This window comes from Narcine bancroftii, chromosome 3 (genome assembly GCF_036971445.1).
Source record: "Narcine bancroftii isolate sNarBan1 chromosome 3, sNarBan1.hap1, whole genome shotgun sequence".
In the NCBI taxonomy this organism is placed as follows: Eukaryota; Metazoa; Chordata; class Chondrichthyes; order Torpediniformes; family Narcinidae; genus Narcine; species Narcine bancroftii.
This window is the reverse complement of record NC_091471.1, coordinates 232,118,413-232,189,321: the sequence shown is the minus strand read 5'-3', so window position 1 is coordinate 232,189,321 and position 70,909 is coordinate 232,118,413. Positions and strand designations below refer to the sequence as shown.

Genomic DNA, 70,909 nt, shown 5'->3' with positions numbered 1-70,909 from the left:
GAGCAGAGCTACCGGCGCAGTCTAACCAGAGAGGAACCCTGAACGGGGCTCTCAGTGCAGCCTAACTGGAGTGTAACCGTGAACACGGCTTCCAGTGAAGTCTAACCAGAGGGGCACCATGAACTGCACTCCCAGTGCAGTCTATAACTAGAGTACAACCCTGAATGGCACTCTCGGCACAGTCAAACCAGAGAGAAACCCTGAACAGGGCTCCCGGCGCGGTCTCATCAGAGACAAAAACTGAACAGGGCTCCCAGTGCAGTTTAACAGGTGTGTAACCCTGAACAGGGCTCCCGGTGTAGTCACACTTGAGAGGAACCATGAACGGGTTTCCCGGCACAGTCGAACCAGAGAGGAATCCTGAATGGAGTTCCCAATGCAGTCTAACTGGAGTGTATCCGTGAACGGGTCTCCCGGTGCAGTCTAAACATAGCGTAAACAATTACGGGGCTCTCGGTAGAGTCTAAACAGAGTGGAACAGTGAACGGGGATCCAGAAGCAGTTGAACCAGAGAAAAATCCTAAACACGGCTCCCAGTGCAGTCTAAATGGAGTGTAACCCTGAATGGGACTCTCGGCACAGTCAAACCAGAGAGGAACCCTGAACAGGGCTCCCACTACAGTGTAACTGGTGTATTACCCTGAACAGGGCTCCCGGTGCAGTCAAACTTGAGAGGATTCTGAACGGGCATCCTGGTGCAGTCTCACTAAAGAGGAAATATAACAGGGCTCCCAGCACAGTCTAACCAGAGAGGGACCCTGAACGGGGCTCCCGGTGCATTCTAACTGTAGTGTAACCCTGAACGGGGCTCATGGTGGAGTCTAACCAGAGAGGAACCATGAACGGGGCTCCCAGTGCAGTCTAACCAGCGGTGAACTGTGAACGGCGCTCCCGGTGCAGTCTTACCAGAACAGAACACTGAACGGGACACCAGTCACAGTCGAACTGGAGTATAAACCTGAAGGAGGCACCCAGTGCCGACTAACCAGAGCGAAACACTGAACGGACCTCCCTGTGTACTCTAACCAGAGAGGAACCCTGAAAGGGGCTGCCGGCACCCTCTAACCCGAGATGAATCCTGAAGAAGGCAACCAGTGCAGACTAACTGGAGTGTAACCGTGAACGCGGCTCCCAGTGAAGTCTAACCATAGGGGAACCGTGAACTAGGCTCCTGGTGCAGTCTAACTGGTGTATAACCCTGAATGGGACTCTCAGCACAGTCAAACCAGAGAGCAACGCTGAACAGAGCTCCCGGCGCAGTCTAACCAGAGTGAAATCCCGAACGGGGATCCCAGTGCAGTCTAACTAGAGGGTAACCCTGAACAGTGCTCCCGGTGCAGTATAACCAGATCAGAACCGTGAGTGAGGCTCCAGATGGACCCTGACCAGAGCAGAACCATGAACGGGGCACCTGTTGCAGTCTAACCATAGTTTAACTGTTAACAGAGCTCCCGGTGCAGTCTGACCAGAGCGGAACTGTGACGGGGCTGCAGGTGCAGTCTAATCTTAGCGTAACCATTAACGGGGCTCCCGGCACAGTCTAACCAGAGCGGAAACATTAGCGGTGCTCCCAGCGCAGTCAAACTAGAGGTGAACAGTGAACGGGGCTCCCGGCTCAGTCTATCCAGAGCAAAACAGGGAACACGGCTCCAGGAGCAGTCTAACTAGAGAGAAAACATTAATGGATCTCCCTGTTGACACTATCCAGGGGGGGGACTGTGAACGGGGCTCCAGGTCCAGTCTAACTGGAGTGTAACCTTGAACAGAGCTCCCGGTGAAGTCTAACCAGAGGGGAACCGTGAACTGGGATCTTGGTGGAGTATAACTGGAGTGTAATACTGAACGGGGTTCCTGGTGCAGTCTATCCAGAGCAGAACCGTGAACAGAGCTCCCAGAGCAGTCTAACTAGAACGGAACACTGAACGGGGCACCTGGCACAGTCCAACTGGAATATAACCCTGAATGAGGCACACCGTGAAGTCTAACCAGAGCGGAAACCTGAATGGGGCTCCAGACGCAGTCTAACCAGAGACAAACCTTGAATGGGGCTCCCGGCACCGTCTAACCAGAGTGGAATCCTGAACTGGGCTACTGGTGCCGTCTAACTGGAGAGTTACTGTGAACGGGGCTCCCAGTGCAGTCTAATTGCAGTGTAACCCTGAACGAAGCTCCCGGCGTAGTCTAACCAGACAGGAATCCTGAACGAAGCATCCGGTACAGTCTAACTGCAGTGTAACCCTGAACGGGGCTCCAGGTGCAGTCTAACTGGAATGAAACCCTGAACGGGGCTCCCAGGGCAGTCTAACTAGAGAGGAACCCTGAATGGAGCTCCTGGTGCAGTCTAACCAGAGAGGAAATGTTAACGGGGCTCCTGGAACAGTCGAACCAGATAGGAAACATTAATAGGGCTCCTGGCGCATACTAACCAGAGGGGAACCGTCAACGGGGCTTCCAGTACAGTCGAACTGGAGTGTAACCCTCAACGGGGCTCCCGGTGCTGTCTAACCATATAGGAAACATTAACGGGGCTCCCAGCACAGTCTAAACAGAGAACCGTGAATAGGGCTCCCGACACAGTCTAACCAGAGCAGAACTGTGAATGGGGCTCCAGGAGCAGTCTATCCAGAGAGAAAACATTAACGGGGCTCTCAGTGCAGCCTAACTGGAGTGTAACCGTGAACGCGGCCTCCAGTAAAGTCTAACCAGAGGGGCACCATGAACTGCACTCCCAGTGCAGTCTAAATAGAGTACCACCCTGAATGGCACTCTCGGAACAGTCAAACCAGAGAGATACCCTGAACAAGGTTCCCGGCGCGGTCTCATCAGAGACAAAAACTGAACAGGGCTCCCAGTGCAGTGTAACAGGTGTGTAACCCTGAACAGGGCTCCCGGTGCAGTCACACTTGAGAGGAACCCTGAACGGGTTTCCCGGCACAGTCGAACCAGAGAGGAATCCTGAATGGAGTTCACAATGCAGTCTAACTGGAGTGTATTTGTGAACGGGGCCCCTGGTGCAGTCTAAACATTGCGTAAACAATTACGGGGCTCTCGGTTCATTCTAAACAGAGTGGAACTGTGAACGGGGCTCCAGAAGCAGTTGAACCAGAGAAAAATCCGAAACACGGCTCCCAGTGCAGTCTAAATGGAGTGTAACCCTGAATGGGACTCTCGGCACAGTCAAACCAGAGAGGAACCCTGAACAGGGCTCCCACTACAGTGTAACTGGTGTATTACCCTGAACAGGGCTCCCGGTGCAGTCAAACTTGAGAGGAAATCTGAACGGGCCTCCTGGTGAAGTCTCACCAAAGAGGAAATGTAACAGGGCTCCCAGCACAGTCTAACCAGAGTGGAACCCTGAACGGGGCTGCCGGTGCATTCTAACTGGAGTGTAACCCTGAACGTGGCTCATGGTGGAGTCTAAACAGAGAGGAACCATGAACGGGGCTCCTGGCGCAGTCAAACCAGAGTGGAATCCTGAACGAGATCCCAGTGCAGTCTAACTGGAGTGTAATACTGAACAGGGCTCGCGGTGCAGTCTAACAGGAGTGTAACCCTGAGTGTGGCTCCAGGAGCAGTGTAACAAGAGCAGAACCGTAAGGCTTTTGATGCACTCTAACCAGAGCTGAAGCATGAACGCGGCTCTCGGTGCAGGATAACCATAGTGTAACTGTTAACGGGGCTCCTGGTGCAGTCTAACTAGTGTGGAACCGTGACGGGGCTGCCGGTGCAGTCTAACCATAGCGTAAATGATAACGGAGCTCCCGGCACAGTCTAACCAGAACAGAACTGTGAACGGGGCTCCTGGTGCAGTCCCACCAGAAGGGAACAATGAACAAGGCTCCCAATCCTGCCTAATTAGAGTGTAACACTTAACGGGGTTCAGGGTGCCATCTCATGAGAAGGGAACCGTAAACGGGGCTCCCGGACCAGTCTAAATGGATTGTAAGCATGAACAGGGCTCCTGGCATAGTCTAACCAGAGAGGAAACCAGAATGGGGCTCCAGGAGCGATATAACTGGAGTGTGTAACCCTAAACGAGGCTTCTGGTGCAATATAACCAGAGCAGAACTGAGAACGGAGCTCCCAGAGCAATCTTACCAGAACGGAACACTGTACGGGGCACCAGTCACAGTCTAACTGGAGTATAAACCTGAACGAGGCACCCAGTGCCATCTAACCAGAGCAGAACGCTGAACAGAGCTACCGGCGCAGTCTAACCAGAGAGGAACCCTGCACGGGGCTCTCAGTGCAGCCTATCTGGAATGTCACTGTGAACGCGGCTTCCAGTGAAGTCTAACCAGAGGGGCACCATGAACTGCACTCCCAGTGCAGTCTAAATAGAGTACAACCCTGAATGGCACTCTCGGCACAGTCAAACCAGAAAGATACCCTGAACAAGGTTCCCGGCGCGGTCTCATCAGAGACGAAAACTGAACAGGGCTCCCAGTGCAGTGTAACAGGTGTGTAACCCTGAACAGGGCTCCCGGTGCAGTCACACTTGAGAGGAACCCTGAACGGGTTTCCTGGCACAGTCGAACCAGAGAGGAATCCTGAATGGAGTTCACAATGCAGACTAACTGGAGTGTATTCGTGAACGGGGCTCCCGGTGCAGTCTAAACATTGCGTAAACAATTACGGGGCTCTCGGTTCAGTCTAAACAGAGTGGAACTGTGAACGGGGCTCCAGAAGCAGTTGAACCAGAGAAAAATCCGAAACACGGCTCCCGGTGCAGTCTAAATGGAGTGTAACCCTGAATGGGACTCTCAGCATAGTTAAACCAGAGAGCAACGCTGAACTGAGTTCCTGGCGCAGTCTAACCAGATCAGAACTGTGAGCGAGGCTCCAGATGGACCCTGACCAGAGAAGAACCATGAATGGGGCACCCGGTGCAGACTAACCGTAGCGTAACTGATAACGGGGTTCCCGGCACAGTCTAACCAGAACAGAACTGTGAACGGGGCTCCTGGTGCAGTCCCACCAGAAGGGAACCGTGAACAAGGCTCCCGCTCTAGCCTAATTTAAGTGTAACCCTCAACGGGGTTCCCGGTGCCATCTAACGAGAGTGGAAACGTAAACAGGGCTCCCAGACCAGTCTAACTGGATTGTAAGCCTGAACAGGGCTCCTGGCATAGTCTAACCAGAGAGCAAACCAGAACGGGGCTCCCGGAGCAATCTAACTGGAGTGTGTAACCCTGAATGGGCCTCCCGTTGCAGTCGAACTGGACTGAAACCCTGAATGAGTCTCCTGGTGCAGTATAACCAGAGCAGAACTGTGAACGGAGCACCAGGAGCAGTCTTACCAGAACGAAACACTAAACGGAGCACCAGTAACAGTCTAACTGGAGTATAAACATGAACGAGGCACCCAGTGCCATCTAACCAGAGCAGAACGCTGAACAGAGCTTCCGGCGCAGTCTAACCAGAGAGGAACCCTGCACGGGGCTCTCAGTGCAGCCCAACTGGAGTGTAACCGTGAACGCGGCTTCCAGTGAAGTCTAACCAGAGGGGCACCATGAACTGCACTCCCAGTGCATTCTAACTAGAGTACAACCCTGAATGGCACTCTAGGCACAGTCAAACCAGAGAGATACCCTGAACAGGCTTCACGGCGCGGTCTCATCAGAGACGAAAACTGAACAGGGCTCCCAGTGCAGTGTAACAGGTGTGTAACCCTGAACAGGGCTCCCGGTGCAGTCACACTTGAGAGGAACCCTGAACAGGTTTCCCGGCACAGTTGAACCAGAGAGGAATCCTGAATGGAGTTCCCAATGCAGTCTAACTGGAGTGTATCCGTGAACGGGGCTCCCGTTGCATTCTAAACATTGCGTAAACAATTACAGGGCTCTCGGTTCAGTCTAAACAGAGTGGAACTGTGAACGGGGCTCCAGAAGCAGTTGAACCAGAGAAAAATCCGAAACACGGCTCCCGGTGCAGTCTAAATGGAGTGTAACCCTGAATGGGACTCTCAGCATAGTTAAACCAGAGAGCAACGCTGAACTGAGTTCCTGGCGCAGTCTAACCAGATCAGAACTGTGAGCGAGGCTCCAGATGGACCCTGACCAGAGAAGAACCATGAATGGGGCACCCGGTGCAGACTAACCGTAGCGTAACTGATAACGGGGTTCCCGGCACAGTCTAACCAGAACAGAACTGTGAACGGGGCTCCTGGTGCAGTCCCACCAGAAGGGAACCGTGAACAAGGCTCCCGCTCTAGCCTAATTTAAGTGTAACCCTCAACGGGGTTCCCGGTGCCATCTAACGAGAGTGGAAACGTAAACAGGGCTCCCAGACCAGTCTAACTGGATTGTAAGCCTGAACAGGGCTCCTGGCATAGTCTAACCAGAGAGCAAACCAGAACGGGGCTCCCGGAGCAATCTAACTGGAGTGTGTAACCCTGAATGGGCCTCCCGTTGCAGTCGAACTGGACTGAAACCCTGAATGAGTCTCCTGGTGCAGTATAACCAGAGCAGAACTGTGAACGGGGCTCCAGAAGCAGTTGAACCAGAGAAAAATCCGAAACACGGCTCCCGGTGCAGTCTAAATGGAGTGTAACCCTGAATGGGACTCTCAGCACAGTCAAACCAGAGAGGAACCCTGAACAGGGCTCCCACTACAGTGTAACTGGTGTATTACCCTGAACAGGGCTCCCGGTGCAGTCAAACTTGAGAGGAAATCTGAACCGGCCTCCTGGTGCAGTCTCAACAAAGAGGAAATGTAACAGGGCTCCCAGCACAGACTAACCAGAGAGGAACCCTGAACGGGGCTCCCGGTGCATTCTAACTGGATTGTAAGCCTGAACAGGGCTCCTGGCATAGTCTAACCAGAGAGGAAACCAGAACGGGGCTCCCAGTGCAGTCTAACCAGAGGTGAACTGTGAACGGTGCTCCCGGAGCAGTCTTACCAGAACAGAACACTGAACGGGACACCAGTCACAGTCGAACTGGAGTATAAACCTGAACGAGACACCCAGTGCCGTCTAACCAGAGCGGAACACTGAACGGACCTCCCTGTGTACTCTAACCAGAGAGGACCCCTGAAAGGGACTCCCGGCACCCTCTAACCCGAGATGAATCCTGAAGAAGGCTACCAGTGCTGACTAACTGGAGTGTAACCGTGAACACGGCTCCCGGTGAAGTCTAACCAGAGGGGAACCATGAACTGGGCTCCTGGTGCAGTCTAACTGGCGTATAACACAGAATGGGACTCTCAGCATAGTCAAACCAGAGAGCAACGCTGAACAGAGCTCCCGGCGCAGTCTAACCAGAGTGGAATCCTAAACGAGATCCCAGTGCAGTCTAACTAGAGTACAACCCTGAATGGCACTCTCGGCACAGTCAAACCAGAGAGAAACCCTGAACAGGGCTACCGGCGCGGTCTCATCAGAGACAAAAACTGAACAGAGCTCCCAGTGCAGTGTAACAGGTGTGTAACCCTGAACAGGGCTCCCGGTGCAGTCACACTTGAGAGGAACCCTGAACGGGTTTCCCGGCACAGTCGAACCAGAGTGGAATCCTGAATGGAGTTCCCAATGCAGTCTAACTGGAGTGTAACCCTGAACAGAGCTCCCAGTGTAGTATAACCAGATCAGAACCGTGAGTGAGGCTCCAGATGGACCCTGACCAGAGCAGAACCATGAACGGGGCACCCGGTGCAGTCTAACCATAGCGTAACTGATAACGGAAGAACTGTGAACGGGGCTCCTGGTGCAGTCCAACCAGAAGGGAACCGTGAACAAGGCTCCCGGTCCAGCCTAATTAGAGTGTAACCCTCAACGGGGTTCCTGGTGCCATCTAACGAGAGGGAAACCATAAACGGGGCTCCCGGACCAGTCTAACTGGATTGTAAGCCTGAATAGGGCTCCTGGCAGTCTAACCAGAGAGGAAACCAGAACGGGGCTCCCGGAGCAATCTAACTGGAGTGTGTAACCCTGAATGGGGCTCCCGTTGCAGTCTAACTGGACTGAAACCCTGAACGAGGCTCCTGGTGCGGTATAACCAGAGCAGAACTGTGAACGGAGCTCCAGGAGCAGTCTTACCAGAACGGAACACTGAACGGGGTACCAGTCACAGTCTAACTGGAGTATAAACCTGAACGAGGCACCCAGTGCCATCTAACCAGAGCAGAACGCTGAGCAGAGCTACCGGCGCAGTCTAACCAGAGAGGAACCCTGAACGGGGCTCTCAGTGCAGCCTAACTGGAGTGTAACCGTGAACACGGCTTCCAGTGAAGTCTAACCAGAGGGGCACCATGAACTGCACTCCCAGTGCAGTCTATAACTAGAGTACAACCCTGAATGGCACTCTCGGCACAGTCAAACCAGAGAGAAACCCTGAACAGGGCTCCCGGCGCGGTCTCATCAGAGACAAAAACTGAACAGGGCTCCCAGTGCAGTTTAACAGGTGTGTAACCCTGAACAGGGCTCCCGGTGTAGTCACACTTGAGAGGAACCATGAACGGGTTTCCCGGCACAGTCGAACCAGAGAGGAATCCTGAATGGAGTTCCCAATGCAGTCTAACTGGAGTGTATCCGTGAACGGGTCTCCCGGTGCAGTCTAAACATAGCGTAAACAATTACGGGGCTCTCGGTAGAGTCTAAACAGAGTGGAACAGTGAACGGGGATCCAGAAGCAGTTGAACCAGAGAAAAATCCTAAACACGGCTCCCAGTGCAGTCTAAATGGAGTGTAACCCTGAATGGGACTCTCGGCACAGTCAAACCAGAGAGGAACCCTGAACAGGGCTCCCACTACAGTGTAACTGGTGTATTACCCTGAACAGGGCTCCCGGTGCAGTCAAACTTGAGAGGATTCTGAACGGGCATCCTGGTGCAGTCTCACTAAAGAGGAAATATAACAGGGCTCCCAGCACAGTCTAACCAGAGAGGGACCCTGAACGGGGCTCCCGGTGCATTCTAACTGTAGTGTAACCCTGAACGGGGCTCATGGTGGAGTCTAACCAGAGAGGAACCATGAACGGGGCTCCCAGTGCAGTCTAACCAGCGGTGAACTGTGAACGGCGCTCCCGGTGCAGTCTTACCAGAACAGAACACTGAACGGGACACCAGTCACAGTCGAACTGGAGTATAAACCTGAAGGAGGCACCCAGTGCTGACTAACCAGAGCGAAACACTGAACGGACCTCCCTGTGTACTCTAACCAGAGAGGAACCCTGAAAGGGGCTGCCGGCACCCTCTAACCCGAGATGAATCCTGAAGAAGGCAACCAGTGCAGACTAACTGGAGTGTAACCGTGAACGCGGCTCCCAGTGAAGTCTAACCATAGGGGAACCGTGAACTAGGCTCCTGGTGCAGTCTAACTGGTGTATAACCCTGAATGGGACTCTCAGCACAGTCAAACCAGAGAGCAACGCTGAACAGAGCTCCCGGCGCAGTCTAACCAGAGTGAAATCCCGAACGGGGATCCCAGTGCAGTCTAACTAGAGGGTAACCCTGAACAGTGCTCCCGGTGCAGTATAACCAGATCAGAACCGTGAGTGAGGCTCCAGATGGACCCTGACCAGAGCAGAACCATGAACGGGGCACCTGTTGCAGTCTAACCATAGTTTAACTGTTAACAGAGCTCCCGGTGCAGTCTGACCAGAGCGGAACTGTGACGGGGCTGCAGGTGCAGTCTAATCTTAGCGTAACCATTAACGGGGCTCCCGGCACAGTCTAACCAGAGCGGAAACATTAGCGGTGCTCCCAGCGCAGTCAAACTAGAGGTGAACAGTGAACGGGGCTCCCGGCTCAGTCTATCCAGAGCAAAACAGGGAACACGGCTCCAGGAGCAGTCTAACTAGAGAGAAAACATTAATGGATCTCCCTGTTGACACTATCCAGGGGGGGGACTGTGAACGGGGCTCCAGGTCCAGTCTAACTGGAGTGTAACCTTGAACAGAGCTCCCGGTGAAGTCTAACCAGAGGGGAACCGTGAACTGGGATCTTGGTGGAGTATAACTGGAGTGTAATACTGAACGGGGTTCCTGGTGCAGTCTATCCAGAGCAGAACCGTGAACAGAGCTCCCAGAGCAGTCTAACTAGAACGGAACACTGAACGGGGCACCTGGCACAGTCCAACTGGAATATAACCCTGAATGAGGCACACCGTGAAGTCTAACCAGAGCGGAAACCTGAATGGGGCTCCAGACGCAGTCTAACCAGAGACAAACCTTGAATGGGGCTCCCGGCACCGTCTAACCAGAGTGGAATCCTGAACTGGGCTACTGGTGCCGTCTAACTGGAGAGTTACTGTGAACGGGGCTCCCAGTGCAGTCTAATTGCAGTGTAACCCTGAACGAAGCTCCCGGCGTAGTCTAACCAGACAGGAATCCTGAACGAAGCATCCGGTACAGTCTAACTGCAGTGTAACCCTGAACGGGGCTCCAGGTGCAGTCTAACTGGAATGAAACCCTGAACGGGGCTCCCAGGGCAGTCTAACTAGAGAGGAACCCTGAATGGAGCTCCTGGTGCAGTCTAACCAGAGAGGAAATGTTAACGGGGCTCCTGGAACAGTCGAACCAGATAGGAAACATTAATAGGGCTCCTGGCGCATACTAACCAGAGGGGAACCGTCAACGGGGCTTCCAGTACAGTCGAACTGGAGTGTAACCCTCAACGGGGCTCCCGGTGCTGTCTAACCATATAGGAAACATTAACGGGGCTCCCAGCACAGTCTAAACAGAGAACCGTGAATAGGGCTCCCGACACAGTCTAACCAGAGCAGAACTGTGAATGGGGCTCCAGGAGCAGTCTATCCAGAGAGAAAACATTAACGGGGCTCATGGTGCAGTCTAACCATAGTTTAACCGTTAACGGGGCTCCCGGTGCAGTCTAACCAGAGCAGAACCATGAACGGGGCTCTTGGTGCAGTCTAACAATAGCATAAATGTTAACGGGGCTCCCGGCGCAGTCTAACCAGAGCTCAATTGTGAATGGGGCTCCCGGCGCAGTCTAACTGGAGTGTAAACCTGAACGGGGCTCCTGAGGCTGTCTAACTAGAGAGGAACCCTGAACGGGGCTCTCGGTGCTGTCTAACCAGAGAGGAAATGTTAACGGGGCTCCCAGAACATTCTAACCAGAGGAAACTTTAACAGGTTCCCAGCGCAATCTAACTAGAGGGGAACCGTGAAAGGGGCTCCCGGCTCAGTTTAACCAGAGCAGAACTGTGAATGAGGCTCCAGGAGCAGTCGAACCAGAGAGGAAACATTAATGGGGCTCCCGGAGCAGACTAACCAGAGGGGAACTATGATCGGGGCTCCTGGTACAGTGGAACTGGAGTGTCACCCTCAATGGGACTCCCAGTGCAGTCTAACCAGAGAGGAAACATTAACGGGGCTCCCAGCACAGTCTAAGCAGACGGGACCCGTGAACGGGGCTCCCGTCACAGTCTAACTAGAGCAGAACTGTGAATGGGGCTCCAGGAGCAGTTTAACCAGAGGGAAACATTAATGGTGCATTCTAACCAGAGCGGAACTGTGAACGGGGCTCACAGTGCAGTCTAACAATAGTGCAACCGTGAACATGGCGCCCGGTGCAGTCTAACCATAGCGTAACCATCAATGGAACTCCCGGCGCTTTCTAACCAGAAGGGAATCGTGAACAGGTCTCCCGGTCCAGTCTAACAGAAGCCCCTGAATGGGGCATTTGGCGCAGTCCAACCGGAGAGAAACCCTGAACGGGGATCCCGGTGTAGTCTAACTAGAGAGGAACCCTCAACGGGGTTCCCGGTGCCATCTAACGAGAGTGGAAACGTAAACAGGGCTCCCAGACCAGTCTAACTGGATTGTAAGCCTGAACAGGGCTCCTGGCATAGTCTAACCAGAGAGCAAACCAGAACGGGGCTCCCGGAGCAATCTAACTGGAGTGTGTAACCCTGAATGGGCCTCCCGTTGCAGTCGAACTGGACTGAAACCCTGAATGAGTCTCCTGGTGCAGTATAACCAGAGCAGAACTGTGAACGGGGCTCCAGAAGCAGTTGAACCAGAGAAAAATCCGAAACACGGCTCCCGGTGCAGTCTAAATGGAGTGTAACCCTGAATGGGACTCTCAGCACAGTCAAACCAGAGAGGAACCCTGAACAGGGCTCCCACTACAGTGTAACTGGTGTATTACCCTGAACAGGGCTCCCGGTGCAGTCAAACTTGAGAGGAAATCTGAACCGGCCTCCTGGTGCAGTCTCAACAAAGAGGAAATGTAACAGGGCTCCCAGCACAGACTAACCAGAGAGGAACCCTGAACGGGGCTCCCGGTGCATTCTAACTGGATTGTAAGCCTGAACAGGGCTCCTGGCATAGTCTAACCAGAGAGGAAACCAGAACGGGGCTCCCAGTGCAGTCTAACCAGAGGTGAACTGTGAACGGTGCTCCCGGAGCAGTCTTACCAGAACAGAACACTGAACGGGACACCAGTCACAGTCGAACTGGAGTATAAACCTGAACGAGACACCCAGTGCCGTCTAACCAGAGCGGAACACTGAACGGACCTCCCTGTGTACTCTAACCAGAGAGGACCCCTGAAAGGGACTCCCGGCACCCTCTAACCCGAGATGAATCCTGAAGAAGGCTACCAGTGCTGACTAACTGGAGTGTAACCGTGAACACGGCTCCCGGTGAAGTCTAACCAGAGGGGAACCATGAACTGGGCTCCTGGTGCAGTCTAACTGGCGTATAACACAGAATGGGACTCTCAGCATAGTCAAACCAGAGAGCAACGCTGAACAGAGCTCCCGGCGCAGTCTAACCAGAGTGGAATCCTAAACGAGATCCCAGTGCAGTCTAACTAGAGTACAACCCTGAATGGCACTCTCGGCACAGTCAAACCAGAGAGAAACCCTGAACAGGGCTACCGGCGCGGTCTCATCAGAGACAAAAACTGAACAGAGCTCCCAGTGCAGTGTAACAGGTGTGTAACCCTGAACAGGGCTCCCGGTGCAGTCACACTTGAGAGGAACCCTGAACGGGTTTCCCGGCACAGTCGAACCAGAGTGGAATCCTGAATGGAGTTCCCAATGCAGTCTAACTGGAGTGTAACCCTGAACAGAGCTCCCAGTGTAGTATAACCAGATCAGAACCGTGAGTGAGGCTCCAGATGGACCCTGACCAGAGCAGAACCATGAACGGGGCACCCGGTGCAGTCTAACCATAGCGTAACTGATAACGGAAGAACTGTGAACGGGGCTCCTGGTGCAGTCCAACCAGAAGGGAACCGTGAACAAGGCTCCCGGTCCAGCCTAATTAGAGTGTAACCCTCAACGGGGTTCCTGGTGCCATCTAACGAGAGGGAAACCATAAACGGGGCTCCCGGACCAGTCTAACTGGATTGTAAGCCTGAATAGGGCTCCTGGCAGTCTAACCAGAGAGGAAACCAGAACGGGGCTCCCGGAGCAATCTAACTGGAGTGTGTAACCCTGAATGGGGCTCCCGTTGCAGTCTAACTGGACTGAAACCCTGAACGAGGCTCCTGGTGCGGTATAACCAGAGCAGAACTGTGAACGGAGCTCCAGGAGCAGTCTTACCAGAACGGAACACTGAACGGGGTACCAGTCACAGTCTAACTGGAGTATAAACCTGAACGAGGCACCCAGTGCCATCTAACCAGAGCAGAACGCTGAGCAGAGCTACCGGCGCAGTCTAACCAGAGAGGAACCCTGAACGGGGCTCTCAGTGCAGCCTAACTGGAGTGTAACCGTGAACACGGCTTCCAGTGAAGTCTAACCAGAGGGGCACCATGAACTGCACTCCCAGTGCAGTCTATAACTAGAGTACAACCCTGAATGGCACTCTCGGCACAGTCAAACCAGAGAGAAACCCTGAACAGGGCTCCCGGCGCGGTCTCATCAGAGACAAAAACTGAACAGGGCTCCCAGTGCAGTTTAACAGGTGTGTAACCCTGAACAGGGCTCCCGGTGTAGTCACACTTGAGAGGAACCATGAACGGGTTTCCCGGCACAGTCGAACCAGAGAGGAATCCTGAATGGAGTTCCCAATGCAGTCTAACTGGAGTGTATCCGTGAACGGGTCTCCCGGTGCAGTCTAAACATAGCGTAAACAATTACGGGGCTCTCGGTAGAGTCTAAACAGAGTGGAACAGTGAACGGGGATCCAGAAGCAGTTGAACCAGAGAAAAATCCTAAACACGGCTCCCAGTGCAGTCTAAATGGAGTGTAACCCTGAATGGGACTCTCGGCACAGTCAAACCAGAGAGGAACCCTGAACAGGGCTCCCACTACAGTGTAACTGGTGTATTACCCTGAACAGGGCTCCCGGTGCAGTCAAACTTGAGAGGATTCTGAACGGGCATCCTGGTGCAGTCTCACTAAAGAGGAAATATAACAGGGCTCCCAGCACAGTCTAACCAGAGAGGGACCCTGAACGGGGCTCCCGGTGCATTCTAACTGTAGTGTAACCCTGAACGGGGCTCATGGTGGAGTCTAACCAGAGAGGAACCATGAACGGGGCTCCCAGTGCAGTCTAACCAGCGGTGAACTGTGAACGGCGCTCCCGGTGCAGTCTTACCAGAACAGAACACTGAACGGGACACCAGTCACAGTCGAACTGGAGTATAAACCTGAAGGAGGCACCCAGTGCCGACTAACCAGAGCGAAACACTGAACGGACCTCCCTGTGTACTCTAACCAGAGAGGAACCCTGAAAGGGGCTGCCGGCACCCTCTAACCCGAGATGAATCCTGAAGAAGGCAACCAGTGCAGACTAACTGGAGTGTAACCGTGAACGCGGCTCCCAGTGAAGTCTAACCATAGGGGAACCGTGAACTAGGCTCCTGGTGCAGTCTAACTGGTGTATAACCCTGAATGGGACTCTCAGCACAGTCAAACCAGAGAGCAACGCTGAACAGAGCTCCCGGCGCAGTCTAACCAGAGTGAAATCCCGAACGGGGATCCCAGTGCAGTCTAACTAGAGGGTAACCCTGAACAGTGCTCCCGGTGCAGTATAACCAGATCAGAACCGTGAGTGAGGCTCCAGATGGACCCTGACCAGAGCAGAACCATGAACGGGGCACCTGTTGCAGTCTAACCATAGTTTAACTGTTAACAGAGCTCCCGGTGCAGTCTGACCAGAGCGGAACTGTGACGGGGCTGCAGGTGCAGTCTAATCTTAGCGTAACCATTAACGGGGCTCCCGGCACAGTCTAACCAGAGCGGAAACATTAGCGGTGCTCCCAGCGCAGTCAAACTAGAGGTGAACAGTGAACGGGGCTCCCGGCTCAGTCTATCCAGAGCAAAACAGGGAACACGGCTCCAGGAGCAGTCTAACTAGAGAGAAAACATTAATGGATCTCCCTGTTGACACTATCCAGGGGGGGGACTGTGAACGGGGCTCCAGGTCCAGTCTAACTGGAGTGTAACCTTGAACAGAGCTCCCGGTGAAGTCTAACCAGAGGGGAACCGTGAACTGGGATCTTGGTGGAGTATAACTGGAGTGTAATACTGAACGGGGTTCCTGGTGCAGTCTATCCAGAGCAGAACCGTGAACAGAGCTCCCAGAGCAGTCTAACTAGAACGGAACACTGAACGGGGCACCTGGCACAGTCCAACTGGAATATAACCCTGAATGAGGCACACCGTGAAGTCTAACCAGAGCGGAAACCTGAATGGGGCTCCAGACGCAGTCTAACCAGAGACAAACCTTGAATGGGGCTCCCGGCACCGTCTAACCAGAGTGGAATCCTGAACTGGGCTACTGGTGCCGTCTAACTGGAGAGTTACTGTGAACGGGGCTCCCAGTGCAGTCTAATTGCAGTGTAACCCTGAACGAAGCTCCCGGCGTAGTCTAACCAGACAGGAATCCTGAACGAAGCATCCGGTACAGTCTAACTGCAGTGTAACCCTGAACGGGGCTCCAGGTGCAGTCTAACTGGAATGAAACCCTGAACGGGGCTCCCAGGGCAGTCTAACTAGAGAGGAACCCTGAATGGAGCTCCTGGTGCAGTCTAACCAGAGAGGAAATGTTAACGGGGCTCCTGGAACAGTCGAACCAGATAGGAAACATTAATAGGGCTCCTGGCGCATACTAACCAGAGGGGAACCGTCAACGGGGCTTCCAGTACAGTCGAACTGGAGTGTAACCCTCAACGGGGCTCCCGGTGCTGTCTAACCATATAGGAAACATTAACGGGGCTCCCAGCACAGTCTAAACAGAGAACCGTGAATAGGGCTCCCGACACAGTCTAACCAGAGCAGAACTGTGAATGGGGCTCCAGGAGCAGTCTATCCAGAGAGAAAACATTAACGGGGCTCATGGTGCAGTCTAACCATAGTTTAACCGTTAACGGGGCTCCCGGTGCAGTCTAACCAGAGCAGAACCATGAACGGGGCTCTTGGTGCAGTCTAACAATAGCATAAATGTTAACGGGGCTCCCGGCGCAGTCTAACCAGAGCTCAATTGTGAATGGGGCTCCCGGCGCAGTCTAACTGGAGTGTAAACCTGAACGGGGCTCCTGAGGCTGTCTAACTAGAGAGGAACCCTGAACGGGGCTCTCGGTGCTGTCTAACCAGAGAGGAAATGTTAACGGGGCTCCCAGAACATTCTAACCAGAGGAAACTTTAACAGGTTCCCAGCGCAATCTAACTAGAGGGGAACCGTGAAAGGGGCTCCCGGCTCAGTTTAACCAGAGCAGAACTGTGAATGAGGCTCCAGGAGCAGTCGAACCAGAGAGGAAACATTAATGGGGCTCCCGGAGCAGACTAACCAGAGGGGAACTATGATCGGGGCTCCTGGTACAGTGGAACTGGAGTGTCACCCTCAATGGGACTCCCAGTGCAGTCTAACCAGAGAGGAAACATTAACGGGGCTCCCAGCACAGTCTAAGCAGACGGGACCCGTGAACGGGGCTCCCGTCACAGTCTAACTAGAGCAGAACTGTGAATGGGGCTCCAGGAGCAGTTTAACCAGAGGGAAACATTAATGGTGCATTCTAACCAGAGCGGAACTGTGAACGGGGCTCACAGTGCAGTCTAACAATAGTGCAACCGTGAACATGGCGCCCGGTGCAGTCTAACCATAGCGTAACCATCAATGGAACTCCCGGCGCTTTCTAACCAGAAGGGAATCGTGAACAGGTCTCCCGGTCCAGTCTAACAGAAGCCCCTGAATGGGGCATTTGGCGCAGTCCAACCGGAGAGAAACCCTGAACGGGGATCCCGGTGTAGTCTAACTAGAGAGGAACCCTGAACGGGGTTCCCGGTGGTGTCTTATAGGAGTGTAACCCTGAACGGGCCTCCTGGTGCAGTCGAACCAGAAGGGAACCGTGAACAGGTCTCCCGGTCCAATCTAATTAGAATGTAATCTTGAACAGGGCTCCCGGTGCAGTCTAACCAGAGCGGAACCGTGAACTGGGCTCCCGGTACAGTCTAACTGGAGTGAAACACTGAATGGGGCACTTGGCACAGTCTAACCAAAGAGAAACCCTGAACAGGGCTCCCGGTGCAGTCTAACTGCAGTGTAACACTGAACGGGACTCCCATCGCAGTCTAACCAGAGTGGAATCCTGAGCGAGCCTCGTGGTGCAGTCTAACTGGAGTGCAACCCTAAACGGGGCTCATGGTGCAGTCTAACTACAGAGGAACTCTGAACGGGGCTCCCAGTGCAGTCTAACTGGAGTGTAACCCTGAACGGGGCTCCCGGCGCAGTCTAACCAGAGAGGAACCCTGAACGGGGCCGGGACAGTCTAATCAGACAGGAACCCTAAATAAGGCTCACAGCTTCTTAGGGGGACAGAACAAAATGACAAAATTGATTGAACACTTTGTTTTTTGTTTTAATCGGTCAATAATACACAGCCCGGGTTACGGAGGTCCTACAAGGTTACGGGAACTGTTAGGGCCCTGAGCCAACCTTTTTCACTGCGATCGGCCCCACCCTGCTCAGCCCACGAAATAAATAATTTAAAAAGGTTACGTAGAGTACACAAAAGGGGTTTTATCCAAAAAACAGGAGGGATGGGGAGGAGTTGGGGGGGGGGGGGGTTGTACACCAGTGGGGCACTCAAGAGAGAGGGGAGTGTGGGAGGAGGTTGAGTTCAGCAGCAATTGTCAAAATGGATCTGGGAATGGGGAAGGGTCTCGACAAAGAGGTTATGGGGCAGATGGCTTGAGTGTGTTAGTGTTCACGGGCATGTGTGTTAGTGTTCACGTGGTGTTTAAGTGTTCACAGGGCTTGTGTGTATGTGTTCACGGGGCGTGCGTGTTAGTGTTCACGGGGCGTGCGTGTTAGTGTTCACGGGGCGTGCGTGTTAGTGTTCACGGGGCGTGCGTGTTAGTGTTCACGGGGCGTGCGTGTTAGTGTTCACGGGGCGTGCGTGTTAGTGTTCACGGGGCGTGCGTGTTAGTGTTCACGGGGCGTGCGTGTTAGTGTTCACGGGGCGTGCGTGTTAGTGTTCACGGGGCGTGCGTGTTAGTGTTCACGGGGCGTGCGTGTTAGTGTTCACGGGGCGTGCGTGTTAGTGTTCACGGGGCGTGCGTGTTAGTGTTCACGGGGCGTGCGTGTTAGTGTTCACGGGGCGTGCGTGTTAGTGTTCACGGGGCGTGCGTGTTAGTGTTCACGGGGCGTGCGTGTTAGTGTTCACGGGGCGTGCGTGTTAGTGTTCACGGGGCGTGCGTGTTAGTGTTCACGGGGCGTGCGTGTTAGTGTTCACGGGGCGTGCGTGTTAGTGTTCACGGGGCGTGCGTGTTAGTGTTCACGGGGCGTGCGTGTTAGTGTTCACGGGGCGTGCGTGTTAGTGTTCACGGGGCGTGCGTGTTAGTGTTCACGGGGCGTGCGTGTTAGTGTTCACGGGGCGTGCGTGTTAGTGTTCACGGGGCGTGCGTGTTAGTGTTCACGGGGCGTGCGTGTTAGTGTTCACGGGGCGTGCGTGTTAGTGTTCACGGGGCGTGCGTGTTAGTGTTCACGGGGCGTGCGTGTTAGTGTTCACGGGGCGTGCGTGTTAGTGTTCACGGGGCGTGCGTGTTAGTGTTCACGGGGCGTGCGTGTTAGTGTTCACGGGGCGTGCGTGTTAGTGTTCACGGGGCGTGCGTGTTAGTGTTCACGGGGCGTGCGTGTTAGTGTTCACGGGGCGTGCGTGTGAGTGTTCACGGGGCGTGCGTGTGAGTGTTCACCGTGTGTGCGTGTGAGTGTTCACGGGGTGTACGTGTGAGTGTTCATGAGGTGTGTGTGTAGGTGTTCACGGTTTGTGTGTTGGTGTTCAGTTTGTGTTAGTGTTCACAGGGTATGTGTGTAAGTGTTCATGGTGTGTGTGTGTAAGTGTTCATGGGGTGTGTGTGTAAGCATGTGTAAGTGTTCATGGGGTGCGTGTGTGTAAGCAATGGGGTGTGGGTGTTTTAGTGTTCACAGAGTGTGTGTAAGTGTTCATGAGGTGTAAGTGTTCACGGGGTGTGAGTGTGAAAGAGTGCGGGGTGTGTTAGTGTTCTCAGGGTGTTTTAGTGTTCACGGGGCGTGTATGTAAGTGTTCACAGGATGTGTGTGTAAGTGTTCACGGTGTGTGTGTTAGTGTTCACGGGGCGTGTGTGTAAGTGTTCACGGGGCACGTGTGTAAGTGTTCACGGGGTGTGTTAGTGTTCACGGGGTGTGTTAGTGTCCACGGGGTGTGTTAGTGTCCACGGGGTGTGCTAGTGTCCACGGGGTGTGTTAGTGTCCACGGGGTGTGTTAGTGTCCACGGGGTGTGTTAGTGTCCACGGGGTGTGTTAGTGTCCACGGGGTGTGTGTGTTTTAGTGTTCACGGTGCGTGTGTGTTAGTGTTCATGGGGTGTGTGTGTAAGTGTTCACGGAATGTGTTAGTGTTCACGGGGTGTGTGTGTAAGTGTTCACAGGTAGTGTTTGTGTGTTAGTGTTCACGGGGTGTGTTGTTAAGTGTTCACGGAATGTGTTAGTGTTCACGGGATGTGTGCGTAAGTGTTCACAGGTAGTGTGTGTGTTAGCGTTCATGGGGTGTGTGTGTAAGTGTTCACAGGGAGTGTGTGTGTTAGTGTTCACGGGATGAGTGTGCGTGTTAGTGTTCAGGGTATGTTCACTATCTGGGTGAATCGTTCACTGATCACTCTGTCCCCTGCCCTAACCCCTTTCTCACTCACCATTCCCCCCCTCCTTTTCTCCTGTCTACTCTCTCCCCTTCAGCCTTCCTTCCCGTTAGACTTCTCTCTCCCAATCCCTCTTCCTGCTTCAACCACTCCCCTTTTTTTCCCATCTCCTTCTTCCACCTACCCTTTCCCCAACCCCCTCCTATCCCTCCTCTACCTCCCACTCTATCCCTCTCCTCCTACCCCTTTCTCCCCTCCGACCCCTCCCTTTCCCTTCTATCCCTCCCCTTCTACCCTTCTCTCTCCCCTTCTACCCCTCTCTTGCTACCCTTCTCCCCACTAGCCCAATCCCCCCCCTCTAGCCCTATTTCCACCCAACCTTCTCTCCACTTCTACCCATTTCTCCCCTTCCCATTCTACCCTGCTCTCCTCCACCTACTCCTCTCCCCTTATCTCCTCCTACCCATCTCTCCCCTTCTTGCTCTATCTCCTCCTACCCCTCTCCCCATCCCTCTCACTTCCACCTACCCCTCTCCCCTTCCACCCATCTCTCTATTCTACCCCTCTCCCCATCTCTCTCTCTCCTCCTTCTGCCCCTCTCTCTCCAGTCTATCCTAGTTTCTCCCATTCTATCCCTCTCTCCTCCTTCTGCCCCCATCCCCTTCTAACCCAACCATGTTCTATAATTCTCCCCCTCCACCTTCTGCTTCTTGCCCTCAACCCCTCTCTCCACTTCGACCTCACACCCCTTTCTGCCCCTCACTCTTTCTCCCCTTCTGCCCCGAGTCCCTCACTCTCCTTCTCTCTCTTCCCCCCCCCTTCTCCCAGCTAACCCTGGCCATCACCCTCCCTCCCTCCCTCCCTCCCCCGACACCCACACCACCCCAGGCTTCAGATGAACGAGTACTGGTTATCCACCGCCCTGGTGTGGCCCACTCCAGAGGTTTCGTCCGCCCCGGGGCTCGAGCTCCGCAACGCTGTCGTCTGCGGCCCGCGTGGCTCCCGGAAGGCAGCACCCAGAGGGCAACAGGCCCCAGGACCCTCACTCGCCCCGTCATCCTCCTGCTGCTCCTCCTCCTCCACGCCAGCTTCCGCTGCTGCCTCCACCCCCCTCTCTGCCCCTTCACCCTCTTGCTCCAGCCGGCGGGACGAGCCAGCAGGAGCCCCCAGAGGGGGCGGGGAGGGGGCGCGGGGTGCAGGAGGGGGCGAGGCACAGGGGCTGTACCAGGAGCGGTTAAGCTCCCCCTCCAGGCTGTGCTGCCGGGACGGGGGGGCTGGAGGGAGCGGTGGTGGGGGAGGGTTATGAAAGGAGCTCATCTCTGTGGAGGTGGAGAGAGAGGGGGGGAGGGGGAGAGAGAGAAGGGGAGAGAGAGGTGGGGGGAGAGAGGAGAGCGGGGAGAGAGAGGAGAGGGGGGAGAGATGAGAGAGGGGGAGAGAGGAGAGAGGGGGAGAGGAGAGACGGTGAGAGGGTAGATGGGGAGAGAAGGTGGGGGGGAGATGTGCAGAGAGGGGAAGTGAGGTTGGAAAGAGGGGAGATGGGGAGAGAAGGTGGAGGGGGAGATAGGGGAGAGAGGGGGAGAGAGGGTGGAAAGAGGGGAGAGAGAGGGGAGTGAGGTTAGAAAGAGGGGAGATGGGGGTGAGAAGGTGAAGAGGGGGGAGAGAGGGGGAGTGAGGTTGGAAAGAGGGATGGGGAGAGAGGGTGGAAAGAGGGGAGATGGCAGAGAGAGGGGGGAGTGAGGTTGGAAAGAGGGGTAATGGGGGAGACAAGGTGGTGAGGGGGGGAGAGAGAATAAAAAACAAAGTTAGGCCAACCAAACGATCTGCACGTCAGCTCAAATGTCAACAGCAGGGAAAGAAGCAACTCTGGTCCACTCTTCCCTGCTGATCCTCTCACCTCCTTGAGCTGGTTCTGCAACCCTGCGTTTGTCCCTGTGAACTCTCTGTCTGTTCCAATGCCTACCCCCATCCCAATTCCATTACTGCCCCAACCTCTCCCAAACCTTTGAGCGTAGGATGTGAGTTGTCCCTTAAATCACACCCCATCCTTTAATGCCTCAGTGTTTTATTTCCGTCTTGATCCTGGAGGAGCAAGGGTTCCAACCTCTGAGCCCTTAAGAAGTCAAACCGCACTCCCACCCCCCGCCATTAAACGCCTTCCTTTCACAATATGATGACACCCTTCCTGCCCTGAGCACGGTCTTGGATAGGTTGTAACGGGACAACCCAGCTCCTTGACTCAATGCTCCCCATCATTCACTGTGTCAGTCCCTGTACCACAAGTCCCTGCTTTACGAAACTCCCCAGCATTGCTCATGTCAGTCGTGTGCCCCAAGGTCTCTCTGTCTTCAACACTCCCCACTGTTCACCGTGTTGGACCCGGACTCCGAGATATCTCTATTCTCCAACAACCCCCACCGTTTACCTTGTCAGTCACTGTACCCCGAGGTCTCTCTGTTCTGACACACTCCCCACCATTCACCATGTCGGTCCCCATAACCCGAGGTCTCCCTATTCTACAACACTCACCACTGTTCACTGTGTCAATCCCCGTACCCCGAGGTTACTCTGTTCTACAACACTCCCCACCGTTCACCTTGTCAGTCCCCATATCCCAAGGTATCTCTGTTCTACATTCCCCACCATTCACCGTGTAGGTCTCCCTGTTCCACAACAATCCCAACCATTCACCCCGTCGGTCTCCATACCCCGAGGTCTCTCTGTTTGATAACACTCCCCACCATTCACCGTGTCAGTCCCTTTATCCAGAGTCTCTCTGTTCTACAACACTCCCCTCTGTTCACTGTGTCGGGTCCCATACCCCGAGGTCTTTCTGTTCTACAACATTCCCCACCATTCACCATATCGGTCCCCGTACCCGGAGGTCTCTCTGTTCTACAACACTCCCACTGTTCACTGTGTCGGTCTCTGTACCCCGAGGGCTCCCTGTTCTACAACACTCCCCACCATTTAGAGTGTCGGTTCCTGTACCCCGAGGTGTCTCTGTTCTACAAGACTCTCCATTGTTCACCCTATCTATCTCTTACCCTGAGATCTCTCTGTTCTTCAACACGCCCCACCATTCACCATGTCTGTCCCCGTACCCAGAGGTCTCTCTGTTCTTCAACACTCCCCACCATTTACCGTGTCGGTCCCGGTATCCTGGGGACTCTGTTCTACAATATTCCCCACTGTCCACCGTGTCAGTCCCTGTAACCTGAAATCTCTCCGTTCTACAACACTCCCCATTGTTCACCGTGTCGGTCCTTGTACCCTGAGGTGTCTCTGTTCTACAAGACTCCCCACCTTTCACCCTGTATATCCCCATGCTCCGAGGTCTCTCTGTTCTACAACACTCACCACAGTTCATCATGTTGGAACCCGTACCCCGACTTCTCGCTGTTCTACAACACTCCCCACTGTTTATCGTGTCGGTCCCCGTACCCCGATGTCTCTCTGTTCTATAACACTCCCACCGTTAACCGTGTTGGTCGTATAATCACGAAATCTCTGTTCTCCAACACTCCCCATCATTCACCATGTCCGTCCCCGTACACCAAGGTTTCTCTGTTCTACAACACTCCCCACCATTTATCATGTCGGTCCCGGTATCCCGGGGTCTCACTGTCCACCGTGTCAGTCCCATAACCTGAGATCTCTCTGTTCTACAACACTTCCCACTATTCACCATGTTGGTCCTTGTACCCCGAAGTCTCTCTGTTCTACAAGACTCCCCACCGTTCACCGTGCGGGTTCCCGTATCCCGAGTTCCCCATGTTCTACAACACTCCCCATTGTTCACTATGTCAGTCCCTGCAACCTGAGGACACTCAGTTCTACAACACTTCCCACAGTTCACCATGTTGGACCCCGTACCCTGACTTCTCGCTGTTCTACAACACTCCCCACTGTTTATTGTGTCGGTCCTCATACCCCGACGTCTATCTGTTCTACTAGACTCACCACCGTTCACCATGTGGGTCCTCGTACCGCAACTTCTCTCTATTCTACAACACTCCCCACTGTTCACCATGTCGGTCCACGTAGCCCAAGATCTCTTTGCTCTCTAACATCTCCCAATGTTCACCTCGTCAAACACTGTACCCGGATGTCTCTCTGATCTACAATACTCCCCACCATTCACATTGTCAGTCCCCGTACCCGGAGGCCTCTCTGTTTTACAAGACTCTCCACTGTTCACCCTGTCTATCCCTGTACCCCAAGATCTCTCTGTTCTACCACACTCCTGTTCTACCATACTCTGAGGTCTCTCTGTTCTACGACACTCCCCACTATTCACCGTGTCAGTCCCCATAACCCTAGATCTCGCTGTTCGATAACACACCCCACAGTTCACCACTGTTCACCGAGTCGGTCCCCGTACCCCAGGGTCTCCCTGTTCCACAACAATCCCCACCATTCACCATATCAGTCCCCATACCCCGAGGTCTCTCTGTTCTACAACACTCCCCACCATTCACCGTATCGTTCCCGTACCCCAAGGACATTCTGTTCTACAACTCTCCCCACCATTCACCGTGTCGGTCCCCGTACCCCGAGTCTCTCTGTTCTACGACACTCCCCACCATGCACCGTGTCGGTCCCCGTACCCCGAGATCTCCCTGTTCTACAACACACCACTGTTCACTGTGAAGGTCCCCGTACACCAAGGTCTCTTTTTTCTACAACACTCCCCACCATTCACCATGTCAGTCGCTGTATCCAGAGGTCTCCCTGTTCTACAACACTCCCCACTGTTCACCGTGTTGGTCCATGCACCCTAAGATCTCTTTTTGCTCCAACATCCCCCACTGTTCACCTCGCACGTCCCTATAAACCAAAATCTCTCTGTTCTCCAACGCTTCCCATTGTTCACCATGTCAGTCCCAGTAACCCAAAATCTCTCTGTTCTACAACACTCCCCAGTGTTCACCATGTTGGACCTCATACCCTGAGGTCTCTCAATTCTACAACAGGCCCCACTGCTCACCGTGTCAGTCCCCGTACCGCAAGGTCTCTCTGTTCTACATTTCCTACCGTTCACCGTGTGAAACCCCATACTCCAAGGTCTCTCCAGTCTCCAACAGTATCCATCATTCACTCTGTCAGACCCCATACCCCAAAGTCTCTCTATTCTGCAACAATCCCCACCGTTCACCATGTCGGTCCCTGAATCCCGAGGTCTCTCTGTTCAATAACATTCTCCAGCATTCACTATGTCAGTCTTTGCACCATGAGGTCATTCTGTGCTACAACATTCCCAACAGTTCACTGTGTCCGTGATCATACCACGAGGTCTCTCTATTCTACAACATCCATACCATTCACCGTCTTGGTCCTTGCACCCCAAGGTCACTCTGTTGCACAACAGTCCCCACCTTTCACCGTGTCGGTCGCCGTACCCCAAGTCTCTCTGTTCTCCAACACTCCCCATCGTTTACCACATCTGTCCCCATACACCAAATCTCTCTGTTCTACGACACTCCCCACTATTCACCGTGTCAGTCCCCATAACCCTAGATCTCGCTGTTCGATAACACACCCCACAGTTCACCACGTTGGTCCTTGTACCCCGACGTCTCTCTATTCTACAATACTCCCCACCGTTCACATTGTGAGTCCTCGTAGCCCAAAGTCCCTCTGTTCTGCAACACTTCCCACATTTCACCATGTTGGACCCCGTATCCCGAGGTCGCTCTGTTCTACAAGACTCTCCATCGTTCACCCTGTCTTTCTCCATACCCCGAGATCTCTCTGTTCTACTACACTTCACTATGTCAGTCCCTGCAACCCAATGTCTCTCTGTCTTCAACACACCCCACCATTTACCGTGTTGGTCCCAGTATCCTGGGGTCTCTCTGTTCTCCAACACTCCCCACCATCTTGGTTCTGTACACTGAGGTCTCATTGATCTACAACACTCCCTACTGTTTACCGTGTCGGACCCAGACCATGAGATCTCTCGGTTCTCCAACAACCCCCACCGCTCACCTTGTCAGGCACTGTACCCTGAGGTGTCTCTGTTCTACAACACTCCCCTCCGTTTACCGCGTCCGTCCTCGTACACCGAGGTTTCTCTGTTCTACAACACCCCGCACCATTTACCATGTCGTTCGACCAACCCCAAGTTCTCTCTGTTCTACAACACTCCCCACCGTTCACCGTGTTCATCCCCATACCCCGAAATGCCTCTGTTCTACAACATTCCCCACCGTTAACGATCTCGGTCCCTGCACCCCAAGATCACTCTGTTCTACAACACTCCCCATCGTTTACCGCTTCCGTCCCCATACACCAAGGTCTCTCCGTTCTACAACACTCCCCACAGTTCAACGTGTCGGATCTTGTATCCAGAGGTCTCTCTATTCTACAACAGGCCCCACTGCTCACCGTGTCTTCCCCATACTCCAAGGTCTCTCTGTTCTACATTCCTCACCATTCGTGTGAAACCCTGTACTCCAAGATTTCTCCGGTCTCCAAAAGTCTCCATTGTTCACTCTGTCAGACCCCGTGCCCCAAGGTCTCTCTATTCTGCAACAATCCCCACCGTTCACCATGTCGGTCCCTGTACCTCGAGGTCTCTCTGTTCGATAACATTCCCCAGCATTCACTATGTCACTCTTTGCACCTTGAGGTCATTCTGTGATACGACATTCCCAACAGTTCGTACCACGAAGTCTCTCTATTCTACAACATCCATACCATTCTCCATGTTTGTCTCTGCTCTGCAAGGTCTTTCTCCTGGACAACACTCCCCACCATTCACTACTTTGGTCCCGGTACCCCGAGGTCTCTCTCTTCTCCAACACTCCCCACCATTCACCGTCTTGGTCCCTGGACCCCTAGGACTCTCTGTTCTACAAGACTCTTCACCGTTCACCGTGTCAGTCCCCGTACACCAAGAACTCTCTAATCTACAACAATCTCCTCATTCAACGTCGGTCCCTGTACCCTAAGGTCTCCCTGTTATACAACACTCCCCACCGTTTACCATGTTGGTCCCGGTATCCCAGGGTCTCTCTGTTCTCAAACACTCCCCACCATGTTGGATCCCATACACTGAGGTCTCCCTGTTCTACAACACCCCGCACCATTCACTATGTCGTTCACCCAACCCCAAGTTCTCTCTGTTCTACAACACTCCCCACTGTTCACTATGTCAGTCCCTGCATCCCAAGGTCACTCTGTTCCACAACACTCCCCACTGTTCACCGTGTCGATCGCCGTACCCCAAGGTCTCTCTGTTCTCTAACACTCCCCATCGTTTACTGCGTCTGTCCCCGTACACCAAGTCTCTCTGTTCTACAATACTCCCCACTGTTCACTGTCTCAGTCCCCATAACCCTATAACACACCCCACAGTTCACCATGTCGGTCCTTGTACTCCGACGACTCTCTATTCAACAATACTCCCCACCGTTCACATTGTCAGTCCCCGTAGCTTGAAGTCTCTCTGTTCTACAACGCTCCCCATATTTCACCATATTGGACCCCGTATCCCGAGGACTCTCTGTTCTACCACACTCCCCACTGTTCACCGTGTCGGTCCCCATAACCCTAGATCTCTCTGTTCTATCACACACCCCACAGTTCACCATGTTGGTCCCCGTACCCCAAGGTCTCCCTATTCTATAATACTGACCACCATTCACCATGTCAATTCCCATACCCCGAGGTTACTCTGTTCTACAACACTCCCCACCATTCACCATGTCGGACCTCGTAGCCCGATGTCTCTCTGTTCTACATCACTCCCCACCATTCACCGTATTGGTATTGGTCCCCGTACTCTGAGGTCTCTCTATTCTACAACACTCCCCACTGTTCACTATGTCTATCCTTGCATCCCAATGTCTCTCTGTCTTCAACACTCCCCACTGTTTACCGTGTTGGACCTGGTAATCAGTGATCTCTCTGTTCTAAAACACTCCTCACCCTTCACCGTGTCAGTCCCCGTGCCCCCCCAGGACTGTCTGTTCTCCAACACTTCCAACCATGTTGGTTCCCGTACACCGAGGTCTCCCTGTTCTACAACACTCCATACTGTTTACCGTGTCGAACCCAGAGGCCGAGATCTCTCTGTTCTCCAACAACATCCACCGTTCACCTTAACAGGTACTGTACCCTGGGGTCTCTCTTCTACAACACTCCCCTCCATTTACCTCGTCCGTCCCCGTACACTGAGGTCTCTCTGTTCTGCAACATCCCGCACCATTCACCATGTCGTTTGCCCAACCCCCAGTTCTCTCTGTTCTACAACACTCCCCACCGTTCACCGTGTTCATCCCCGTACCCCGATGTCTATCTGTTCTAAAACACTCCCCACCATTCACTGTGTTCATCCCCATACCCCAAAGTGTCTCTGTTCTACAACAATCCCCACCGTTAACTATGTCGGTCCCTGCACCCCAAGGTCACTCTGTTCTACAACACTCCCCACTGTTCACTGTCTCAGTCCCCATAACCCTAGATCTCTCTGTTCTATAACACACCCCACAGTTCACCATGTTGGTTCTTGTACTCCGGCGACTCTCTATTCAACAATATTCCCCACCATTCACATTGTCAGTCCCCGAGGCTCGAAGTCTCTCTGTTCTACAACACTCCCCATATTTCACCATATTGGACCCCGTATCCCGAGGACTCTCTGTTCTACCACACTCCCCACTGTTTACCGTGTCAGTCCCCATAACCCTAGATCTCTCTGTTCTATCACACACCCCACAGCTCATCATGTTGGTCCCCGTACCCCAAGGTCTCCCTATTCTATAATACTGACCACCGTTCACTGCGTCTGTATCCGTACACCAAAGTTTCTCTGTTCCACAACACTCCCCACTGTCCACTTGTCAGACCCAGTAACCCGAGATCTCTCTGTTCTACAACACTCCCCACTGTTCACCATGTTGGTCCTTGTACCCCGAGGTTTCTCTGTTCTACAATACCTCCCACCGTTCACATTGTCAGTCTATGTACCCCGAATTGTCTCTGTTCTACAACACTCCCCACTGTTTATCATGTCAGTCCCCGAACCCCGAAGTCTCTCTGTTTTACAAGACTCCCCACCGTTCACCCTATCTATCTACATACCCTGAGGACTCCCCACTGTTCACCGTGTCAGTCCCCGTACCGCAAGGTCTCCCTATTCTACAACACTTGCCACCATTCTCCATGTCAGTTCCCATACCCTGAGGTTACTCTGTTCTACAACAATCCCCACTATTCACCATGTCGGACCTCGTAGCCCGATGTCTGTCTGCTCTACAACACTCCCCACCATTCACCGTATCTCTGAGATCTCTCTGTTCTACAACACTCCCCGCTGTTCATTATGTCAGTCCCTGCACCCCAAGGTCACTCTGTTCCACAACACTCCCCACCGTTCACCGTGTCGGTTGCCGTATCCAAGGTCTCTCTGTTCTCCAACACTCCCCATCATTTACTGCGTCCCCCCCATGCACCAAGTCTCTCTGTTCTACAACACTCCCCACTGTTCACCGTGTCCGTCCCCGTAACCCTAGATCTTTCTGTTCTACAACACTCCACACAGTTCACCGTGTCGGATCACGTTCCCTGAGGTCTCTATTCTACAACAGGCCCCACTGCTCACAGTGTCTTTCCCCGTACTCCAAGGTCTTTCCGGTCTCCAATAGTCTCCATTGTTCACTCTGTCAGACTCCGTAACCCGAAGTCTCTCTATTCTGCAACAATCCCTATCGTTCACCATGTCGGTCCCTGACCCTCGAGGGATCTCTGTTCGATAACATTCCCCAGCATTCACTATGACAGTCTTTGCACCTTGAGGTCGTTCTGTGATACAACATTCCCAACAGTTCACTGTGTCCGTGATCATACCACGAGGTCTCTCTATTCTACAACATCTGTACCATTCTCCATTTTGGTCTCTGCTCTCCAAGGTCTTTCTGTTGTACAACACTCCCCACCATTCACTACTTTGGTCACTGTACCCTGAGGTCTCTCTGTTCTCCAACACTCCCCATCATTAACTATGTCGGTCACTGCATCCAAATGTCTCGCTGTTTTCAACATTCCCCACCGTTTACCGTGTTGGTCCCGTTATCCCGGGGTCTCTCTGTTCTCCAACATTCCCCACCATGTTGTTCCCATACACCGAGGTCTCCCTGTTCTACAACACTCCCTACTGTTTACCATGTCGGACCCAGACCCTGAGATCTCTCAGTTCTCCAACAACCCCCCGTTTACCTTGTCAGGCACTGTACCCTGAGGTCTCTCTGTTCGACAACACTCCCCTCCGTTTACCACGTCCGTCCCTGTATACCGAGTGCACTCTTTTCTACAACACCCCGCACCAGTCACCATGTCGTTCACTCAACCCCAAGTTCTCTCTGTTCTACAACACTCCCCACCTTTAACTATGTCAGTCCCTGCACCCCAAAGTCACTCTGTTCTACAATACTCCCCACTGTTCACTATATCAGTCCCTGCACCCCACGGTCACTCTGTTTCACAACACTCCCCACCGTTCACCGTGTCGGTAGCCGTACCCCAAGGTCTCTCTGTTCTCCAACACTCCTCATTGTTTACTGTGTCTGCCCCCGTACACTAAGTCTCTCTGTTCTACAACACTCCCCACTGTTCACCATGTCAGTCCCCATAACCCTAGATCTCTCTGTTCTACAACACTCCCCACTGTTCACCATGTCAGTCCCCATAACCCTAGATCTCTCTGTTCTACAACACTCCCCACCGTTAACTATGTTGGTTCCTGCACCCCAAGGTCTCTCTGTTCTACAACACCCCCTACCATTCACATTGTCAGGCCCCGTAGCCCGAAGTCCCTCTGTTCTATAACACTCCCCACATTTCACCATGTTGTACCCTGAGGTCTGTCTGTTCTACTACACTCCCCAGTGTTCACCGTGTGAAACCCCGTGCCTCAAGGTCTCTCTGTTCTCCAACACTCCTCATCGTTCACCGCCTCTGTCCCCGTACACCAAGTCTCTCTGTTCTACAACACTCCCCACTGTTCACCATGTCAGTCCCCATAACCCTAGATCTCTCTGTTCTACAACACTCCCCACTGTTCACCATGTCAGTCCCCATAACCCTAGATCTCTCTGTTCTACAACACTCCCCACCGTTAACTATGTTGGTTCCTGCACCCCAAGGTCTCTCTGTTCTACAACACCCCCTACCATTCACATTGTCAGGCCCCGTAGCCCGAAGTCCCTCTGTTCTATAACACTCCCCACATTTCACCATGTTGTACCCTGAGGTCTGTCTGTTCTACTACACTCCCCAGTGTTCACCGTGTGAAACCCCGTGCCTCAAGGTCTCTCTGTTCTCCAACACTCCTCATCGTTCACCGCCTCTGTCCCCGTACACCAAGTCTCTCTGTTCTACAACACTCCCCACTGTTCACCGTGTTGGTCCAAGCACCCCAAGATTTCTTTGTTCGACAATATCCCCCACCGTTCACCTCGTCAAATACTGTACCCCGAGGCCTTTCAGATCTACAATACTCCCCACTGTTCACCATATGAAACCCCGTGCCTCAAGGTCTCACTGGTCTCCAACAGTCTCCATTGTTCACCCTGTCGGTCCCTGTACAAGGTCGCTCTGTTTTCTAACACTCCCCACCATTCACCAGGTTGGTCACCGAACCCCAAGGTCTCTCTGTTTGACAACATTCCCCAGCATTCACTATGTCAGTCTTTGCACCTTGAGGTTGCTTTGTGCTACACAATTCCCAACAGTTCACTTTGTCTGTGATTGTACCACGAGTTCTTTCTATTCTACAACAATCCGTACCATTCCCCATGTTGGTGTCTGCTCTCCAAGGTCTCTCTGTTCTACAACACTCCCCACTGTTTTCCGTTTCAGCCCCCCTCCCTACCCCGAGGTTTCTCTGTTCTACAACACTCCCCACCATTCACCGTCGGTCCCTGTACTCAAGGTCTCTCTGTTCTACAATACTCCCCACCGTTCACCGTGTCTGTTCCTGTACCCTGAGGTCTTTCTGTTCTACAACACTCCCCACTGTTCACCGTGTCCTGACTCGCAATGGTACAAACTCTCTCAACTCTCAATTGTACCCCACCCCCTCTCTCACCAGCTCACCAACCCCCTACCCATCACGAAAGTGGGAGGTGCGAAGGAATGGATTACTGGAGGTTGATGCTTTGTGGTGGGAGAGGGAATGGGAGGGGTTGAAGGGGGGAGCTGTGGGGGGATGGGAGGGAGGGAATGTTAGGACATCTGTCACACACAATGCCATGACCTGTTACATGTGAACGGGGTGGGAGGGAGGGGGGGGGGGTTGTGGGAGGGTAGGGGGACTGGGAGGGGGGTAGAGATGGGGAGTGGGTGGGTGTGTGGGAGGGATGGAGAGAGGGATGGCTGGGTTGGGGAGTGAGGGAGGGAGAAGAAAGTTGAGGGAGGGAGAGAGAGAGAGAAGGGGAGGGAGGGAGAGAGAAAGGGAGGGAGGGAGCAAGAAGGGGAGGGAGACAGTGGAGGGGAGGGAAGTAGTGAGAGGAGGTTGAGGCAAGGAGGAGGTGAGGAGGGAGGAGCTAGGAGAGGAGAGAGAGAGGCAGGGAGGCATGGGAAGGTACAGAGAGGGGTGGATGGGGAGGAGGCAGGTGGAGACAGGGAGGGGGAGAGATGGAATGGGAGGTGGGATAGGAGTTAGACAGTGGGCGAGAGAGGAGGTGAAGGAGGTGAGGGAATGTGGAGACAGAGGAAAGGGGAGTAAGAGGGGAGGGAGAGAAGAGGGTAGGAGGAGGATGGTAAGGGAGAGCAAAATGGGGAAAGAACGAAAAGAAGGGGTGGAGAGAAGGGAAGAGAGAGGGAGGGAGTGAGGGTGGAGGGAGAGGGGGAGGGAGAGGGGGGGAGAGAGGAGGAGGGAGAGAGGGGGAAGGGGAGGGAGGGAGGGAGGGTGTGGAGGGCAGGGAGGGGGGACAGGGGAGTGTTACAAGACGAGGGCTGCACACTTACACACAGTGAATAGTTCCGATGGAGATGTTATGTGTGGATGACTCAGGGGGGAGCTGGGGAGGTCGCTGTACCCAGCACGGGCCCCAGCAATGTCCAGCCCTGCAAACATGGTTTAATACAAACACACTGTCAGACACGGAGAGGGAAGTTCTGGGAGGGGATGGGAGGGGGTTATGGAGAAAGAGGGGGGGAGAGGGGGATAGAAAGGGGAAGAGGGGGAGAGAAAGGGGAAGAGGGGGAGAGAAAGGGGAAGAGGGGGAGAGCAAGGGGAAGAGGGGAGAGCAAGGGGAAGAGGGGGAGAGCAAGGGGAAGAGGGGGAGAGCAAGGGGAAGAGGGGGAGAGCAAGGGGAAGAGGGGGAGAGCAAGGGGAAGAGGGGGAGAGCAAGGGGAAGAGGGGGAGAGCAGGGGAAGAGGAGGAGGGCAAGGGGACGAGGGGGGAGGGCAAGGGGACGAGGGGGAGGGCAAGGGGACGAGGGGGGAGAGCAAGGGGAAGAGGGGGAGAGCAAGGGGAAGAGCAAGGGGAAGGGGAGAGAGTGGGCAGGGGGCTTGAGGGTAGACTGGGGAGGGGAGAGAGAGGAGTGTGAGGGAGGGAGAAAGGGTGGAGAGGGAAGAGGGGATAGGAGTGATGGAGTAGGGAGTTAGAGGGCAGAGATGGAGAAAGGGAGCAGAGAGAAGGGGGAGTAATGGAGAGGAGAGGTGGAGGGTGTTGAGAGGCAAAAGAAGGGAGAGGGGGGGTCATAGTGATGGAGGAGGGGGAGGAGGGAGGAGGGAGAGGGTGTGGAGAGGCAGAAGAGAGGAGAGTGTAAGGAGAGGGAGAGGAGAGAGATGGAGGGTGGAAATGTGGAATGAGGTGATGGAGGGTGGGTGGGAGGGAGGGAAGGACACACCATAAATGCAAACACATCTCTACAACGGAGGAAGGCAGTGATGTCAGTGAACTGTTAGCCAATGGGAATGGGCGTGATGACAGCATGCTGGCAGCCAATCAAGAGAGGAGCGTGGCTTGGGAGGGGGTGGGAGTAGGAGACCGAGGTGAGGGTGAGGAGAGGGGGGCTAGTACTTTCGTTGAAGGAGAAGGGGTGGAGAGACGCCAGAGTCGCGGGGGAAGGCGATACTACCCTTTTTCTCCGCATCAGCTCCCACCACCCCCTACTCTTGCTTCCCGAACGGAACCCTGACACCCAAGGGTGAGCCAGGCAGGCAGGGTGGTGGGAGGCGTGGAGTGTTCGTTAATTCAAAACTCCAGTGCATTTCCATCTGCTGGCTACCACGTACAATTACATCTTGACATTTACATAGGAAATCATAATGGGGGGAGAGGTCACCAGGTCGTGATGTTTACATCAGCAATTGTAATGAGGGTCACCGATGCATGACATTTACAAATGATGTTTACATAGGAAATTATAATGTGATATTCACATCTATTTAAGGAAAGTTTAGGGGAGATATCAAAGGTAAGGGTTAGGGTTACTTGGAGAGTACTGCGTGCCTGGAATGCATTGCCAGGGGCGATGGTGGATGCTGATACAAGCAGGGACATTTTTTAAAACTCTTCGATCGGTGCATGGATGTAAGAAAAATACAGGGTTGTGAGGGAGGGAAAATTGGATTGTTGTGGAATCAGTGTCATGGGGCAGCACAACATTGTGGGCTGATGGGCCTGTCATGTGTTAGAATAATTATGAAATCACAATGGTCACTGTACTGTGAAGTTTACATAGAACCTCATCGTGAACGTCACCTGATTGAAATCAAAATGGGCAACACCAGTTTGTGACGTTTACATAGGAAATCATAATGGGGCTTCCCGCGGTGTGACGTTTACATAGGAAATCATAATGGGGCTTCCCGCGGTGTGACGTTTACATAGGAAATCATAATGGGGCTTCCCGCGGTGTGACGCTTACATAGGAAATCATAATGGGGCTTCCAGCGGTGTGACGTTTACATAGGGAATCATAATGGGGCTTCCCACGGTGTGACGCTTACATAGAAAATCATAATGGGGCTTCCCGCGGTGTGACGTTTACATAGGAAATCATAATGGGGCTTCCCGCGGTGTGACGTTTACATAGGAAATCATAATGGGGCTTCCTGCGGTGTGACGTTTACATAGGAAATCATAATGGGGCTTCCCACGGTGTGACGCTTACATAGAAAATCATAATGGGGCTTCCCACGGTGTGATGCTTACATAGAAAATCATAATGGGGCTTCCCGCGGTGTGACGTTTACATAGGAAATCATAATGGAGCTCCACACAGTGTGACTTTTACATTGGAAATCATAAATGGAGGTCACCAGCTCGTGACATTTACATAGGAGATCTTAATGGGGGTTACCAGTTTCTGGCGTTTACATAGATCAGATGAAAGAGCCGAATTCGACCATTTGGTCTGCCCCTCCATTCGAATCGTGACTGCTATAATTTTTTCCTTGCAAATCAATCCTCCTGCCTTCTCTCCACTTTGCCAAACATTCTGGCGAGTCAGGATCCTCCACTTTAAACACGGCTCGTCTCTCCACATCCGCCTGCGGCAACGAATTCCATACACCCGCCACCCTCTGGCTGAAGAAATGTCTCATCATCTCTGTTCTAAAGGGATGTCTTTACAATCTGAGGCTGTGCCCTCTGATCCAAGGCTCTCCCACCATTGGGAGCATCTGTCCACGCTATACAGCCCTTTCATACTCAAGAGCTCAGCAAGAAAGTCCGCAGATTGCAGCCTAATTCACAGCAGTGCTGGGGGGCCTCAGCGGGTCACCGCAGAGTTCTTTATGGCAGTGACATTTTGGGCCTGAGCTCTTCATCAAGGTATGAGCAAAAATCAGGTGGGAGGAGGGAGGAAGTGTGGGGGGGTGGGAAGATGAGGAGGAGAGGAGGGAGGAAGGGGCAGTCACCAACAGGCAAGAGAGTGAAAGAGGGAGAACAAAGAGCCGAGAAGTACATAAGAACATAGGAGCGGGAGTTGGTCACCCGGCCCGTTGATCCTGCTCTGCCAGGGCTGATCTGACCATTGACTGAACTCCACCGACCTACCTTTTCCCCATATCCCTGAATTCCTTTTTCACATAACTGAACCTTAAATGTATTTAATGAAGTCACCTCAACTGCTTCCCTGGGCAGAGAATTCCACAGATTCACGATTCTCTGGGGGAAAGCAGTTTTTCCTCATCTCTCTCTTAAATCGACTCCCCTCAATCTTGAGGCTGTGTCCCCTGGTTCTGGGTCTCACCTCCCAGTGAAAACAAATTTCCTGCCTCTAACATATCGATCCCTTTCATAATTTTAAATGTTTCTATAAAATCTCAATAAGTAGTGATGGGGAGAGTGGGGAGCTCTCTGAAGAGAGAGGTAAGGAGGTGGGGAGCTGGAGGAAGGGAGAGGGGGAGAGAGAGAGGGGGGGAGGGAGAGACAGAGAGTGAAAGAAGGGGAGAGAGAGGGGGGAAAGAGAAAAGGGGAGAGGGATGGAGGAAAAGAGAGGGGGAAAGAGGGAGAGGGAGGGGGAAGCAATCCAATGGGAACTGGAGAAGCAATCCAGACGCTATGCAAGGTGCCGTTCCTCCAGTTTGTGGGTGGTCTCGGTTTGGCGGAACACGAGGTCATTGACAGACACAACGGTGTGGGGAAATGGCTGCTGGGAAGACCCCATCACAGCAGTGGACAGAGCAAAGGTGTTTGGTGGAAGGGTCTCTCGTTCTCTCTGACAGAGGAGGCCGCAACAGGAGCACTGGATGCAGTAGATGATTTCCCCCCCCACTGCAGATTCTGCTAGCCCCTTGATCCATGTTCACTTGTGTGACCTGTTAGTTACCTTGTACTCCTCCTCTTCCCTTCCTCCCCTCCCTTGTGCCTCTCTCCCTTCCTCTCCTCATCCCCTGCCCCTTCCTCCCCTTCCCTACCCTCCCTCCTCCTCTCCTGCCCCTTCCTCCCTCCTCTCCTCCTCCCGTCCCTTTTCCCTCCTCCTCCTGCCCTGACCCTTTTTCTTCCTCTTCTCCTCTCCCTGGCCCTTCCTCCCACCTCTCCCTCACTCCCCACCCCCACCGTTTAATTTAGGCACCTGTCTGCTTTTCGTCCATTCCCTTGACGAAGGACTCAGGCCTGAAATGGCTGGTGATGTTACCAAACAAGAACGCCGTGCCGAGTTTCTCCAGCACTTATGCGTATTCACACAGAGTGCCTGGGGTGTGCCTGGAGTGCGCTGCCAGCAACACCAGTGGGAGGCAGGTGCAGCTGTAATGGCAGTGCTGCTACGAACCCAGGGAGAGCGGGGAGCGGAGACACAGCACTGCTCTGAAGGGTCCAACCACCTGGACCTAATGCTCCATACAGGCTTCAAAACACCCAGTTAAAGGAGCCAATGGTGTTTGTAAGTAAAATCTTCTCTGCATTTTTTCAATCTTATTGATCTCCTTATCTCCTTCCTGTAGTTCAGTGATCAAAACTGCACACAATACTCCAAATTTAGCCTCATCAATGTCTAATACAACTTTACCATAACATTCCAACTCCTGTACTCATCACTGATTTCTAAGACCATGAGACACAGGAGCAGAAATTGACCATTCAGCCCTCCAGCCTGCCCTGTCATTCAATCATAAGCTGTTCCATTTCCCCACTCCAGCGCCCTAGAAGTTCTGTCCGGCCTTCTGACCTGGCTAATCAAGAACCATAATCTTAAATCGAGCCAATGACCTGGCCTCCACAATCGCCCGTGGCAACAAATTCTATAGATTCACTGCTATTTGGCTGAAGAAATTCCTCCCACTTATCTGTTCTGAGTGGGCACCCTTCAGTCTTAAAGTTGTGCCCTCTTGTCCAGGACCAAGTGGTTTCCAAACTTTTTCTTTCCACTCAGATGCCTGAACCGGAAACGAGATGTGAGAGCGGCTTCGCTCGGTGGATTTGCTGAGCAGGCTCGATGGGCCGAATGGCCTGCTTCTGTTCCTCGATCTTATGACTGTCTGAAATAATCCCTTACTAATCACAGAGCACCTTTGACATAGGGATTACTTCAGAAGGTATGTGAGAGGGAAGAAAAAGGTTTTGAAAACCACTGTTTTGATCATACCTAATTGACTCGTTATGTGCACGGTTTCAGAATTCCAAAGGAATTTTTTTTTTTAAATATAGACATCCAGCGCGGTAACAAGCCATTTCGGCCCATGAGTCCGTGCTGCCAAATTTACACCCCATTAACCTACACCCCCAGGACGTTTTGAACAATGGGGGGAAACCGGAGTGCCCTCCCCCGCCTCGGGGAAAACCCACGCAGACACACGGAGAACGTACAAATTTCTTACAGACAGCGCGGGACTCGAACCCCGGTCCCGATCGCTGGTGCTGTAAAGGTGTTGCGCTAGCCACTACACAACCGTGATGCCCTGTGGATGATTTTTCTGAAGCAAAATATTCCAGTAACCAATGGGTCTGGAGCAGTGGTTCTCAACCTTTTATTGTCCACTCAAATACCGCCTTAATGAATCCCTTACAGAGCACCTATTGGGGGTGGTCAACCTTATTTAATTTTTAATGTAGACATACAGCTCAGTAACAGGCCATTTTGGCCCATGAGTCCGTACCGGGGGGGATGGGTTTAGGTTAATTGGGCGGCACAGACTCATGGGCCAAAATGGCCTGTTCCCCTTCTGTACGTCTACATTAAAAATTAAAAGGTTGGCCACCCCAGATAGGGATTACTTATAAATGGTTCAGACCCACTGCTCTAGACCCAATTGTTACAGTAATTATTTAAGTGGAAAAAAAGTTTGAAAACCTCTGTCCTAGACTCTCCCACCATGGGAAACAACCTTTCCACATCTACTCCCGAAATGTTTCAATGAGATTCCCACCCCTTTTGTTCCCCTAAATTCCAACGAGTACAGGCTAAGAGCCATCTAATGCTCCTCCGACGATAATCCTTTCGTTCCCGGAATCATCCTTGTGAACTGTCTCTAACACTAGCATGCCCTTTCTTAGAGGAGCCCAAAACGGCTCACAGTGAGGTCTCACTGGTGCCTTACCATGGATTTATGATGGTCAGCATGCAACTTTGCACTCCAATCAACCCGTGACAGCACTTTCGGGGAATTACTGTATTTGATGGAACACCAGACCCACTTTAGTCCCTCAAAATTGGCTCAAAAATATCCCCCAGGACCTGTGCGCCAAGTTGAAATTCAGGTAATACGGTATTGCCTGAATACCGTATGAGGGAAGGACACCCCACTGCACACCCGGTACTCGCCCACCTTCAAGAAGCCTGCAGCAGTGATGCGGCTGTCCAGGGAAGCGGGCCCGCAGCTTCGCGGGACACCTCCCCTCGGGCGGCCCGTTGCTTTCTGAGAAGGCCAACCGCGGCGGACCATCCCCCCACCCCCAATCTGGTCGCAAACACCTGTGGGTTGCCAGGTGATCAGCAGAGGAGAAGCCACAGAGCAAAGTGAATTTAACACATTCTGCTTACCCATAACTACACTAAAAAAAATGGGGGGGGAGGTGGGGGGTGGAAAAGAGTCTTATATACCATCAAATACGTTATGCACTGGGTTCCCAGATCGCTCTGACCTAAGTCAACTCGAAATGCCTTTCCAACTCAATCTAAAAATGAACCGCTTGGGAATCCCGCACGATGACTCCCAAGTCCATTTGGAGGTCCAGTCTCCGAAAAGCATTCCGATTCAGAAAATAGCCCTATTCGTTATTCCTTCCACCAAAGTTTGTGACCACCCTGTGTTACACCCACACCTTCTGAGTCCCATCTCCCAACCCATCTGAGACTCCTCCCCACACCCCCCCAACAATCGCAGGGCTCCCTGCTTCCTCAGCCCCTCCCTGCACGCTCTCTCTTCTACCAATCCCTGCCGCGTCGCTCGCTAGCTGTTCCCACAGGAACATCCGAGCCAATTGCGAACAAGGCAGAGTGGCTGTGGAACGTGAGAGATGGCAGCGAGGTTGGGGAGGGGGGGGGGTGGGGGTGTTGCAGGAAATCGACGTTTCTCCCGCCTGCTCTCACCCCGATTCCTGGAGCAGAAGGGCAGATCCATGGATGGAATGGGTTTAGAGGGACAGTGGCAGGTGGGACCAGTGTGGGTGGGTTAGATCCTGGATGGGACGAGTTTAGAGGGAGAGGGTCAGGTGGGATCAGTGTGGATGGGACAGATCCTTGGATGGGATGGGTTTAGAGGGATAGGGGCAGGTGGGTCCAGTGTGTGTGGGACGGATACATGGATGGAACGGATTTAGTGGGATAGGGGCAGTTGGAACCAGTGTGTGTGGGACAGATCCGTGGATGGGACAGGTTTAGAGGGATAGGGGCAGGTGGGACCAGTGTGGGTGGGACAGATCCATGGATGGGATGAGTTTAGAGGGATAGGGACAGGTGGTACCAGTGTGGGTGGGACAGATCCATGGATGGGATGAGTTTAGAGGGATAGGGACAGGTGGGACCAGTGTGGGTGGGACAGATCCGTGGATGGGATGAGTTCAGAGGGATGGGGGCAGGTGGGTCCAGTGTGTGTGGGACGGATTCGTGGATGGGATGGGTTTAGAGGGATAGGAGCAATGTGGGTTGGACATTTTGGTGGCACTGCATTGTTTCAGGGCAGCCTCCAGCGATAGCGTTTGAGAGGGTGTTGTGGGGACCCTGGGGAGAGGAAGGAAAGAAGTCACCATTGCCTAGTGCTGGGGAAGGGTTCGGCACTCACCGTGTGTGGGCTGGGGAGAGACCACGTAGCTGGCAAGAGTGACATCACTAGAGCCCCCGGACTCCAGTGGGATGGGGTGGACACGGAAATGCTCCAGCATGTCAAAGATGGTCTGGAACCAGAGGTGCTGCACTCGGCATTGATGATCCTCATTCAGGGAGAGACGCAGGTGCTGGGGGAGGGGGGGGGGGGGGGAAGAATGAGAGTTATCAAGGTTCTGGGGGGGGTCTATCCCATTACCCCTCCCTGTCTCTGTAACCCCCTCCAGTCCCCTACACCCCTCCCTGTCTCTGTAACCCCCTCCGGTCCCCTACACCCCTCCCTGCCTGGAAGCCCCTCCGGTCCCCTACACTCCTCCCTGTCTGGAAGGCCCTCCGGTCCCCTCCACCCCTCCCTGTCTCTGTAACATCTGCCGGTTCCTATACACCCCTCCCCATCTCTGTAACTCCCTCCGGTCCCCTACACCCTTCCCTGTCTCTGTAACCTCCGCTCCAACCTGTCCACACCTCTCCCTCTCACCTTGGCCTTGCCCTGGAAGTTGAAAGTCAGGACATACTCTCCGCGCCGGGTCTCGCTCTGCCTGACCAGGAAGACTCCATGACTGGATGCCCCTCCCGCCAGCACCAGTTGTGCAGCCTTGAGGCGGGACAGGGTCCCGTGGAACCAGGGGTAATCGCACAGGGGATGTTCCCCCTCCCCCAGCTCCTGCTCCCCCTGAAAGCCGAACGGCGAGCCTATGCGGGGGGGGGGTGGGGGGGGGGGAGGGGGAGGGTAAGGGGTGGTTAGCCATGATCTGTACCCTTGCTGCAGACACCCTCCCATCTCCAACCTCTATCCACACCCCCGCATCCCCTCCACCCCATCCCATCACCAGACACCCTCCCCTCTCCCACCTTCACTCACCCCCTTCCCCAACACCTCTACCCAAACCCCATTCCTTCCCCCACTGCACCATCACCCCACCCTGCCCTCTCTTCCCCAGCATCACCCACACCCTCCACCATATTGCCACCACCACTCCTGCTCCCCTTCAATTCCCCCCCCTCCCCAATACCCCTTTCAAAACTCCTCCCATCCCCCAGCTACACAACCCCTCTATCCCACATTCTCCAACCCTCCCCCTCCCATCTAACCCTCCCCTCCCTCCTAACCCTCTCCTCCCTCCGCCATCCACCACCCATCCCTGTTCCATCCCCCTGCCCTCCCTCCTATCCCCCATCCCGCGGCCCTGTTCCTCCTCGTCCCACCCCACCTCAGCTCACCCCCATATCCCTCCCTAACACCCCTCTCCCTCATCTCCACACTCACCATCCTACTCCTCACCTTGACCTCCATTCCCCTCCACCCTTCCCCTTCACCTCCGACATAACCACTCCCTCCCCTGCCACTTGTCCTCCCTACTATCCTCTACTTCTATGAACCCTGTCCTCCCCATTCTCTCCCACCCCTCCGTACTCTACCATCCTTTTCACCATCCCCCTCTCTCCTCCCTTGCTCTCTGCTCTCACTCTCCCCTACCCCTCTCTCCCTCCCTATTCTGTCCCCCACTCTTACTCCCTCTCACCTCATTCCCCACCTCTCTTCCCCCACTCACCTCTTCTCCCTTCTCTGCCCCTCCCTCCCACCTCATTCCCCCTCTCAACCCTCTCTCTTCCCCTTCTCACCCCTTTTCCCCTCACCTCTCACTCCCCCTCCCCTTCCATCTCCCTCTCTTCCATCTCCCTCCCTCCCCTCTCCCTCTTCCTCAGCCCCCCCTCTCTCCCCTTCTTCTCTTTCTCCCTCCCCACCCCTCCTCTCTCTCTCCCCCCTCTTCTCACTCCCCCTCAGTGGGGAGGAGATGGGTGGAGGGTACCTGCGGTGTCTGGAGTGTCCGGGAACTGGGTGGGGAGGGATTGCCCCCTCTCCAGCGTCTCCTCAATGGGAGCCCGGGGGGGGAGCTCGGGGGGAGACATCTCCAGCGATCCGAAGCGGGTGGGGGTGACGGAGACAGAGCTCGGCGACACGGAGGTCGACGGCCGATCCGAGATCCCACCGTAGGCACCTGTGGGAGGGGTGTCGGGTCAGAGAGGATCACTGCACCCAGTGGGGGGGAAGGGGAGAAAGAGGGGGGAGAGAGTGGGGGAGGGAGAGGGTAAGGACAGAGGGGGGGGGAGGGAAGGAGTTAGGGGGAGAAAGGGGGAGGACGAGGGGGAGAAAGGGGGAGAGGAGGAGGGGAGGGAAAGATGGGGACAAGAGGGGGAAAAAGGAGATGGGGAGTGGGACGGGTAGAGGGGAAGACGCACCTTGTGAGATGTGATCCATACTGTTGCTGGACATCAGGGGAAGTTCCCGACTCTCCGAACTGTTCATCATGTCTTCGCTCTCCCTGAGGGTCCAACAGAGTGTTACGACCCATCCCTACCCCACGCTAAGCCCACCCCCTTTCCCTCCTCCTATTCATCTCCCAATTCCCCCCCCCACACCCAAGATACCTCTCTTCCCTCTCAGACCTCAGCCTCCGACCCCTCCCCCCCTTGGGACTCATCCTCTCCTCACCCCACCCTTCTCCTCTCCCCTGGGACACCCCCAAACCCACCCATCTCCAACACACTAGACACCCCCAGCCTCCAGCCCTTCTCTCCTCCCAGGGCCCCTCTCCCCGGGTCCTCACCCCCAAGTACCCCACACCCCTCACCCACTAACCCTAACCCAGGGGTGGGAGGGGGAAAGGGAATATCACCAGCCCTGAGATCTTCTCAATACCTCCCTTGCTAGGGACATGGGTGAGGAGAGTGGGGAGGGGAGGAAAGGAGAGAGGGAGGCAGGAGAAGGGGAGGGAGGATAGGAGGAGAGAGTGGAGGGGAAGGGAGTACAGGGGAGGGAGGAGTAGGGAGGGAGGGAAAGAGAGAAGGGAAGGAAGGAGAGGAGAGTGGAGGGAGGGTGGAGGGGAGTGGGAAGAGTGGAGGGAGAGGGAGAGGGAGAGAGAGGAGAGGGGAGGGTGGAGAAGGGGAGGGTGGAGAAGGGGAGGGTGGAGAAGGGGAGGGTGGAGAAGGGGAGGGTGGAGAAGGGGAGGGTGGAGAAGGGGAGGGTGGAGAAGGGGAGGGTGGAGAAGGGGAGGGTGGAGAAGGGGAGGGTGGAGAAGGGGAGGGTGGAGTAGGGGAGGGTGGAGAGGGAAGGAATCCGAGGGGAGAAAAGAGAAGGGAAAAGGGGGAGGGGAGAGGAGGAGGATGGGAGGGGAGTAGGGAATGGGACAATAGGGGAAGGGAGTCAGGAAGGTAGTGGGAAGGGGAGAGGGGTCAGGAGGAGAGGGCAAGATGGCAATGGGAGAAAGGAGAGGGGAAAAGGGGAGGGGAGAGGAGGAGGATGGGGAGGGAAGTAGGGAATGGGACAATAGGGGAGGGGAGTGGGAAGGGGAGAAGGGTCAGGAGGGGAGTGGGCTTCAACAGTAGATGCCTGATACAAGCCCTTGCCTTGGTTCCCTGGATGGGCTGTTCTCAGGACAATTCCTCTGAGTAGGAGGTCCCTACCCTGCCACCCATCCACCCACCCCACTATCCCCCACATTCCCCACCCTGTTCTTACCCTGCAGTCATACACTCCTGAATATCCGCAACCCATGAGCGCATCTGCAGGGCATCGAGAGTCTCCAGGATGTAGTCCGTCATATCGTCAGTCTGAAGTAGCGGGAAGAAGTGGGTTAAACAGAGGGAAGCTCCCTCTCCACCCATCCTGTCACACACTCCCAGGGTGGGACACAGAGTGAAGCTCCCTCTCCCTCCCCGTCCTGTCACACAATCCCGGGGTGGGACACAGAGTGAAGCTCTCTCTCCCTGCCGTCCTGTCACACACTCCCGGGGTGGGACACAGAGTGAAGCTCACTCTCTCTCCCCCTGTCCCACCACACACTCCCGGGGTGGGACACAGAGTGAAGCTCTCTCTCCCCCTGTCCCGTTACACACTCCCGGGGTGGGACACAGAGTGAAGCTCCCTCTCCCCACCCCCCCCCCCCCCCGTCCTGCTACACCCTCCCAGGGTGGGACACAGAGAGGAGCTCATCATATCAAGCTAGGAGAAACTGAAAGCAAAAGGAGGTATAAAGTTACTTTCCAACATTGGAAGAGATGCGGCAGGATTCCTGAGCACCTCTGTGAGTGACTGTTTCTGTGCAGAGACTTTAATTCAAGGTCTACCACCGGCTTGGATTGTTGTTGTGGCGGCTGCTAAACTACGCAGGTTCTCACTGTAGTGACTGGGATATCGCCAGGAGGCTGGGTTTTTTTCCAATTTAATGGGAGGCACATTCAACCTTTGCTTCGATTAACATCATAGTCACCAATTTCATCAGGTCCTGTGTGGACGAGTGCGTGCCCACGTGTGTTCCCCAGCAAGAAGCCCCGGATAAATCAGAGAATTCGCAAACCAGCTGAGGGCAAGAACAAGGGTGCTAAAGGACGGGGATCAGGATCTTTACAAGATGGCCTGCGGAAGGCCGTCTCCAAAGCAAAGGAGCTAGAAAACAGAGCTGCCAGCCATGGCTGCGATGCTTCACTACCTGATGAGCTGAACAGCTTCTATACCCACTTTGAGAAAAACCACCAAACAGTGCCTACTATGAGTAGCTGGCATCTCCCCAATTAGGGTCGTCGGGCATGGGAGATTTAACAACTACCTCAACAACACCAGAGGAGCCGCGTCACCTTTATTTATCGTTCATCTCATGCTCACACGGTGAGACCGAGATCGCATTTCTCCAGGACCACGGAGCAGATTTATACAAATAGAAGTTAGAATAGAGGTTATTAAGACATATGCAGTAAAAGTCCACGGTGCCCTGTCCACGTATGTTCTGGGAATTCAGGAGCCTGTTGGTTTGGGGTGGGGGGAACTGTTGCCCAATCTGGTCACGAGGACCTGAGTTTATCAGGTGGCTGATGGAGAACGCCTGACGCGAGGGGGGCGTAAAGTCCTTCCCAATGTTTATTCCCTTTCGCCTGCATCGAGCGTCCTCGACGTCCGGCACAGGAGGAAGAGACGCCCTCAAGGATCTTTCCTGCCAACCACTCTCCTCTGCTGGGCCTTGTGGTTCGAGGGGGCCAGCCTCCAAACTGGGCGGTGATGCAGTTTCACAGGATGCTTGCGATACATCCTCTGTAGAATGTAGTGAGGGTGGAGGGTGGGAGGTGGACTTTCCTCAGCCTTTGCTGGGCTTTCTTGGTGATGGAGCTGGCGTTAAGGGGCCAGGTGAGACTCTCAGCCAAGTGCACTCCGAGGAGCTTGGTCCTCTTGAAGACCTCAACGGTGGAGCCGTCAATGGACAGCAGAGTGTGGATCCCACCCCCACCGAGCCCACATGAAGTCAACAAGCGTCTTGCCGCTTGAACAGCCGGAACATGTAAATGACAGTTTCCAGCTCTTTGTGGGACCCGCAGCTGCAAGATAACCAGCAAGATCAGAGAGAACTGCGAGAGCAATGAACATTTTCCCCTTTCCATCTGGAAATATCTCCACCTGGGACTTGATCCAGATGTGCTGCTGGTGTATGAGCAGTTCCTGGTTTACACAGGGGCTTCTCGATTGAAGAAGGCGGGGCTGCCGGAGCCGCTGTGGCAGCAGCGCTGGCATGGGCCCGCGGGGAGTGGAGATGCGGTGCTCCCACAGGGTTCAACTGTCCGGCCGCCTGCCGTTGGCTCCGCACGGGCTTTGAACGGCCCATTGAGGGAGCCGACGGGGGTTTAAGATTACTGGAGTGGCTTCCTGATGTCCCAGAAGATGTATGTTGGATGCGTGAGCAATTAAGCATCATTGGTAGAGTAATTTATGACCAAGCAGCAAAAGGCTTTGGCCTACAGCATCCCTACAGTGATCAAATGAATGTGCCTCTGAGAAGATGCGGGAATCTTCCTTCCCACACAAACCAAAACTTGCCTCACTTCTACCGTGTTATATACCTGTGATTTTTCCAGTGCTCCAGACAAAGGATCACAGCGTTACCAGAGCAGAGTTTGTCGGTTTTGGGCAAAAATGTACATTTCTTCACAAGTTCAAATAATTCTCTTGAACGGTAATGTGAGGTTAAAAAGATGGAGGAGTGGTTTTGTACCTCTACTTAGACATATAAACCTAGATTATTTGCACTCCAATAACGGGTCTGTGCCCAAGGCGGCGGTGTCTATTCATCAGCAAAAGCCACAAGGAGCTGCAGGCTCCTGGGGCACTGGAAGATGGGAAAATCACACCCCGTCTGAGAGGGAGAAGCGGAGGTGACGACCTGCTGGGGCGGTGACCACGCCTCACGTTGATATCCTTGACGGAGTGAGGTCTGGTGCCCATGATGTCCCAGTTGAGTTCACAACCCTCTGGAGTTTATTCTTGCCCTGAGTGTTGGCACCTCTGTACCGGGCAGTGATGCAATCGGTCAGAATGCTCTCCACGGTCCACCTGGAGAAGTTTACGAGATTCTTTGGTGACGGACTGAATCTCCTCAAATTCCTCACAGACTACAGCCGCTGGTGAACCTTCTTCGTGATGGCATCAATGTGGAGGCTCCCGGACAGATCATCAGGGATGTTGACCCCCAGGAATTTGACATTCTTGACCCCTTCTGCGACTGAGCCCTCAATGAGGACTGGGTTGTGTTTCCCCAACTCTCTCCTGAAGTCCACCATCATCTCCTTGGTTTTGCTGATGCTGAGCGCAAGGTTGTTGGTGTTACCCCATTTCAATGAGCTGATCCATCTCCCTCCTGCACCCCTCTTTATTGCCTCATCCTATCAACCTGTGCAACGACCTTGAGGGATGTATGGATTTGCACCCTCTGTTCGTCCACATTCTGAAGCAGCTTGTGGGCTCGACTCAGTGGACATCTGGCGAGATCTTCACGTTGACACCAGTGCCATCTTGAGGCGGCTCTCACATTCACTGCCTGTATTTTTCTGGGGCTTATGTCTCCTGGGTGTCGGCGACCTCCAGGCGGCCGGTGTTGTTTCTTGGACCATCATCTTGTCTGAGCAGAGTTCACTCTGTCCGGTGGTCCACGTACTGGCACTTTAACAGCCGGCTGCTGGAGGACGACCGATTCCGGAACTCGTTCAGGGAGTTCAGGGCCAATCGGAATAGGCAGCAGGACATGGGGGAGGCCCTGCATTCGCTGGCTTTGTCAGGAGAACTTTGGGTGGATGGGGGTTGACCAAGGGCCAGAACTCCGAAATCAGGCGGCTTGAGAGAGGTGCTTGACTTGGGGGGGGGGGGTCTCATCTTGCTCTGACCACAGGGACCCACTCCTGCAGCAGGAGTACCAGAGGGCACACTGGAGAAGAGCCGGGGAATACGGAAGCAGATGGGGGAGGTGTTGGAAAGAAGTCAGGGGAACACAACTCAGTCCTCATCAAGGGCTCAGTCGCAGAGAGGGTCAACATCTTCGAGGATCTGTCTACGTCGATGCAATCATGAAGAAGGCTCGTCAGCGGCTATACTTTGTGAGGTGTCTAAGGAGATTTGGCCTGTCACCGAAGACTCTCGCAAATTTCTACTGCAATGGAATATTTGGGAGATAATTTAGTAAAATTAAAGTAGGTTATATACATACACACATTTTAAAACAGATCTTATTTGAAATATTGAAGAATTCATATTCAGTAACATTACAGAAACTATGGAGAATGCTATGCACATTCCACAAGTAGCTGCTAATTGAAATGGTGTCATCAAATGAATCGACTGGAGACAGGTCTTCTGTGTTGAACATTTTTACAAGGCTTCTGACCTTTCTGCAAAGTGCACAGAAAGGTCACTCCTGAGAAGTTTGTTTACCTAAAACAACAGATGGGAGCAAAAGACTAACTCCTATTTGCTGGAGAAGGTGGGGCTTTTGTGGCAAGTGAGAGAGTCACATGGGCTTTCTGGCAGTTGGACAGAGAGAAAGAGAAGGGTGAAACAAATTCTCTCAGCCAGTGTGTGTGTGACACTGAAAGACAGTCACAGTCACAGCTGAAGCAAGTAGGAAGCTTGTTGGAATTGAAACAGAAAACTCCAGTGCAGTGGATGGCTGGAAGTGCTATCTGTCTGATGTTTCTCTTGGAATAATAGGAACAGAAAGGGACTCTGTGGTAGCCTGAAAGAAAGAGGTTATCATCTGGAGAACCCTGATGGGGCAGGTTTCATCAGCAAGACATTGAGGTGACTAATGGTGGTACCTCAGTTGTGGAAATCCTGGAACAACAAATCTCTCTCTGCAAACCTACAAAGAACCTTCCTGAGTGGTAAACATTTACCTTACAAGCACCAAAGCCTGGTGAACTTTATGCATGTTAAATTCTGTGCACAGTACAAGAATTGCCTGCAACCAGAGAACTTGGAAGAAGGAGAAGTGAGATTGAACTGTGAACCAAAGTACTTTTCTTAAATTTACACACACATTACATACACATGCACTTAGATTTAGAAGGGGGGTTAATTTGGGTTAGTTAAGTTAATAGAGATAACTTAATGTTTGATTCTGTTTTCATGTTTAAAGTTAATTCAAAACAACTTTTGTTTAAGTATATATTTGTCTTGAATGTCTATTGCTGCTGGATTTTGGGGTCCTTTGGACTTGTAACAGTACGAAGAGAGCATTCTGGCCAGTTGCATCACTGCCTGGAGGGGCCAACTCTCAGGACAAGAATAAACCCCACAGGGTTGTGAACTCAACCTGCAACCTCACAGGCACCAAACTTAACTCCATCGAGGACATCAACATGAAGCAGCCTCTTCAAAGACCCCACCACCCAGACCAGGCCCTCTTCATTCTGCTACCATCGGGGGAAAGGTCCAGGAGCCTGAAGACTCAGCAGCCCAAGGACGGCTTCTCTCCCTCCGCCACCATATTCCTGGACGATCAATGAACCACAGACACTGCCTGACTTTTCGTGCACTGTTTTTATTTATTGTTGTAAGATGTAATATGAATGCTTTCTGTGATGTTGCCGGAAAACACCGAATTTCATGACTTGTTCCTGACAATAGATTTTGATTCTGTTGTCTGACAGAGGCTCCTCCATCACAAGTCCACTTGTTCTCACCGTCCGATGGGGATGCGTCCAGAATCCTGTGGGAGGGTCTTGCCGGTGGTTGATGCAGAGACAATTGAATGCCTGACACCGGTTGAGCTGTCCCTGGTCCTGCACCAGCTCTGGGACAGCAAGTCCCCCGGCTTGGACACCCTGACCGTAGAGTTCCTCCAGGCGTTCTGGGGTGCCCTGGGTGAGGACTATGACGTGTCATGGGTGAGAGTCTCACCACTGGAGAAGTGCACCTCTCGTGGCAGAGAGCCATCGTGGTCCTGCTGCTGAGAAGGAGGGTGCCCACCGCCCGTTGAAGAATTGGCAGCCGCTCTCTCTCCCGCACATGGACTACCATCTGGGCTCTGTGCTGGGCCAGGTGGTCCACCCTGACCAGTCGTACACTGTCCCAGACCAGTCCATCTGGTCTGGGACCTGATCCACCTGCCCCAAAAGACTGGTTTTCCAGCAGCCTTTTTCTCCCTGGATCAGGAGAAGGCATTTGACAGGGTTGATCACATCTTCTTAGTGGGTACCCTGCAGGCATTTGGGATCAGACCACACTTTGCAGCCCGGATTGCCACACAGTGCCTCAACAAAGTGAACGGATCCTTGACTCCCCCCGTTCCCTTCCACAGAGTAGTACATCAGGGGCAGCGCTCGTCTGGCCAGTTGTACATCATTTGCATGGAGCCTTTCCTGAGGCTTCAGAGGAGGTTGACGGGGATGGCTCTACGTGAGCTGGACACGGAAGTCATCCTCTTGCCTGTGCTGATGACGTGCTCCTCACGGTGACCGACCCCAGTTGACCTGTGGAGGATGCAGGAGTCCCAGCATGTCTTCTCTGTTCCGTCCTCTGCCAGGATCAACTGGGCTCAATATTCCGGACTTTTGGCAGATTAGTGGCGGGCAGACTCCCTGCCGGAGGAGAGGAAACCATTCACGTGGAGCACCACCCATCTCCTCTACCTACCAGGGAGTCCCACCAGGGAGACCTGGCTGGCAAACTGGCAGGACCTGGAAGCGAAGGTTGCCGCCCCAGTTGGGATGCTGGTCAGGCTTCCTTGGGGTGCCCAATCTGGACATACAGGCCTGAGTGCTACTGTACTTCCTACCAGATGGCAGAAGGGAGAACAGTTTACATGAGGGGTGTGGAGTCCTTCCTAATGCTTATTGCTTTCCACCTGCATTAAACATCCTCGACATCTGTCACGGGAGGAAGAGAGCCCCCAACAATCTTTTCCGCCGACTTCACTCTCCCCTGCTGGGCCTTGCAGTCCAAGCTTCCAAACAGGTGGTGATGCAGTTACACAGGATGCTCGCAATACATCCTCTGTAGAATGTAGTAAGGAAGGAGGATGGGAGATGGGCTTTCTTGGCAATGGAGCGGGAGTCAAGGGACCAGCTGAGATTCTCCGCCAAGTACACACCAAAGAATTTGGTCCTCGACGTCAGCAGTGGAGCTATCAATGGTGAGTGGAGCGAAGCCCCCCCACCCCGGCCCTCCTGAGGTCGACAAGCATCTCTCTCGTCTTATTAAAGTTCAGACGCAGGTTGGTGGCTCTGCCACTGTCTGTTAGCAACTGCCCCTCACCTCTGTTCGCTGACTACTCACTCCTACTGCTCAGGCCCAACACGGTCGGATCATCAGCGAACCCGATGATGTGGTTCGAGCTGTATTTAGCTGCACCCAGAGTGAACAGCAGTGGATGAAGCACACAGCCCTGCGGGGGCTCAGTGTGATGGTCTTGGAGGTACTGTTACCGATCCAGATTGCCTGAGGTCTCAAGTTGAGAATGCAATTGCAGAGGGAGGTGTTAAGACCCAGAAGGCTCAACAAGGGGTACATCCTGGTCACCTTAATCCTGGGCCTGGCCAAACACTCCATCCGTGGGTCCTGGAAGCTAGTGGCTCAAGGCTTCTCCTTCAATAACGCGTGGCCATTTATCGGGGATAGGTTCGTTCCCGGGTATCCTTACAACGGGTACATGTGGTGTCAACAGGAACCATGGAGGAGTTTCAAGATCACTGGGAACCACGGGTTGTACACTCCATCTTGGACAGGGAAGCTCCCTTTCCACCCATCCCATCACACACTCTCGGGTGGGACACAGGGCAAAGCTCCCTCTCCCCCCTGTCCTGTCACACAACCCAAGGGTGGGACACAGAGTGAAGATCCCTCTCCCCCCATCCCGTCATACACTCCCGAGATCAGATACTGATCTTATTTTCTTACCTTTAAAACAAAAGTGTTCTCTTTGTCTGGCATCTCAAGAGAAGTACTCGTCCTCACATCCACAATAGAAGAACACAGAACACTGACACGAGGTTTTGTGGCCTGTGCAGCAGAGAGACCAGGATGAGTTTACCTCCCGGCCCGTGACTCACTCCAGGGATCTCTTATTCTATATATAAACCCCTGAACCCCTAGATCAGATCCCAGCCTGTGACCCACTCCCAGGAATCTGTCATACTACATATAGCCCCCCCAACCCCTGAACTAGATCCCAGCCTGTGACCCACTCCCAGGGATCTATTATTCTATACATATACCCCCCGAACCAGATCCCAGCCTGTGACCCACTCCCAGGGATCTGTTATTATATATATATATATATATATATATGCACCCCCCCCCCCGAACCCCTGGATCAGACCCGATCTGTGATGCCCTCCCTCCATCACACACGGGGGCTCTGTGTCCTGCCACATCCCTCCCCCCCACCACCCCTACTTGCCTTGGGGGGGACGTAGAATTCCAGCTGGTGTCCGTCCCCGTCCGAGCCGCGCCTCAGCACCAGCCGGCACTTGCTCCAGCGTGGTCGGCTGCTGGTGCTGTCGTCAGCCACCACATATTGCAGGAGCCCCGAGCGTCTCACCCCACGGGACTCGTCAGGCTGGGGGGCAGCGGGGGCTGCTGGTTGGGGAGGGGGCGGAGGGGGAGGGGGCCCCCTGGCCAGCCGCAGCCTCTCAAAGCGCTGGGCCCACCGCTCTGGCGCCTGGGCGTCTGAGCTGGAGCCCCCCCACTGCAGGATGCCCCGGACGCTGCCCCGCACCGAGCGGCCCACGCTGCGTAGGGAGAAGCGTTTGCGCAGCCGGGCCTTGGGGGCGGGTGGGCGGGCAGAGGGAGGGGAGGAGGAAGAGGAAGGGGGGGCAACCAAGTCCTCGGAGCTGCGGGAGAGCGGCGGCGAGCCAGGGCGCAGCTCACGGTGAAAGCAGCGGACAAAGTGGCGGACAAAGTGGCGGGAGAGGGCAGCCTCGCCCGCGGGTGGCCGGGAGCCTGGGCGCTGCAGCTGCTGCTGCTGCGACAGGAACTGGCGGCAGCGGCGGGCGAAGTCCGCCGCCGCCGCCTGCGCCTGCAGCTCACAGAACTCCTGCCAGGCCCCCGGCTGGGGGGCAGCTGGTGGCGGCGGGGAGGGGGAGGGGGGTGAAGGGGGAGCATCCGGCTCCCCCGGGGAGCTTAGCGAACCGTTCATGGGGTGGGGGGTGGAGGTGGAGGGGTGAACAGGCACGTCAACTGTGGTGGGAGAGAGAGGGGGAAAGAGGGAGAGAGGGGGAGGGAAGATAAGCAGAGAGGATTACTCACCTGGTGTTAACCCCTTAACTGCCATTAACCTGTCACATCCCTACATAAACTGCCACCCCCTACAGTGACTTTTCTCACCCCTGAATCTCACCCCCTTCAGTGACCTCTTGCCCTGTTGAAACCTTCTCTCCTTGATGCTTTCCCTCTCCAATGTTGACTCTGACGCTGCTGTGATCCCTCAGTCCTCCACTGACCCCTCATCATTCCCAGTGTGGACCTCCCACACCCATGATTGACCCCTCACCTCTTCTGTTGTCCTCTCAGCTCCTCTATTGATCCCTCACCCCAATGTTGACCCATCATCCCCTCTATTCACCTTTCAACCATTTTTTGACCCTCAACCACACTGTTGACATTTCAACTTCCTTGTGACCACCACCCCCTCTATTGATCCCCCACCACCTCTGTTGCCTTTTCATCCCAGGTTGACCCCTAACCCCAGGTAACACCCTAAGTTGACCTTTCACCTTCCATTGACCCTAAGCTACTGTTGAGCCCTTCTGATGGTCTTTCCCCCTGCTGATACCCACCTCCCACTGCCTCCCATTATTAACCCTTCACCTCTGCTTCCCCCCCGTGTTGACCCTTCACTCCCACTGACCCCCACCCCCTCTGTTGACCCTTCACTCCCGCCTGACACCCCACCCCTCACTGACCCGTCAACCCTGCTTTCCTCCATCCACATTGACTGTTCACCTCTACTGAACACCCGAGTGTTGACCTTTCACCCCTACTGCCCCTTCACCTCCCTGACGCCCAACCCCCACTGACCTTTCATCCCTTCTCTTGACCCTTCAACCCCAGTGATGACCCTTCACCTCCCAGCTGACCACCCATTGACCCTTCTGGCCCCCTGACCCACACCCCTCTGATGATCCTTCACTCACCCCAATAAACCCCCAATGTTGACCCTTCACCCCCTGTAGACCCCCCCAGTGTTGACCTTTCACCCCATTTCCCCTTTACTCTCCTGACTCCAACTCCCTGTTGATCCTTAACCCCCTGTTAACCTTTCACTCTCACTGACCACCAACCCGTGTTGACCCTTCTCCTCCCCTGACACCATCCCCTGTTGATCCTTCATTCCACCCCAATGACCCCCCCAGTGCTGCCTCTTCACCCCAGCTGACCCCCATCCCTTCTTTTAACCTTTCACCCCCTGTTGACCCTTCACCCCCCTGTTGATACCCCCACACCTCAGTGTTGACCCCCCGCCCTCGAGCTCACCCCCCCAGCCCCGCAGGCCGCTCACCTAGCCCTGCCCCGGGCCTGCGCCCCCAGCCCGCCCTCCATGCCGTGCGGCCTTGTCTCTAGGCCCGAAGCCTCGGCCTCGCAGTTGCGCTGCCCGCCCGCCTGCTCACTCCCTCCGTTGGCGTCGACCGCTGGCCGGAAACCGCCGCCCCCTCCCCCGCCCCCTAACTGACATCCCGCCCAGCCAATCACCGCGCATTCTCACCGGTTCCTCTGACTGACAAACCGTCAGACCAATCGCAGTGAGTATCAACCCCACTTCATCAGACTGTCAGCCCTCCGGACGAATCGAAGCGCTCCTAACCATTCGACGTGAATATCCCACCCACCACCTCTGACTGGCAATCCACCTGGCCAATTGGCATGCTCATTTCTTATCCCTGCCTCCCTCGCTCTGAATGACAGACATTGCAGCCAATCGTTAGCGCGCTGGCTCAAGGCTGGCGTCCGATTCAACTAATCGGCTCTGCGCAAACAACGACGCGGTCCCGCCTTTCCCGAACGGGCCTGACTAATCACACACGGACGGTTGATTGACGGTTCGCATGAACCCTCTTCAGCCAATCAACATGCCGTTCCCACCCCTCCTTTCGGTTTCGTCCAATCATGCGCAGCGATTTGTCCTGACCGATCCGCTCCCTCGTCATTGACCATTTGGCCAATAAACGTTCCGCTGCCGCCCCTCTTCTGGGATCCGACCAACCGCTTATCTCCGCTTGACCTCTGACTGGCAGGAGAGCTAGCCATTCATCGTCTGCCTCACCCATCCCGCCCTCTAATCGGCCTGCCAGTCACAACATAAAGACGAATCATCGTCCGATGTTCTCCCCTGCTCCCGCCACCTCTCGTCGGAGACAATTGCCCATCCCTGACTGACAGCCTCTTTCACCAATCCACTTCAATCGCTGCCCGTCCGCGAGTCCAATCAAACATTCTCCCGCCCTGATTGACAGCCCGATTCGACATAGGCGCCATCTCCCACACAAGAGGAGACACGTGCCCTGACGAACGTCCAATCAATCTTATGATCCCGCCTATTAATGCAGAGCCAATCAGCCTTCCCGCTCCCTTTGACTGATGTTGTCATCACCCGCCATCTGCCTTTCAACCAATTACTGCGTGATTCGGAGCGTGTTCAGTATCCGACCAATCAGAGGTCTGGCTTTTGGAGGACCTACCACCTTTTTCTTTCCTGATTGACGGCCGAGCGGCCACTTGCGGGGCGGCCAGTTTCCGATATCCCGCCTCTGACAACTATGCGGTAATCCTATTGTTTAAGGCTCACCAGCTAAACAATGATTGATGTAGAGTCTATCCAATCAGAAGGCTGTGCGTTGAATGGTGAGTGGCAGATGGAGGGAGGGTGGGAGCGAGCTTGGAGCGGGTGGGGTACATTGAAGGGGAGGGAGGGGAAGAAGAAGGGGAGGGAAGGATGGGGAGGTAGGGTAGGGAAGAAGAAGGGGGAAGTGGTCTGGAAAGAGGAGAGAGAGGGGAAGGGTGAGAGAGGGTAGGGAAGAAGGGGGGAAGAGTCAGAAAAGGAGAGGGGGATGGAAGGTAGGGAAGAAGGAGGAGGGAGAGGAAGGGGTCAGGGGAGGGGAGGAAGGGTAGGGAAGAATGAGGGGGACGGGGAGGGGAAGAGGAAAGGGAGGGAGGGGAGAGAGAGAGAGAGAGGCGTCAGATCAGAGGAGTTGAAACAGACGGGTCAAATCATAGGGGTGCAAACAGAGGATGCAAACCAGAGGGGTTGAAAGAGAGGGATCAAAACACAGTCGTTGAAAAAAAGTGGTTGAAACAGAAGGTTCAAAAGGGAGGGGTGAAAACTGCAGGGTCAAAACAGACGGGTTGAAACAGAGGGGTGCAAAGTGGTGCAAACAGAGGGGTGGAAACAGAAGGAAGGTGGGAGGGAGATATGGTGTGGGAGATTGGGAGGGGGAGTTGAGTGTGAGGGAAGTGGGTTGGGAAGAGGAGGGGGAAGGGGAGAGATACTGAATCAGAATTTATTGTCGTGAACCAGTCGTGAAATTTGTTGTTTTGTGGCATTGTCACAGGGTAAACATTCATATCAACCACCTTACACCACAAATAAAATGGAGCTCGAAAAGTCAGGCAGTGTCTGTGGTTCACTGTCCATTCAAGAATCTGACGGCGGAGCCGTCCTTGTGCCACTGAGTAGCTCCTCTTCAGGCTCCTGGACCTTTTCCCTGATGGTAGCAGGGTGAAGAGGGCCTGGCCTGGGTGGAGGGGTCTTTGAGGAGAGAGGCTGCTATTTTAAGACCCTGCCTCATGTCGACATCCTTGATGGGGTGAAGTCTGGTGCCCATGATGTCGCAGACCGAGTTAACAACCCTCTGGAGTTTATTCTTGTCCTGAGAGTTGGTGCCTCCGTACTAGGCAGTGATGCAACCAGCCAGAATGCTCTCCACAGTCCTCCTGTGGAGGTTTACAAGAGTCTTCAGTGACAGACCAAATCTCCTCAGACACCTCACAAAGTACAGCCGCTGGTGAGCCTTCTTTGTGATGGCATCGACATGCAGACTCCAGGACAGATCCTCGGAGATGTCGACACCCAGGGAATTTGAAGTTCTTGACCCTCTCCACTACTGAACCCTTGGAGAGGACTGGGTCATGTTTCCCTGACTCCCTCCTGAAGTCAACCATCATCTCCTTGGTTCTGTTGTTGTGACCCCATTCAACGAGCTGGTCTCTCTCCTTCCTGTATGCTTTTTCATTGCTGTTTGTGATTCTGCTGTGGTGTCATTGGCAAACTTGTAGATTGGGATTGTGCCTGGCCACTTGGTCGTGGGTCTATAATGATTAGAGCAATGGGATAAGAGAGGGGGAGGAGGAGGGAGAGATGGGAAGGAAGAGGAGGTCAAGGTAAGGGGATGGGCAGCGGACTCGGGATCTGAGAGAGGTGGGGCAGGGGAGACAGCAGTCATGTATTATGGACTTAAAAGTGTTAAGTTTGCAACAATCTAGGGCAATAGTATATCAAATATTACCAGGCGCTCGATGACTTATGATGGTGCTTACCAATAAACCCACTATAAGTAGCAAAACAGTAAGTGGAGAAAGATACAGTGCCCCGCTGACGAAGGCCTAGCCTACGTTAAATGTGCTCAGAACACTTAACGGAGTCTTCAGCTGGGCAAATATATCTAAAACAAAGCCCATCATCCGAATCACAGATTCCAAAGCTGCGCCATGCGTCCCATTGGTGGGGAGAAGGAATTTATTAGTGGGAACTTGGAATATTGAAGAGAGGGAATATTTTAGTGGGGACGAAATATTTGAGTGGGACGTGGGAATATTTCAGAGGGGTTTTGGGAAGATTTTAGAGGGTTTGGTGATATTTTAGTGGGTACAAGTGAATATTTTAGTGGGTGAGGGAATATTTTAGTGGGGTGTGGAAATATTTTAGTGGGGTGTGGGAATATTCTAGTGGGATATGGGAATATGTTAGTGTGGATATGGGAATATTTTAGTGGGGTGAGAACATATTTTAGTGGGGTTTGGTGATATTTTCGCGGGGATATGGGAATAATTTAGTGGGACGTTAAGATATTTTAGTATCGACGTGGGTGTTTGGTGATATTTTAGTGGAGACGAGTGAATATTTCAGTGGGGTGTGGGAATATTTTATTGGGATGTGGGAATTTTTTAGTGGGACATGGGAATATTTTATTGGGGTGTGGGAATATTTTTGTGGGGTGTGGGAATATTTTTGTGGGGTGTGGGAATATTTTTGTGGGGACATGGGAATATTTTAGAGGAGTGTGGGAATATTATAGTGGGCTGTGGGAATATTTTAGTGGGGTGTGGGTAAATTTTAGTGGTGTTTAGGAATATTATAGTGGGTTGTGGTTATATTTCAGTGGGGTTGTGGGAATATTTTAGTGGGGAGTGGGAATATTATAGTGGGATGTGTGAATATTTTAGTTCTACATGGGAATATTTTAGTGGGGTGTGGAATATTTTTGTGGGGTGGGAATATTTTTGTAAGGTGTGGGAATATTTTAGTGGGGTGTAGAAATATTTTAGTGAGGGGTGGAATATTTTAGTGGGGTGTGGGAATATTTTCGGTGTTCATGGGAATATTTTACTGGGACATGGGAATATGTTAGTGTGGATGTGGGAATATTTTAGTAGGGTGAGGGAATATTTTAGTGGTGTGTGGGATTATTTTAGTGGGGTGTGGATATATTTTAGTTGGGTGTGGGAATATTTTAGTGGGGTGTGGGAATATTTTAGAAGGGTGAGGGAATATTCCAGTGCTGTGTTGGCATATTTAAGTGCAATGTGGAAAGATTTTACTGGTGTGTGGGAATATTTTCGGTGTTCATGGGAATATTTTACTGGGACATGGGAATATGTTAGTGTGGATGTGGGAATATTTTAGTAGGGTGAGGGAATATTTTAGTGGTGTGTGGGATTATTTTAGTGGGGTGTGGATATATTTTAGTAGGGTGTGGGATTATTTTAGTGGGGTGTGGGAATATTTTCGGTGTTCATGGGAATATTTTACTGGGACATGGGAATATGTTAGTGTGGATGTGGGAATATTTTAGTAGGGTGAGGGAATATTTTAGTGGTGTGTGGGATTATTTTAGAGGGGTGTGGATATATTTTAGTAGGGTGTGGGAATATTTTAGTGGTGTATGGATATATTTTAGAAGGATGTGGGAATATTTTAGTAGGGTGAGGGAATATTTTAGTAAGGTGTGGGAATATTCCAGTGCTGTGTTGGCATATTTAAGTGCAATGTGGAAAGATTTTACTGGTGTGTGGGAATATTTTAGTGGGCTGTGAGTATATTTTAGTGGGGTGGTGGAATATTTTATTGGGGTGTTGGAATATTTTAGTGGGGTGATGGAATATTTTAGTGGATGGGGGAATATTTTCCTGTGGTGTTGGAATATTTTATTGACTTTGTAGGAATATTGAAGTGTGTTGTGGGAATACTTTAGTTGGGCATGAGAATATTTAATTGGGTCATGTGAATATTTTAGTTGGGTTGTGGGAATATTTTAGAGCGGACGTGGTAATATTTTAGTGGGGTGTGAAAATAATTTAGTGGTGTGTGAGAATATTTTAGTGGGGTGTAGGAATATTTTAGTGTGGTGTCAAAATATTATAATGGAGGGTGGGAATATTTTACTTAAGATGTGGGAATATTTTAGTGGGGCTCTGGGAATATTTTAGTGGGGTGTTGGAATGTTTTTGTGGGATGTCTGAATATTTTAGTGGGGTCTAGGAATATTTTAATAGGGTGTAGAAATACATTAGTAAGGTGTGGGAATATTTTAGTGGGGAGTGGGAATATTTTAGTGGGATGTGGGAATATTGTAGTGGGGTGTAGGAACATTAAGTGGGTAGTGGGAAAAATTTAGTAGGGTGGTGGAATATTTTATTGAGTTTGTAGGAATATTGAAGTGCATTTTGGGAATATTTTAGTTGGACGTGAGAATATTTAATTGGGTCCTGTAAATATTTTAGTGGGGTTGTGGGAATATTTTAGTGGGGTGTGAGAATATTTTAGTGGTGTGTGATAATATTTTATTGAGGTGTGGGAATATTTTAGTGGAGGGTGGAAATATTTTAGTTTGGATGTTGGAATATTTTAGTATTTTAGTGGTTTGTTGGAATGTTTTAGTTGGGCGTGTGTAATGGAAGATTTAAACTGTTTTTTACTTTTGCAGCTTTTGCTTCTGCAAGGCTGAGAACCTGCTTGTGTTTTAGAATCAGCAGACATAAGCTAAATTCCACCGAGGGGCCAGAGATGCAGTTATCTGACAAAAGGACATCTGTGTACCAAGAACATTTAATTTTCCTGCTTGTTTTGGTCACAGACTGTCAGAGGCCTAGCCTTGATGCAAAATAAACCATTGTATTCAAAGTGATAAGCTGAAAATTATGTTATTCGATTGAAGCCTAGCATGCTAGCTTGCTTGCTTATCTTTCTTGCTATGCTGGGAATAGGTGCTTGGGTAAGTAGTTTTTGGGTAATATAAATCATGGTCCTGCTGCTGAAGTTTGAGACTCTCCAAGAGGTGGCAACATCTCTCAGCAAGAAGGAGAACTTCTAGAGTCCAGACAACGTTCCAGTCGGGGGAGGTGGAGAAGCTGCTACTGGCGCAGTCGTTACCTCGCTTCGGCAGTTGGGACCAGTCCAGGCGTTGATAAGTGTGAGAGATAATAGAATATAGGAAGTAAAGTTAGTATGAATGAAATAAAGAGTAATAGACTAGACTAAAGGAAGTTAAGTAAGTGCTGAGTAGGGATGAATTCCGATAAGAGTGTGAGGAAGGGTTACACAAGTATAATAGAATAAGGGTCTTATAGTGATAGAAAGAATTAGCAAGTTCTGTGTATAGAATTTAGTAAGTCCTGGGGGTTGAGATGTGTGAATAAGGACAAAGGCAGATTCATGAATAAGGACAATGACATGATGGGACCCAGACAGGATACCCCATGGTCTTTCAAGTTTACAGAAATTGGTAGGCAGACAGAATTACCAAATGCCAAACCAATCCAGGAGGCAGAAGAATGTTAAGGGGGGGAGGGTACCTCTACGCTGAAATGAACTATATAAAAGTTGGGTGAGACCCAGTATATGTGTGTATTCCCATGGTAAGGGGAAGCACCCAACTTTGCACTGTTGTACAATAAATGTTCTTTGTTCTCAATTTTTGTCTCGAGAGGAATCTGTTTCTCACAAATGGGGGCTCGTCCGGGATCGCACTCCCTCCACTGACAGAGTGCCCAATGACGGGGGTAGGTGCACCCCGGCTGATTCAGCTGGACTCCCAGATGACAGGTGACTGGTCAATGGACGAAGTGAGTGATATCTGAGAAGAGGCATTGAGAACAAACGACGGGAGAACGTTAAGGAAGCGCGCTAGGAATAGCTACTGGATCCCAGTAAGAGGAAGTTATTTACCTGCTAGTATGGGAGGAGTAAGTAGCAAGGGAAACAGTCCTGAAGAAGGACGGGAAGATCAGATACCTGAACATAGTCCATTAGGATTAATGTTATCTGATTGGGGTGCGGGGAAAACCCGTTGGAAAGATAAACAGACCATGGTCAGGTATTGCTATCAGGAATGGGTTAAGAATCCGATAAGAGGGAGTTCGGTATATTGGCCAAAGTTCGGATCCGACGAGGACTGGATGTGTCAGGCATTGAACATCTGGCTCTACCAAAATCAAGGAGGTAACACCGAGAGCAGAGAATATGCAGCCTGTTGGCTCAGTGGATCGTTTGATCAAATGATTTTGAGCGAAAAGGATTGCAAGAACAAGAAGGATGAGGAACCCTCTGCCCCTGAAATATAAGGATGGGATGTGTTACATTCCCTTCCTCCACCTTATGCTCCCCCTGTGCCGGCTCCTATCTTCCCCCTCTCACTTATGCTTTACCCTTTTTCACCTTCCCCTCTTCCTCCACAGTTAGAGAAAGAAAAAGAAAGTAGGAGTGGTATGATGACCCGCTCACAGAGTACAAGATTACCGCCTCAATTGACACGAGAGGGAGGAGACTTTGATTATGTGGGTCATTCAGAACAGTGTGAGAACCTTCGGGAGGGAAGGGCAAAATCCTTTGATTTGTCTCCCGGAGGGCAGGAACCTAAACATCATAGAGGAGGGGATAAGCCAGAAATTAACTGGAAGAGACCTTTACGAGAGGTTCCCTTGGGAGGGGATGTGGGGGGGTCTCGGGTTCATAAATGTGCCTCTGACCAGTACAGAGGTGCGCAATTTTAAGAAGGAAATTTCCTCTCTGATAGAAGACCCTCAGGAATGTGCAGAACAATTAGATTAATTTTTGGGACCTAATATATATACCTGGGATGAATTAATGTCTATCTTCAAGACTCTATTTACTTTGGATGAGCGTGGAATGATTCGCCAGGCAGGGATTAGAGTCTGGGATAGGGAACACCAAGGGGGGGCCAGGGGTGATACCTGGAGAAACTAAATTTCCCCTAGTAAACCCAAATTGGGATAAGACTACTAATGATGATTGCACACGAATGGATGAGTACCAGGTTAATCTAGTAAAAGGAATGAAGGAGTCTGTTCCAAAAGGACAGAACTTTAAGCAGGCATTTGAGGTTCCCCAAGGTCCCGAGGAGACCCCCCTCTGCATTTCTGAATAGATTGCGTGCAGCCATACAGCAATATGGGGGGTTGGATATTGGATCCCCAGCAGGTGAACTGATGGTATTGATGGGCTTTGTTACTAATTCAGCCCCAGATATCAGGAAGAAATTACAAAAGACAGAGAATTGGCATGAACAGGGAATAACACAGCTTTTACAGATTGCACAAAGGGCATACGTCCAGAGGTCTGAAGATCAACAGAAAGGAAAGGCTAAGATTTGGATGCAGGCAGTCAAGGAAGTTGTGGAGGAACAGCAGGGAAATGTTAGGAGCTGTGTGCCAGCTCCTGGACGTTGGGAGGAGCGCCAGGGGTGGGGAAGTAGAGACCAGAGCAGAGGCAGGGGTAGAGGAAAATTCCAGGGATGACGACCATTCCCGGGACCCCGTGGAGACCCTGGTAGAAATTGGGAAACAGGAGCATTAGTTTGCTATTATTGTAAAAAGGAGGAACACTTTAAGAGGGAATGCCCAATGCGAGCCAGGGAGACGCGATCTTATGCATTGATGGAGGCAGATTATGAATAGGGGGGTCACGGTTCTCAGTCAATACACACCGTGGGGCTGCACGGAGAACCATTAGTAAATTTAAGCATAGGACCCCACGGTGACGAGATGACTTTTCTAGTAGATTCTGGGGCAGCCCGGTCTAGTATTTTACAAAGGCCCGAGGGTGTTAAAACAGAAGGGACAGTGATGATTTTTGGAGTGGGAAGAAGAGACTTTACGGTCCCTATGCTAAAGAATGTAAGGATACAAATGGGAGAAAAGATAATAACAGAGGATATTTTACTAGTTCCCCAAGCTGGAGTTTGCCTGTTGGAACGAGATTGGCTATCGGTACCAGACCACAGGGATCAGGTATTGGGGTTCAATTTTATGTACTAACAGAGGAGGATCGGGAACTAATAAATCCTAGAGTATGGGCAAAAAGAGCCAATAGAGGGTTAGATGTTCGTCCCCTGCAAGTTACTTTAAAAGACCCTGACCAAGTAATTAGATGAAAACAGTATCCAATTCCTATGGCTGACCGAAAGGGGCTGCAGCCAGTAATTGACCAATTGGTGAAAGATGCTGTACTCGAACCTTGTATGTCACCTTTTAATACCCCAATTTTACCTGTCCAAAAGCCAGATGGTACTTTTGGAATCTCGGAGTTAAAACATTATGAAAGAAATGATTAATTAATAATTTTATATTTACTGCATGGTTCAGGGAAAAAGAGGAATGCGATTAAGTGGCAATCACAGCATGGAGCAAAGTTGGCTGAGCAAAATTGTCTGCTCCCAAATACAGGGAGAGGAAATGCATAAAACAATTTAGGAGGAATGCTCAAACTGAAGGAGGTGGTGAGTAGCACAGGAGACACAGGCCAGACCAGAACAAAGAATGGCCCGCAAGAAACAAAGGGAATGGAAAACCAGTCTAGGAGGAAGATTAAGGCATGAGGAGGTGTTAAAGAGAACAGCAGAAATTGGCCAGACAGGAACAGAATGGTGATTAGACTGGGGATGAATTAATTTCTGATCAAAACAACAGGATAGTCTGGCCTGGAGGATTAAGATGGGAGCGCTACACCCCAGATATCTGCAAAACAGGAGATGACTTGTGATAACCCTTATGCAAAAAGATCTAGCAAAGGAAGCCAACTTTTGTTCTGTATGATAAGGTTGATCTATATAAACTGAGCCAACTGGACAATAGGGGCCAGTCTTGGGGAATAGCTCACTGTGCAGGTGACCTATGAACTAACGACTGACCCAGAGCTCTGTTAAGTTTTATTCTTGTGCTGTATAATAAACTGATTGTTGAACCGAATACCTTCTCCTATCACTTCATTCAACGAGCACGCTGGACTCAGATGACACATAAACTAAATTGAGGGTAAGGTAAAGCCAGAATCCGACAATTTGGTGACCCCGACGTGATGAAGATGGAGAAGTGACGGAAGAAAAAGATACGAAACACAGGTCGATTGTGGTGTCGTGATAACAACAAGTGGCCATTCAACAAAAGAAGGTAAGCAGACGCCTGTTTAAACGAAGTTCTGCTATTGGCAACGATAAAATTGTGTGTTGTCACTACTCTGCAAAAGTCCTAGTTAAAGCCAAAGAATAAAGCTTCAGGGGTTAGAGGCCCCTGTAAGAAGCAGGGGTTAGAGTCCCCTGCAAGAAACGGGGGTTAGAGTCCCCCGTAAGGAACTGGGGTTAGAGTCCCCTGTAAGAAGCGGGGTTTAGAGTCCCCTGCAAAAAAAGGGGGTTAGAATCCCCCTAGTAGAACGGGATTAGAGTCCCCCTAGTAGAACGGGGTTAGAGTCCCCTCGTAGCGATCTCGAGATATAGGTTTAGACACTTGGCCAAATAGAATAAGGTGTATTGTGTTATAGTTATTTGTTTCTATAGTGTATAATAAGTATCTGTTTAAGAATCGTGTAGTGTATCATAATAGTTTATAATAAGTATTTGTTTAAGGATTGTGTGCAGTGTGCCACTGGTGTTTATAATAACATGGGAAGGGTCGAAGTAGATTGCAGGGTGGCAAAATCCTACCAGGAGAGAGACCCAGTGAAGTATGAAGTCTAAAGGGTTAAAAATCGGAACATAAAATGGAAGGAGTAATTAGGGATGTAGGGCAAAAGTTCGGGGAAGACAGATGGGTTCCCCCATCTGTAAACCGACAGTGGGAAAAAACAAGGAATCAATTACTGGGAGGATTACCGAAGGGAGAGGAGGTTCAGGCTATGGCACGGTACGAACAGATATGGAAAGAGCTGCAGAGTCAGGGGAAGGTACCGCAAGGGTTTGAAAAAATCCGGCTGGTAATGTACTTAGGAGAAGCCAAGAGGGAAGCAGCAAAGGAGGTACGGGAACATGAGGCAAAGGGACAAGGATCTATATGGAATAGAAGAAGGCTTAAACAGCAGAAAGAAGTGAAGGAACAGAGTAGGGCAGATTTACACAATATGACATTGGCTTTCATTGCTGTGGAAGCAAACCTTCAACATGATATTAAAAAGGGATCCCCTATCACAAAGGAGAAAACGGGGGAGGTTAAGCCGTCAGCCCCGCTATATCCAAAGTCACCAGAGACGTTGCCACCACCTTATCCTATTCCCCAGATGCCAACGATGCAGATAAGTGAGGGAATAGTGACTGTCACTGAGTTAACAGGTCCAGAACTACATGAGGCGAAGGAGAGACTTAAGAGAGGTGCGCAGGAGAGAGTGGAGGAAACAAAGGAATGGGTGCACGAAATACAGAACGATATATGTGCAGTAAGGGAAAATAGTAGGTGCTTGGGAAAAACAGATGAGAGAGAGCTGGGACAAGAAGAGGAGAATAGGAAGGGAAATGACCCAGCGAGTGACAGATGGGAGCGGGAGAGAGAGCAGAACGAGCTAGTTTGAGTGTTGAGAGTGAAGAGGAGGAACAGCCAGTCACGATCAGGGGAAGCATGATCAAACACAGAAGACAGGGTCAGGGTCAGGAGAACCCTCGCTCCCCTTTGGGATATGCGTTGCGGGACAGGGAGGAAGTACGGCTTCCAGAAAGTTATAGACAGATGCCGCTAATTTATAAGGGTCCGCAAATTGGGGAAAGGTATCAACCCTTCTCATTCACCGACATGAATTGTATTTTGGACAAAATGCCACCTCCGACTGAGGGAGGTGGAGCGTGGATGGGAAAGTTCTGCCAATATACAATGGGACATAAGATAGCCATAGGGGATTGGAGAGCATTATTAGGGAAACAGCTTGGGCTGTGGGAGATACAGCAGGTAGAAATGATCGCAGGAATCACTAGGTGCCTCGATGCCGAGCCATTTGCCAAACATGCTACGGCAGTAGGAGGGGCAATGCGGGATAGGTTTCTCGTTCCCCCCGGTGTCATGCAGTCCCTGACCTTTTCCATAAAGGAGGATGAGGAGATCTTGACCTTTTTGAGTCAGTGTAAGGAGAGTTGGACGGATAAAGCAGGAGTACACCCAGCCACAGATCCCTTGCAGACTACACTCTTTAGGGCTGCAGTAACGAGTGGACTGCCAGCTGTAGTTAGGGAGGCGTTAGAGAATAACCCTGATATTCCTGGCTGCTCGAATGAGCAATGGGAAAAACATTTGACCCATCACATGAAACGTTACAGGGCTAAGCAAAAGGAGCACAAACAAACTACGGAGTCGGCACAAGTGCAACTCCTTAAGCTTCAATTGGAAGAGGCTAGGAAAAAGGCAAATGAGGCGAAAAAGAATTCCTCAAAGGGTGCGAACCAGATGATTCAGCAGCCACCGCAGCCACCACAAGGGAATAATATGCCCCATATTGGGCACCGGGTCCCACCTATGTGGGCAGAACGGGAGGTCCAATGGGGGGATTCCGAGTAAGAGGGAGAGATCGAGGTGCCCCACGAATGCAGCCAGCCGTATGTTTTGTATGCGGTCAGCCAGGAGACTGGAAGAGAGACTGCCCCCTAGTTTGGGGTCCTCAGGACACTGGGGGAAGGGGATATGGACCACCACAAAATGAGCATTGGGTCCAGCCCCAGAGATCGTCAGTGCCACCCCCGGTACATCAGGCACCCCATGCGGCTCTAGCTCCGAAGAGACAATTCCCTTTGCTGACAGAGGAGGAGCAATATTGCCCACAGTGACGGAGCCCGAGCACCCACGAGCAGGCTAGGTTGGCAGACCCTTTCCTGCAGATTAAAGTAATGGACATGGAAGTATCCTTTTTAGTGGATACGGGAGCCAGATTTTCAACACTCACTGACGCTAAGTTTCAAGCTAAAACATCATCCTCTAGCGTCCAGCTGATAGGGTTCTCGGGTACACCAGAAAATCTGCCGTTTTCTACACCACTAGTCACTTCTGTGGCGGGACAGACTTTTACACATCAATACATTTTGTCAGCTAGGTGCCCTACTAATCTTTTGGGCAGAGACCTGCTGGTCAGGTGCGGAGCATCGATCCTTTGTGGACCCAGCGGAATAGAGGTCACCTTTCCAAATGGATATTCTATGAACTGTTCATTAACTACACTTCATTCCGGTTCTCAGATGTTGTTGGCGGCAGCTGGAGGATCCGCGTCTGAGGGACAATGAGCTGACATTTACTGGGGGCTGTTGGAACCGGAGGACCCACAAAAGGGAGGGCTGCTAAAGCTTTATAATTAATGGAAGCCGTGGATCCAGACGTTACACCCGTATACCCCCCCCCCCCTCATATGACCCTCTTTTACGATAGGGATGGGGATGAAATGTATCAGCATGCCTTTTATGAAGAGGTAGAGGGCAGGCAATGGGAGATTAATTCGGACTACATAGTGGTAGGAAAGGAGGGAGTGGCCGCTACGGTAGCACTGACATCTGAACAGCTGGAATGGTATGTGATGGCAGGTGAGGCCATTCCTCATGTCACCCTTGCAATTGGCACTACTCGCCAGGCAAAAGATTTGGGACCGATGTGTCGAAACTTGATGTCCCTAAGTGACTGGTCTGACACCCAAATACCGACAGTGCAGTTCTCCTCATCTGGTCAGGCATACAGGATTTTGGCCCCGACTTATGATCGAGTCCTCCTTGAGCATAGACAGATTGAACACTTTCATGGTAGAGAGAAGATGGATCACCCCGACTCGGCCCCTATGCTAGATTCTCTCCCTGAGAACCTGTGGTCAGTAGGATCAGCAGATGTGGGTTTTTGTCAGCAGGTTGATCCTATAACCTTCGAACTGTCAGATTACACCACAATTTGGCAGATGCAGTATCCCCAGAAACCTGAAGCTGAGGAAGGTTTGGCAGATACCATTGATGGCCTTATGTATTCAGGGGTGTTGGAACATTCGTGTTCTAGTTGGAATACACCCATCTTACCTGTTCCGAAACAGGACACGGTCAAATATCGGATGGCCCATGACTTAAGGCGCATCAATGGTATTGTGAGAACACCCACAGTTTCAGTACCAAACCCATATACTGCCATGACTGCTTTAACCCCTAACCACAAGTGGTCCTCTTGCATAGATTTAGCGAATGCTTTCTTTTGCTTGCCGCTGGAAGAACCATTAAGAGATGTGTTTTCGTTCACGTATAGAGGTAGAAAGTTGCGGTATACTAGGCTTCCGCAGGGCTTTATCTTATCTCCAGGGATTTTCAATCAGGTGTTGAAAGAACAGCTGGGGGGGCTAGCACTGCCAGGTGGGGTAGTTCTGATCCAGTATGTAGATGACATCCTATTAGCAGCACCTGATCATACTTCCTATTTGGAGGCCACCTGTCTCCTGCTAGTGCAGCTGTTCAAGGCAGGCTTTAAAGTCTCTCGCTCAAAGCTGCAATGCTGCAGACAGGTGGTCACCTTTTTAAGTAGAATGGTCTCAGCAAAAGGCACAGGGATTTCCCCTGCACATCGAACAGCGATACTACATCATCCAAAACCAAAGACAGTTAAGGAAATGCTTTCGTTTTTGGGTTTGTCAGGTTATAGTAGGCAGTTTATCCCATCGTATGGTGAGTTGACACATCCACTGCGAACTTTGGTGAATGAGCAGGAGATGAGGAATCTGGGAGCTACACTTGATTGGACTGCACAGGCTGAGATGAGTTTTATTCTATTGAAGCAAGCTCTTACAACAGCTATAGATTTGGCGATTCCAAATTATAAACTACCTTTCTTTTTGGATGTTTCTGAAAAAGCACACACAATTGATGGTGTTCTTTTTCAGAAAAAAGGGGGTGGAAGATGTGTGCTCATGTATGTGAGTATCACACTAGACCCGACGGAAGACAGACACCCACCATGTACGAGACATGCAGCGGGAGTAGCAAAGATTCTACAAAAGGTGGCTCACATAGTAATGGGACATGGTCTGACGGTATTAACAACACATAGTATTGTAGCATTTGTGAGCTCGACAGCATTTACAATGACTTCACTAAGGCAGACGAGACTAGAAAAGATCCTGAATGCTCCAAATGTTACGTTTACCCATGAAGGCATTAACATGGCAGACTATATGGGAGAGGGAGAACCACACTGTTGTGAGAAGAGGGTAGTAAATGATATTAAAATAAGACCTGACTTACAGGCTACACCCTTAAGAGAACCAGATGAAACCTTGTTTACAGATGGGTGTTGTTACAGACACCCCACAGATGGATTGAAAGCTGCCTATGCGGTGGTACGAAAAACTACAGGAGGATTTGAAGAAATCATTACAGGGACAGTGAGAGGAAAGGAGTCAGCACAACTCGCAGAACTACAGGGAATGATAGCAGCATTAGAATGGGCAGAAGGGAAGGAGGTCAATATATATACAGACTCGGCATATATGGTAGGGACAATACAGGTTGAGCTTAGTCAATGGATTAGAAGTGGGTTTTTAACAGCAGCAAGGACCCCAATTAAACACGAGAAGGACGTTAGGAAACTGGCTGAGGCCCTCCTGAAACCAAGGGCATTAGCAGTTCTTAAATGTAAAGGACATGATAGAACAGATACGATGGTGGCTCGGGGAAATCAGGAAGCGGACATGGCTGCAAAAAGGGCAGCAGGATACGGCCCTCAGTTTATTATGATACAGGCAGACAGAATAGCACATGACTTATTACCACCGTGTAGGGTAGAAGTGATAATACAGGAACAAGCAAAGGCATCACCTCAGGAAAGGATGGTATGGGAGGAAAGGGGGGCAACCGAGGATCAAGGACTATGGAGATCGATAGACGGGAGGCCAGTTTTACCATCTGGACTCATGAAACCGCTCCTCAAGGAGGCGCATGGGCTAACACACTGTGGAAAGAAGCAGATGATAAGGTATTTGATACATTGGTGGCACTCCTTCCTGCCAGCGATGGTGGAGAACCATATTAGAGAGTGTGAGGTATGTATAACTTTCAATGTCAAGGCGACTGTAAAGCCACATGAAGGACAGTTCCCGTTACCTAAGTTACCAGGGCAGGAAATTGTACTTGATTATACGGACATGATTGAGAGGGTAAGTGGCTATCGATACCTCTTAGTAGCAGTAGATGTGTTCACAGGGTGACCGGAGGCAATCCCTGCCAAAAGAGAAGATGCAAGGACGGTATGTAAATTCCTGATCAACCAGTATATTCCGAGACACGTATTTCCTAGAAAAATTAGGTCCGATAATGGAAGTCATTTTAAGAATAACGATCTGCAGGAGGTAGAAG

At 52.2% G+C, this 70,909-nt stretch overlaps 1 protein-coding gene and 2 long non-coding RNA genes across 6 annotated transcripts; 2 read left to right on the top strand and 1 right to left on the bottom strand.

The window, feature by feature from the left end:
• Positions 1-20,898: 20,898 nt before the first annotated feature.
• LOC138758258 (SH2B adapter protein 1-like) lies at positions 20,899-54,715 on the bottom strand. 4 transcript variants are annotated; one of them, XM_069926927.1, is made up of 10 exons: positions 54,565-54,714; positions 52,465-53,243; positions 51,963-52,064; positions 44,271-44,362; positions 42,992-43,074; positions 42,562-42,750; positions 41,229-41,443; positions 40,710-40,881; positions 33,000-33,098; positions 21,257-21,346 (listed from the first exon to the last, which is right to left on the bottom strand). In XM_069926927.1, coding segments are annotated over exons 2-10 (1,692 nt in total). In that variant the 5' UTR covers positions 53,203-53,243; positions 54,565-54,714; the 3' UTR covers positions 21,257-21,344. The 4 variants fall into 4 exon arrangements, with proteins under 4 accessions (XP_069783025.1, XP_069783027.1, XP_069783028.1 ...); XM_069926924.1 differs by lacking the exon at positions 33,000-33,098 and having other exon boundaries at positions 20,899-21,346; XM_069926925.1 differs by lacking the exons at positions 21,257-21,346; positions 33,000-33,098 and adding an exon at positions 35,285-35,571 and having other exon boundaries at positions 54,565-54,715.
• Positions 34,348-38,056, top strand: LOC138758266 (uncharacterized). Its single transcript, XR_011354231.1, has 3 exons — positions 34,348-34,456; positions 37,060-37,372; positions 37,862-38,056. It is a non-coding gene; the product is annotated as an uncharacterized lncRNA (long non-coding RNA).
• Positions 54,716-55,769: 1,054 nt separating the features above from the next.
• On the top strand, positions 55,770-56,668 carry LOC138758268 (uncharacterized). Its single transcript, XR_011354233.1, has 2 exons — positions 55,770-55,904; positions 56,612-56,668. It is a non-coding gene; the product is annotated as an uncharacterized lncRNA (long non-coding RNA).
• The last annotated feature ends 14,241 nt before the right edge of the window (positions 56,669-70,909 follow it).

Excerpts from the sequence above, each read along its gene's own strand:
- LOC138758258 (XM_069926924.1), bottom strand. The coding sequence starts at position 53,202 with ATGAACGGTTCGCTAAGCTCCCCGGGGGAGCCGGATGCTCCCCCTTCA. Across the intron at positions 43,075-44,270 it reads CAGGAGTGTATGACTGCAGG|GGAGAGCGAAGACATGATGA; the intron begins GTAAGAACAGGG and ends TTGGACCCTCAG. Across the intron at positions 21,347-40,709 it reads CTCTCCCCAGCCCACACACG|AGATGAGCTCCTTTCATAAC; the intron begins GTGAGTGCCGAA and ends CCACCTCCACAG.